The sequence below is a fragment of the Coregonus lavaretus genome, assembly GCF_964263955.1.
Source record: "Coregonus lavaretus genome assembly, chromosome: 27".
NCBI classification, from domain to species: domain Eukaryota; kingdom Metazoa; phylum Chordata; class Actinopteri; order Salmoniformes; family Salmonidae; genus Coregonus; species Coregonus lavaretus.
In genome coordinates this window covers 43,434,680-43,506,768 of record NC_140014.1, presented here as the reverse complement: position 1 = coordinate 43,506,768, position 72,089 = coordinate 43,434,680, and the positions used below count along the sequence as shown (strand labels likewise).

Here is a 72,089-nt window from a genome sequence, read left to right as displayed (position 1 = left end):
ACACCATAACAGGCCATATCAATGACATGTAGAAACGGTACCCACACCATAACAGGCCATATCAATGACATGTAGAAACGGTACCCACACCATAACAGGCCGTATCAATGACATTCAACATCATATTTCATGTTGTGGGAAATGGTTCATATGATTCTGTTTGTATGCAATCACTAACTGTAAGTCGCTCTGGATAAGAGCGTCTGCTAAATGACTAAAAATCTAAATGTGAATGTATGCCATTTTCCTTTGTTATGGGCTTTAAAATGTAGGTGAGAAAAATAATATCCTTTTTGAAAACAGATTATTTGGGGCGATTATAGCGGAGATGGCTACCCCCCCACCCCCCCACCCCCACCCTTAAGCGAGCTGTGTAGGCTTCGACTTGTGTTCTTCTTTATGGATGTCTTGAGAAGCGACTGCGAATTAACCCATAACACATTGTAACAACATTAGGCTACTCGCTACATTTCCTACCCATCTCGCTCCATTTCCAGGGGAGGTCCCTTAAAATAGACCGACCTCCTCCACGGATCTGTCATATTTTTGTTTACAACCACAACACACACACACCCGCCGCGGTAAACGACCGACCTTGAACCACCCCGCACAACTGAAATGTTGGTCTAAATATTTTGTAAATAATATACTGCTGTTTTGTCGTTACATTTTGCATAGGCTATACACTGTAAATTGGGAGTGAGAGTTAGATCTCACATCTAAAATAATGTACAGATAGTTGCTATGGATGGTGGGGTGCTGGTGATGATGCTTATTTCTTTCGAGGTGAGAGAGGGGGGGGGCCAGCAGAAACAACAAAGGATGCTGTGTAAATCTAGCTACAGACTCCTCCGTCCCCCGTCTCCTTCTGCCATTAGAGAAAATTCCGCAATTCAACTTAGAAAAAAAACTCACCCTTTCTTCTTTTGTGGTTTATTGTCCTGTCAGCAAGGCGGGCCTCTGCGCCATCGATTCTCTCTCAGTGGTCTTTTGAGATGCTAAGAGGAGGGGTGGGACTGGGGTGGGTACGAAACAAGAGTGAGAGAGAGCCGACCAGAACACAAAAGGTAGAAAACAGTTGAAGGCAGCAGCAGCAGCAGCAATGTGGCCCAGCTGCCGCTACGTCCTTCAGTGGTGAAGAAGAGATGAGATGAGAACGCTGCATCCTCTCTCTCTCTCTCCAGTGCTCCTCTCATCATGCGGACGTTCTAAATATCCCAGCTCTCTTGGATAATGTTCTCTCATCGGGGAGCCATTTCATTATGCATGAATGAGCACTACGGAATCCAATGGAAAGACTTGTCCTCTAAAGATATCATTCTCGTAGTCCTATAATTCAGCTAGCGGTCTGATTTCTCATATATTCGGTCCTAACAGTAGCGAATGTCTAAAATCATATAAATGTTGCATACATTTACAATGAATGATTCATTAAAAGGCAGTGACATTAGAAACATTTCCAAATGTAACATTTCCAGAAATGGCCTGGTAAGAAAATAAATGACACATGCAGCACAATTAAAAGGATCAGCATCGAATAGCCAGTGACTGACAGGCCTTCCCCCATAATAAACTTATCAGCATCAAATAGCCAGTGACTGACAGGCCTTCCCCATAATAAACCTATCAGCATCAAATAGCCAGTGACTGACAGGCCTTCCCCATAATAAACCTATCAGCATCAAATAGCCAGTGACTGACAGGCCTTCCCCATAATAAACCTATCAGCATCAAATAGCCAGTGACTGACAGGCCTTCCCCATAATAAACCTATCAGCATCAAATAGCCAGTGACTGACAGGCCTTCCCCATAATAAACATATCAGCATCAAATAGCCAGTGACTGACAGGCCTTCCCCATAATAAAACCAAACGGCATATGACTGAAATAATAATGTATCAATAAGTCATATTTCAGTAAAAATCATTGAACTTCTCCCAATAATATTATTTCAAAGTGAGCATCAAACTTCTCACACTGCCATTCATGTCAGAAATCATACATTAAAAATAAACTAACTTTAGTGTGCCATTCTGTCAATATGACCAAGGTGCTTACAATAAAGTAGGAATTCAAAGCAGGCCACAGTGGCCAAGTAATCTCCGTATGAGAACAGAACACACAAACGTCGAACAGTAACACAAAAACCCAGAGTATTTCGTGCTGTTTTTTATTTATTTAAGTAAAGACAAAAAGACATCTTCTTAAAAAGGGGGAAACAACTTTAAATACAAACATTTAAAACAAAATGAAAAAAAATCACACTTTACCCCAGCCCTCTACAAAAGTTCTCACTGAAACAACTTATAAAGATAGTAAAATATCCAGGACTCATAACAACATAATTCAACCCTTCTCCGTTCCTATCAAACGTCCCCCACCCCATGTGACCCCACCCTAACAACCTCTGATTGGTCATTGGTCGCGGTCCAGGAAGACTACATTGCAGATGTTGCACTGCATCAACCAATGTCAGCGACTGCACAGTTGTCATCAGATTGCTATATATATATATATATATATATATATATATATATATATATATATATATATATATATATATATATATATATATCGTAGGATGTGGTTAGCCGACATGTTAAACACCCAACCAGACATTGTGAGATCATGCGTCTGCAGTGTAGTCAGCCTGGAACGGGGCCAGAGTCTCATTTCCCAGCCTGTTGGGCCTGACGCCGCAGCAGCACGTAAATCTTCTCCTTGATCCAGTCCTTGTTGTACGGCTGGTACGTCTGTGTGTCCGCACGGTACCTAACGGACAGACAGACGGAAAGATATATTAAAACATGGGCTGGTACGTCTGTGTGTCCGCACGGTACCTAACGGAGAGAGACAGACAGACGGAAAGATATATTAAAACATGGGCTGGTACGTCTGTGTGTCCGCACGGTACCTAACGGACAGACAGACGGAAAGATATATTAAAACATGGGCTGGTACGTCTGTGTGTCCGCACGGTACCTAACGGACAGACAGACGGAAAGATATATTAAAACATGGGCTGGTACGTCTGTGTGTCCGCACGGTACCTAACGGACAGACAGACGGAAAGATATATTAAAACATGGGCTGGTACGTCTGTGTGTCCGCACGGTACCTAACGGACAGACAGACGGAAAGATATATTAAAACATGGGCTGGTACGTCTGTGTGTCCGCACGGTACCTAACGGACAGACAGATATATTAAAACATGGGCTGGTACGTCTGTGTGTCCGCACGGTACCTAACGGAGAGACAGACGGAAAGATATATTAAAACATGGGCTGGTACGTCTGTGTGTCCGCACGGTACCTAACGGACAGACAGATATATTAAAACATGGGCTGGTACGTCTGTGTGTCCGCACGGTACCTAACGGAGAGACAGACGGAAAGATATATTAAAACATGGGCTGGTACGTCTGTGTGTCCGCACGGTACCTAACGGACAGACAGACGGAAAGATATATTAAAACATGGGCTGGTACGTCTGTGTGTCCGCACGGTACCTAACGGACAGACAGACGGAAAGATATATTAAAACATGGGCTGGTACGTCTGTGTGTCCGCACGGTACCTAACGGAGAGATAGACGGAAAGATATATTAAAACATGGGCTGGTACGTCTGTGTGTCCGCACGGTACCTAACGGAGAGACAGACGGAAAGATATATTAAAACATGGGCTGGTACGTCTGTGTGTCCGCACGGTACCTAACGGAGAGACAGACGGAAAGATATATTAAAACATGGGCTGGTACGTCTGTGTGTCCGCACGGTACCTAACGGACAGACAGACGGAAAGATATATTAAAACATGGGCTGGTACGTCTGTGTGTCCGCACGGTACCTAACGGAGAGACAGACGGAAAGATATATTAAAACATGGGCTGGTACGTCTGTGTGTCCGCACGGTACCTAACGGACAGACAGACGGAAAGATATATTAAAACATGGGCTGGTACGTCTGTGTGTCCGCACGGTACCTAACGGACAGACAGACGGAAAGATATATTAAAACATGGGCTGGTACGTCTGTGTGTCCGCACGGTACCTAACGGACAGACAGACGGAAAGATATATTAAAACATGGGCTGGTACGTCTGTGTGTCCGCACGGTACCTAACGGACAGACAGACGGAAAGATATATTAAAACATGGGCTGGTACGTCTGTGTGTCCGCACGGTACCTAACGGACAGACAGATATATTAAAACATGGGCTGGTACGTCTGTGTGTCCGCACGGTACCTAACGGACAGACAGACGGAAAGATATATTAAAACATGGGCTGGTACGTCTGTGTGTCCGCACGGTACCTAATGGAGAGAGACAGACGGAGTGTCCCCATCAAAATTGAGCTTTATGAGGCCATAGAAATCATAACCCTAGGATGTTTCTGAAACCCTTACCCTAGGATGTTTCTGAAACCATATACCTAGGATGTTTCTGAAACCCTAACCCTAGGATGTTTCTGAAACCCTAGGATGTTTCTGAAACCCTAACCCTAGGATGTTTCTGAAACCCTAACCCTAGGATGTTTCTGAAATCATATACCTAGGATGTTTCTGAAACCCTAACCCTAGGATGTTTCTGAAACCATAACCCTAGGATGTTTCTGAAACCATAACCCTAGGATGTTTCTGAAACCCTAACCCTAGGATGTTTCTGAAACCCTAACCCTCGGATGTTTCTGAAACCATAGGATGTTTCTGAAACGCTAGGATGTTTCTGAAACCCTAACCCTAGGATGTTTCTGAAACCCTAACCCTAGGATGTTTCTGAAATCATATACCTAGGATGTTTCTGAAACCCTAACCCTAGGATGTTTCTGAAATCATATACCTAGGATGTTTCTGAAACCCTACCCTAGGATGTTTCTGAAATCATATACAGTGGGGAGAACAAGTATTTGATACACTGCCGATTTTGCAGGTGTTCCTACCTACAAAGCATGTAGAGGTCTGTAATTTTTAATCATAGGTACACTTCAAATGTGAGAGATGGAATCTAAAACAAAAATCCAGAAAATCACATTGAATGATTTTTAAGTAATAATTTGCATTTTATTGCATGACATAAGTATTTGATACATCAGAAAAGCAGAACATAATATTTGGTACAGAAACCTTTGTTTGCAATTACAGAGATCATACGTTTCCTGTAGGTCTTGACCAGGTTTGCACACACTGCAGCAGGGATTTTGGCCCACTCCTCCATACAGACCTTCCCCAGATCCTTCAGGTTTCGGGGCTGTCGCTGGGCAATACGGACTTTCAGCTCCCTCCAAAGATTTTCTATTGGGTTCAGGTCTGGAGACTGGCTAGGCCACTCCAGAACCTTGAGATGCTTCTTACGGAGCCACTCCTTAGTTGCCCTGGCTGTGTGTTTCGGGTCGTTGTCATGCTGGAAGACCCAGCCACGATCCATCTTCAATGCTCTTACTGAGGGAAGGAGGTTGTTGGCCAAGATCTCGCGATACATGGCCCCATCCATCCTCCCCTCAATACGGTGCAGTCGTCCTGTCCCCTTTGCAGAAAAGCATCCCCAAAGAATGATGTTTCCACCTCCATGCTTCACGGTTGGGATGGTGTTCTTGGGGTTGTACTCATCCTTCTTCTTCCTCCAAACACAGCGAGTGGAGTTTAGACCAAAAAGCTCTATTTTTGTCTCATCAGACCACATGACCTTCTTCCATTCCTCCTCTGGATCATCCAGATGGTCATTGGTAAACTTCAGACGGGCCTGGACATGCGCTGGCTTGAGCAGGGGGACCTTGCGTGCGCTGCAGGATTTTGATCCATGACGGCGTAGTGTGTTACTAATGGTTTTCTTTGAGACTGTGGTCCCAGCTCTCTTCAGGTCATTGACCAGGTCCTGCCGTGTAGTTCTGGGATGATCCCTCACCTTCCTCATGATCATTGATGCCCCACGAGGTGAGATCTTGCATGGAGCCCTAGACCGAGGGTGATTGACCATCATCTTGAACTTCTTCCATGTTCGAATAATTGCGCCAACAGTTGTTGCCTTCTCACCAAGCTGCTTGCCTATTGTCCTGTAGCCCATCCCAGCCTTGTGCAGGTCTACAATTTTATCCCTGATGTCCTTACACAGCTCTCTGGTCTTGGCCATTGTGGAGAGGTTGGAGTCTGTTTGATTGCGTGTGTGGACAGGTGTCTTTTATACAGGTAACGTGTTCAAACAGGTGCAGTTAATACAGGTAATGAGTGGAGAACAGGAGGGCTTCTTAAAGAAAAACTAACAGGTCTGTGAGAGCCGGAATTCTTACTGGTTGGTTGGTGATCAAATACTTATGTCATGCAATAAAATGCAAATTAATTACTTAAAAATCATACAATGTGATTTTCTAGATTTTTGTTTTAGATTCCGTCTCTCACAGTTGAAGTGTACCTATTATAAAAATTACAGACCTCTACATGCTTTGTAAGTAGGAAAACCTGCAAAATCGGCAGTGTATCAAATACTTTTTCTCCCCACTGTACCTAGGATGTTTCTGAAACCCTAACCCTAAGATGTTTCTGAAATCATATACCTAGGATGTTTCTTAACAGAAGTGAAGTACACACTTCGGTGACACTTCACTTAAAGCATGCAGATATAATGCATTACGATGGGGTTATAGTGGATTATAAAGACGTTATAGGCATGCAACAACAACTCCAATGCAAATTAAAAACAAATCTCAGGGTATTAATACATTCATCCCCAAACAAAAATCTATGGCATTTGATATCATTCAGACAGACTCATTGGGCTAAAAAACAAATAGGCCTGGGTGACGTTCCAGGTTGCCTACACAGAAAGGTTGCACTGTGCAACACTTCAGCAACGTAGGTGATCTGGAACGCCTCCACAGAAAGGTTGCACTGTGCAACACTTCAGCAACGTAGGTGATCTGGAACGCCTCCACAGAAAGGTTGCACTGTGCAACACTTCAGCAACGTAGGTGATCTGGAACGCCTCCACAGAAAGGTTGCACTGTGCAACACTTCAGCAACGTAGGCGACCTGGAACGCCTCCACAGAAAGGTTGCACTGTGCAACACTTCAGCAACGTAGGTGATCTGGAACGCCTCCACAGAAAGGTTGCACTGTGCAACACTTCAGCAACGTAGGCGACCTGGAACGCCTCCACAGAAAGGTTGCACTGTGCAACACTTCAGCAACGTAGGCGACCTGGAACGCCTCCACAGAAAGGTTGCACCGTGCAACACTTCAGCAACGTAGGCGACCTGGAACGCCCACCAATACATTTGAAAGTGCAGACTTACACCAAGCAGCTGAGGTCAGCCAGGTCATCGATGAAGTCAAACAGTTGACTGATGTCATATGTGATGGACGGACTGTTGGGGTTCATTCTCTTTAGGTGTTCCTCGTACATCTTACAAACACCTGGAAAGAGATTTACAGATTAGTGAAAGTGAAAATATTTTCACCGGTTGACCATCTAACGGCATTAACGTTCCCCACAACGTTGGTTTGCTTAACTACCCTGTGGTGTCCTAGAGGTCAGCGGACCAGCACGGTCTCACAGACTGCGTGGGTTCCATAACCTGCTCTGTCAGTTTAGGTGGCTGTCAGTTTACCTTCCATGCACTCGTTGACCGATTCATAATCAGCATATGTCCTCCCCTCTGGCCTCTTAGTAGGCTGGACCAACAGGATCGTGTGAGACTGAAACAATAAAAACACATGAGAGATGGCAGTATTCAAATCTCATTGCATTGCTTCCTAAACAGGTGTAGACTAACAGTGAAATGCTTTTTTTTTTTTAAGAATGAGGAATAAATACACAATGAGTAACGATAACTTGGATATATACACAGGGTACCAGTACCGAGTCGATGTGCAGGTAGATACAGTATGTACATATAGGTAGGGGTAAAGTGACTAGACAACAGGATAGATAATAGACAGTAGCAGCAGTATACTGTAGGTAGGGGTAAAGGGACTAGACAACAGGATAGATAATAGACAGTAGCAGCAGTATACTGTAGGTAGGGGTAAAGTGACTAGGCAACAGGATAGATAATAGACAGCAGCGTATATGTGGTGAATCAAAAGAGTTGGTGCTAAAAGGGTCAATGCAGATAGTTAACCAATAGCTACATAGACTAACTATTTAGCGGTCTTACGGTCTGGGGGTAGAAGCTGTCCAGTATTCAAACAACATTTCAGTTTCAATAATGCATGAAACACACCGAGAATCTCACTGCCGATAGGTTTTTTTATACAAAAAAAAGAAGGCATTTTCTCCGTACATCCACGGATGAGCCAGTCACACTTCACACGCAATGTAGGCTATGGGATGGTTGCTAGCTAAGTGCACAGACGCAATGCACACTAAATACCTCCTCCAAGCTAGCTGACCACTGTAGCTAGTGTGGGGTTCTATTTTCTCATAATTGGATCTGTATGTGATGAATAGCTTAGAAGGAATGCATTAATGATAAGCATAGAAGGTTTGTACTATACTGATATAAATTGTTTCACATAACAAGCTGTGATTCATGAAAGGAACGTTAGGGGGTAGGACAGATAAGACTTGTATTTCTTACAGATACGAACACTGCCTCTTTGTTGTCTGTGAACCGTTGTCTGTGAACTGTCCTTGAACTAGGTACTCACAGTACAGTGGAATGGTGTCTTTTGGGTGCTAACTCCACAGGTTGTTATGATAAAAACGTATGCCTGGCAACAGTGTGCAACAGGTGGAGCGCCAAGGGGCTGGGACCAGCCGGTGCGCCAACGGATTGGCTGAGTAAGTCTAAACCACGCTCAGTCTCTACTCTGATTGGCCAGCAGGGAGTGGGAAATATCTCTGTCAGAGTATTTGAAGAAGAACCTGTAACAATGGATTAGTTCTCTGAGTGCCCTGCGTGGTATTTCAGTGAGCCCGTATACGAACCATCATACTTATCATACATACATTTTGCATATAATAAATTTAGCTTGGATTGAATATCTCTTGATTTTTTCTTATTCCAATACCAGATTTGAATTACGCAATTTCTAACACTAGTACTGACATAATTAAATCACAATGGATTAGCTAGTTTCCATGAAACAGCTGCTGAGTTTGTGCAGTGTCCTTAGCTAGCCAGCTATGTCCTGCTAGCTAGCGAATATGCTAACATTAGCTAGCTAGACATTTGGCTATGGGCTGACACTGGCAGTATGGGATTTTGGAGAGTGAATTAAATTGTTTCTTTGTCATCTTGCTAGGTAGTTATCTAGCTGTGGCCATCTGGGTAGTATAAACAAGGGCTTTCTACAACTTAACAACATTAGCGCAGATAGCTTGGTATCTAGACCATTTTTTGTTTTAATCAAAAATAACAAACAAGAGTGTTTTCCAGCATACAGTGTTCAGCTACGCACTGATGACGTCAGCAGGGTGGATGAATTGAGATGGTTTGGGATGAGTTGGTCCGCAGAGTTAACTAGCTACTTAGCTGGTTCATTGCTAATGCCAGGAAGTTAGGCTAGCAAGCATTTTAGCTAGGTAGCCTATGACAACAAAAACTAAAAGTGTACTGTACCACAGAGCCACAGATGGTTTTGCCAACATGATCATGTGCTCGTCCGACATGGTGGGATCTTTGTGTCGGTAAAATTAATTATGCGCTAAATGCCGGTGGAAACTACATTTACATTTTAGTCATTTAGCAGACGCTCTTATCCAGAGCGACTTACAGTTAGTGAATACATTTTTTTTTTTTATACTGGCCCCCCGTGGGAATCGAACCCACAACCCTGGCGTTGCAAACGCCATGCTCTATCAACTGAACTACATCCCTGCCGGCCATTCCCTCCCCTACCCTGGACGACGCTGGGCCAATTGTGCGCCGCCCATGAGTCTCCCGGTCGCGGCCGGCGGCGACAGAGCCTGGATTTGAACCAGGATCTCTAGTGGCACAGTTAGCACTGCGATGCAGTGCCTTAGACCACTGCGCCACTCAAACTATGCAGTTTATAAGGCTACAGATTAAATAAGTTATGATGAACTTCACAGGGTGATGAAAGTGCACGGTGATCTTGATGCTCCTTTCCAATCAATATTGATGGTCTTATTGTGGCGACATGATCGATGCTTGGCTGCCATTTGACAAATAAACCTATTCTCGCTCTTATCCATAATACTGTCATCATGTAGCCTAGCCTACTAGCACAGCCGATCCACACTGTATCTGGGAGCTGTTGGCTAGAGCGCACCTGCCAAGACCAGAGTAGGCACATTTGCTATTTAACGCAACAGTTTGTGACTAAATTATTGGGTAGAGTTGAAAACTCGATGGAAACACACTGAACTTTAGGTTTTTATTCGGGACATGAATACTGAAGCAAAAAGGACATTGCGTGCACCAGTGTTGTGTTGGAGACCACCTAAGATTTCCCTAATAATCCTGTTTACATGGACACATCTGAAATCGGCAATCAAAAAAATTGTTCTACCACAACGACCATGTTATTTTTGTGAAGTCTACTTGGACATAAAGTTTGCATGTGAAAACTATTTCTAAGATGCATCCTTTCAGGGGTTTTTTCCCCCCGAACTCGCTCGCGCAATAGAAGGAAGACGTGCAGATTAAATACACCGCTGTCACTCCGATTAAGGCGATTGCATGTCCTAATAATTCCTAAGATTGCGCAGAAAACCAGGTGTTTTAAATCGGCGTAAGTCTACTTCGATTATGACCTTCATTAAAATGTGGGTCAAAAGGGAAATAGCATAATTAGAGGTTTTCGGGGGCGGCGGACACGGTCTCCCTGTGTCCTAGCTATCTAACTACTGTAGCTAGCTACCGGTGTCGCCCCCGCCTCCTCTGTACCGGAGTCCTCCCAGTATCCTTATAATATAATAATATAATAATAAGCCATTTAGCAGACGCTTTTATCCAAAGCGACTTACAGTCATGTGCGCACACATTTTTACGTATGGGTGGTCCCGGGGATCGAACCCACTACCCTGGCGTTACAAGCGCCACGCTCTACCAGCTGAGCTACAGAGGACCACAACGCCTGTCTAACACCTGCCCTCGCTGTTCACAGAAATGCTGGGACACAGTGTCCGACAGGCCGTGGCGAAGTACACCGTCTACCAGCTAGCTACCTATCCCGCCTGCTGTGTACAGAGTCCTCCTAGCTAGCTGAAGTGTATGTCCTATATCTGAGAGATAAAAAAAAAAGCTCAGGAAATATTTGTTGGGACACATATTTAACCCGTTGTTTTGTTGCCACAAAACTACCTCCACACTTACCTTCATTTTTTAAACAGGTACCGGGTTACCTTCAGACGAGTCCCGTGACAGTTGTGGGGGTTGTAGAGCAAAACGGATTTGTGAGTCTCAACTTTCCATATAATGGTCATATTAGTTAGTAGGCCAAACCGTTCGGATGCGATTTTCAGGATGTCTCCTAGTCTGACAAACAGCGCTGTAAAGCTTAATGTCCACCAGATGAGACAAACTCATTGTCAATGGAGCAGTCAGCAACGCTACGTTTGGGACGCCGCACTAAACTGCGGTGTGTTCTGTGTACCGCATATGCGTTCAATATTTTCAACACGTGCGTTGTATTACCATGCGGTGGTACAAACGTAAATTCATCAAAGTTCCCATGGCAGGGTGGCACCATACAGAGGCCAAATGATGAGGCCTATTGCGTAGTTAGAGAAGAGAAGATACCGGCTGAACCACTGGAAATTTGTCTCAGGTAAGAATGACACTGGGACAATTCACAATTACTGCACTTGGGTAGTGCGCCCTGTTGGGTATGTTTCACGCAACCAGCCAACAGAATGGCGTGCAAAATTAATACGCACAGAACTGTTCATAGGCTCTGCCAGCCTGTGAAACTGTTGATAGCTTTGCCAGCCTGTGAAACTGTTGATAGCTCTGCCAGCCTGTGAAACTGTTGATAGCTCTGCCAACCTATGAAACCAGTAGGTCAATAGGATAATAACTTTAATCTGTTCTAATTACACTGAACAAAAATAAAACGGAACAATTTCCAAGATCTTACTGAGTTATAGTTCATAAGGAAATCAGTCAACTGAAATAAATTCATTAGGCCCTAATCTATGGATTTCACATGACTGGGAATACAGATATGCATCAGTTGGTCACAAATACCTTAAAAAAAAAAAAAAAAAGTAGGGGAGTGGATCAGAAAACCAGTCAGTATCTGGTGTGACCACCATTTGCCTCCTGCAGAGCGTCACATTTCCTTTACGTAGTTGATCAGGCTGTTGATTATGGCCTGTGGAATGTTGTCCCACTCCTCTTCAATGGCTGTGCGAAGTTGCTGGATATTGCCGGGAACTGGAACACTGTGTCGTACATGTCGATCCAGAGCATCCCAAACATGCTCAATGGGTGAAATGTCTAGTGAGTATGCAGGCCATGGAAGAACTGGGACATTTTCAGCTTCCAGGAATTGTGTACAGATCCTTGCGACATGGGGCCGTGCATTATCATGCTGAAACATGAGGTGATGGCGGCGGATGAATGGCACGACAATGGGTCTCAGGATCTCTGTACATTCAAATGGCCATCGATAAAATGCAATTGTGTTCGTTGTCCATTGCTTATGCCTGCCCATACCATCAGTCAACCGCCACCATGGGGCACTCTGTTCACAACGTTGACATCAGCAAACCGCTCGCCCACACAACGCCATACACGTGGTCTGCGGTTGTAAGGCCGGTTGGACGTAGTGCCAAATTCTCTAAAACGAAGTTGGAGGAGGCTTATGGTAGAGAAATTAACATTAAGTTCTCTGGCAACAGCTCTGGTAGACATTCCTGCAGTCAGCATGGCAATTGCACAAGCCCTCAAAACAGCTGTGGCATTGTGTGACAAAACTGCACATTTTAGAGTGGCTTTTAATTGTCCCCAGCACAAGGTGCACCTGTACAATGATCCTGCTGTTTAATCAGCTTCTTGATATGCCACACCTGTCAGGTGGATGGTTTCTCTTGGCAAAGGAGAAATGCTCACTAACAGGGATGTAAACAAATTTGTACACAAAAGTTGAGAGAAATAAGCTTTTTGTGCGTATGGAACATTTCAGGGATCTTTTATTTCAGCTCATGAAACATGGGACCAACACTTTACATGTTGCGTTTATATTTTTGTTCTGTATATTAGCTTTGGTCAAACAGGGCGAAAATGATCTTCTCCAAGCTGCAAACCGTTTTGCAGCCTTGCGAAGCACATGTGCATCAAGTACAGAAAAAGAGGGCTAGACATCCGGCAAACGCATCTGGTGGACATATGGCCGAACAGGCGCCGCATGGTCAATCCGAAGTCTGCATTGGCCGTTCAGCATTTACGGTCATACGGCCTCTGCAGAAGTCAGGGCATTCATACTTACTGCGCTTCACGGAGCAGCGCAGAGCTGTTGTGAAGGAAGTGAGTGTGTTTATACAGGACCTCCCACCCCCACCTACCGTCAACCAATCATGTCAATGCGGAGCGATACAGAGCCCTCCGCATTGGTACAAAATTTGGGAGGCACACGGCGATGCGGTACGGAACTCGATTTGGCCTCTGCATGCCTCCGCAATTGCATCACACCCTCCGACCACGGAGCAAGCATAAAATGCCTTTTTCTTCACTGCAGAAGGCCGACATAGGCGGATTGAGACGCAGCCCATGCAACAAAAAAAGATAGCTTAAAGTGACAGATTTTGATGGGGATTTTTTTATGTTAATTAGATTGACATCAATAGATTTAAGGATTAAATCGAGTTAAGGAGGAAATTGACGCCTTTGCAGCCTGAATGGAAAATGTTTTACGAACGAACCGGCCAGGGGGATAGGAGTGTATTTCCGGTGTAGTGAGAACTATCAGTTGGTCTCGATATGTGCGCTTATTTCAAAGAGCGCTCCGAAAGCCACGCCCCAGTGGGCAGAGATAGGCATGTTGCAGTGGGACACGTTTTAATATGGTGAAAAGCCTCTCCACACCGGCTGCATACATTCCCCCTTGGACGGCAAAATGAAACGACTCAACATCGCCATCTGCCGGCCTTTGGGCTAACACTACCTATGAGTAACAAATGAGTGCAACTCCATTACTTTGAATATCAGCAATAAAATGTTTTAATTTCAGTAAATTAATATTTCTAGACAACCTCAGTTCAGTTATGAGCTGGATCATCCTGATGCACCACAGGACCAAAAACCAGGCATCTGTTTCGCTACCATCCCCCATCGATAAAATAGTTGTTGTCGCTAGCTAACTAGCACTGGAGCTAGCGTAACTCGGAATTGAACACAGACATGATGTCAATAAACACGCAGACTGCAACATCTAGCTGAAGATTAATATAACACCATGTAATATGGCAGACTGGTTTATGACGAAGACGTTTAAAAACAACTCACTTCACTAACGTTCGCAAGCTAGCTAACGCGTTAGTTAGCATCCGTTGATTGACATGCGTGCACAATTTCAAAAGAAGGCTAGCTAGCAATCGACTTATTTTTTTACTTTGGAAAACCACTTAAATACAAATCTAGACATGCTATTTTAAAACAACAAAAAACTAACCATGTTTTGGATAATTCCTTCACCGTGGTCTTGGCGTAAGTAATGTTTCTGGTTCTACTCGATAGCAACGCCTCGTCACTAGTTACCACACCCACAAAGCCGTAAACCCCGCCTATTTCTACAATTTATGTTCTTAAAATTAGATTTTAAACCTAACCTTAACCACACGGCTAACCTTATGTCTAACTCTAACCTTAAATTAAGACCAAAAAGCTAATTATTTTTGTTTTCATTAATTTTTAAGATATAGCTAATTTTGACTTTGTGGCTGTGCTATCTAGAGGAAACCGTCTCGGTCAGCAACGCCAAAAAAGTACTTCCGGGTAACGGAATTTCTGACTTTTTCTAAATAAAACTCGCCACGTAATAGTAAAAAAAAAAAAAGGTGTAATTAACCTGTATTTATTCATGGTATACTGTATGAAAAATAGTCTAAACATTAACAATGATTCATATTTGTTCATATTTAAGTGACATTTCCATTCAATTTGGCTTTTAAAACATGTTCCAAGGGCATATCAATGCCCCCAATGCAACCCTTTCAAAAAACGATTGCAGTTTTGAATCTACAGTAAAAGCAGTGGTGTAAAGTACTTACGTAAAAATACTTTAAAGTACTACTTAAGTAGTTTTTTTTGGGTATCTGTACTATTTATATGTTTGACTACTTTTACTTTTACTCTACTACATTTCTAATGAAAATAATGTACTTGTACTTCATACATTTTCCCTGACACCCAAAGTACTGGTTACATTTTGAATGCTTAACAGGGCAGGAAAATTGTCAAATTCACGCACTTATCAAGAAAACATCTCTGGTCATCCCTACTGCCTCTGATCTGGCGGATTCACTAAACACACATGCTTAATTTGTAAATGATGTCTGAGTGTTGGAGTATGCCCCTGGCTATCCGTAAATAAAAAAGACAATGGTGCAGTCTGGTTTGCTTAATATAAGGAATTTGAAACGATTTATACTTTTACTTTTGATCCTTAAGTATATTTTTGCAATTACATTTATTTGTTATACTTAAGTATACTTAAAACCAAATACTTTTAGACTTTTACTCAGGTAGTATTTTACTGGGTGACTTTCACTTTTACATGAGTAATTTTCTATTAAGGTATCTTTACTTTTACTCAAGTATGACAATTGGGTACTTTTTCCACCACTGAGTAAAAGTGCAGTAACTAGAGTCGACTGTGGTATTTTGGACGCAGTGATTGCAAATTAACTGCAGTTACACTGCAAAATTACTCCAGTATTATAATTTTTTGGACGCAGTATTTGCAGCATACTGCAGTTATACTGCATTTTAACTACAGTTATACTACAGTGTACTGCAGTTATACTGCATTTTAACTACAGTTATACTACAGTGTACTGCAGTTATACTGCATTTTAACTACAGTTATACTACAGTGTACTGCAGTTATACTGCATTTTAACTACAGTTATACTACAGTGTACTGCAGTTATACTGCACTCTGACTGCAATATTTTTCCGTAAAGGGAATACACTGTATATGAAATACATATTGGCTTATAAAGAGAAAACTATTATAGGTGCAGAAGTAAAAGTGGGGTTGGGATTAATCACTAGGGTCTGTAGAATCCATATATGATGTTATTTCTTGGGGGGACTGAGGTCTATATGTCCAGCAACACTTTCTACTCTACCCACTCTATTGGTCCCAATGCAATACACTGTAGGCCTATAGGTGATTAGTTACTTCAAAGACAATATGTAAACAATGATGGACTATCATACCTGTTAACAACCTAAATTAACCTAATGATGTGCCTTTTACACATTTGAATCAGCCAAAGGCCAGCCTTGACCTGTGCCAAAAACACTAACTCTTAAAGGAGAGCCAATGGACACTATAGGGTACAAAGACAGTACCAGTCAAAAGTGTGGACACACCCTACTCATTCAAGGGTTTTTCTTTACTTTTTCTATTTTCTGCATTGTAGAATAATAGTGAAGACATCAAAACTATGAAATAACACATATGGAATCGTGTAGTAACCAAAAAAGTGTTAAACAAATAATATATATATTATATATTTTATATTTGAGATTCTTCAAAGTAGCCACCCTTTGCCTTGATGACAGCTTTGCACACTATTGGCATTCTCTCAACCAGATTCTTGAGGTAGTCACCTGTTATGCATTTCAATTAACAGGTGTGCCTTGTTAAAAGTTAATTTGTGGAATTTATTTCCTTCTTAATGCATTTGAGCCAATCAGTTGTGTTGTGACAAGGTGGGGGGTGGGGGGGTGGGGGGGGAATACAGAAGATGGCCCTATTTGGTAAAAGACCAAGTCCATATTATGGCAAGAACAGCTCATATAAGCAAAGAGAAACGACAGTCCATCATTACTTTAAGACATGAAGGTCAGTGAATCCAGAAAATGTGAAGAACTTTTAAAGTTTCTTCAAGTGCAGTCACAAAAACCATCAAGCGTTATGATGAAACTGGCTCTCATGAGGACCGCCACAGGAAAAGAAGACCCAGAGTTACCTCTGCTGCAGAGGATAAGTTCATTAGAGTTACCAGCCTCAGAAATTGCAGCCCAAATAAATAAGTGCTTCACAGTGCTTCACAGAGTTCAAGTAACAGACACATCTCAACATCAACTGTTCAGAGGAGACTGCATGAATCAGGCCTTCATGGTCAAATTGCTACAAAGAAACCACTACTAAAGGACACCAATAAGAAGAAGAGACTTGCTTGGGCCAAGAAACACGAGCAATGGACATTAGACCGGTGGAAATCTGTCATTTGGACTCGAGTCCAAATTGGAGATTTTTGGATCCAACCACTGTGTCTTTGTGAGCAGTGTAGGTGAACGGATGATCTCCGCATGTGTAGTTCCCACCGTGAAGCATGGAGGAGGAGGTGTGATGGTGTGGGGGTGCTTTTGCTGGTGACAATGTCTGTGATTTATTTAGAATTCAAGGCACACTTAACCAGCATGGCTACCACAGCATTCTGCAGTGATATGTCATTTAATCTGGTTTGGGCTTAGTGGGACTATTATTTGTTTTCAACAGGACAATGACCCAACACACCTCCAGCCTGTGTAAGGGCTATTTTACCAAGAAGGAGAGTGATGGAGTGCTGCATCAGATGACCTGGCCTCCACAATCCCCCGACCTCAACCCAATTGAGATGGTTTGGGATGAGTTGGACCGCAGAGTGAAGGAAAAGCAGCCAACAAGTGCTCAGCATATGTGGGATGCTGAAAAAGCATTCCAGGTGAAGCTGGTTGAGAGAATGCCAAGAGTGTGCAAAGCTGTCATCAAGGCAAAGGGTGGTTATTTGAGTTCATTGTTTTAAGAAGGATGTATAGATTTATGTAACATTTTTGTAACATAAAAAGTTTGCTGCCTTGACACTGTTGCTGCAATGACGCTAATCCTCCATTTACTAGGAGAACGACAAAGCAGAAATTACTTTTGACACCGGAAAAATAACTATAGGAACATGAGAAGGGCCGTGTCCTTTGGCAGATGTGTTTGCGACTTTACAAAAATCCTCGAAACTGGCGTGTATGGCTGTGTCGGTGTGTTTTTATAAGGTATTTCGTTACAAAAGATTCAAAATAAACTATGTTTGAAACCTTGTAGGGCGATGACCACTTGCTACAAACAATGTTACCGAGAAATTGCAGTATAACAAAACGTTTCGATCCTAAATGCACACCAAGTGCTGTGATAGTGGGCGGGGTCCGTGCAATCATGGATCCTTGGGACGTCCCGACCCCATTGAAGTTTACGTTTAAAATTGTCGTCCCTACCCCATTGAAGTTTACATTTAAAATTGTTCAGGTAAGGGTTAGGGCACAGATAGAACAATGAGTTAGGGTGTGGACGTCCCAGGGATTCGCCTTTAACACCGACCCTGTGGGCGGGAGAGGAAGTACAGTAGCCGGATCGGCTCTTGAAAATCCGTATTAGCATGGGCAGCACCATTGAGGGCTTCCGCCATCTTAACGTAGTCAACTGGGTGGGACTTCATTGGCTGATCCCTCCTGGTGACCCCTGTTGGAGTCATGTCAAACCGGGTCATCAGGGCGGGATCAGCCAATCATGAAGAAGAACATTTACTACTTGAAAATGGAGATTGCGTCAATGGCGCTGGCCGAAACTGAATATAATTTAACATAATAGGAACTATATAGGAATGCTTTTCTCTGTCATTCTCTATGCTTGAAAATAGACAGGAACAATAAGGACGAGAGGACCAATTGCAGGGTTTTAACACAGAATTCAACATTTTCTGTGACATTTTTTTTATCGTAGTCAGAAGCAAGTATCACCTGGTGATAGTAGGTAAACATCGACAACAAAACTACCATCTCTCAATGCACATTGGCTATCTAGCTAGCAAGCTAGCCGATAGCTAGCCAACCTGAATTAGTAAATTAGTTTCTTGCGTTGTGTGCCAATATAGCCATTGTATGTTGTACCAATAATTATTATGCTAGTTAATTCGCTAACTAGCTGGCCAACTAGCTAACGTAGGGTTTTTCAGCGGTTTGCTTCGCCAGTGGTTGGCTTTGTGATTGTGAACTACAATTCGGACACTGTTTGAACATTTAGAAACGTCAATAATCATAGCTTGCTAAACGGTTATCGAAACACATGCAGATATGCCCCTTACCTTTCATATCAGCGAGAAAGATATCTTTCAAATAAAAAAAGTATACATTTACTGTAGAAGGCCGTGTGGGAAGACTAACCCTATAAAGGTGTGTAAGTTAGTAATTTAACCTTTTTTAGTTTGTTTGAAAATGATTTATTGCTGAAATGAAAGATATGTTCCTTTATGTTTACAAAAACCGTACCAAAAGCAATGCATTTTAACGTTCAGAACGAGCGTCGGGGATCTTAACACATTTCCCCGGCCAGAAGATACTATCGTCAATAGTGGATAAAGGAGTGGGTTAACTAACACCCAGGTCAGCCTAGTAGCTATCTAGTTAGGGACAGGAGGAACTGTCTGCTGGAATCCAGTAATCATAACCACAAATGTGAACACTAAACAGTTATGTTGGGGTTATATTTCTGCAGTGTTCCTGGCGGTTGATTTCAAATGCCGTCTTCTGATTTGTATGCATTATACCACCATTATATGCCGTGTATTAACAGTGCTTCTGTTATACCAGGCAGGACAGGACAACTTGGCTTGTATGTGAGGGCAAGCGTCTGCTCTGCCAACCATGGCCAACAATGTGGAGGACGTCGAGAACAATATGGTGAGTTATTGCTGTGATTTTTGAATAATGAGAAATAATGCTTGTCCATGATGTATTCTCACTTGTAGATTGTGGCCAACTCGGCGGCCTTGTAATTTCGGTTAACCCAGAACTAAAGTCTCACGTAATTGGTCAGCTGCTCGATTAAGTTCTGGGTCCATACATGTTAGGAGAAGAGGTCGTCCCCGCAGTGACCATACGTACAGTGAGGGAAAAAAGTATTTGATCCCCTGCTGATTTTGTACATTTGCCCACTGACAAAGACATGATCAGTCTATCATTTTAATGGTAGGTTTATTTGAACAGTGAGAGACAGAATAACAACAAAAAAATCCAGAAAAACGCATGTCAAAAATGTTATAAGTTGATTAGCATTTTAATGAGGGAAATAAGTATTTGACTCCTCTGCAAAACATGACTTAGTACTTGGTGGCAAAACCCTTGTTGGCAATCACAGAGGTCAGACGTTTCTTGTAGTTGGCCACCAGGTTTACACACATCTCAGGAGGGATTTTGTCCCACTCCTCTTTGCAGATCTTCTCCAAGTCATTAAGGTTTCGAGGCTGACATTTGGCAACTCAAACCTTCAGCTCCCTCCACAGACTTTCTATGGGATTAAGGTCTGGAGACTGGCTAGGCCACTCCAGGACCTTAATGGGCTTCTTCTTGAGCCACTCCTTTGTTGCCTTGGCCGTGTGTTTTGGGTCATTGTCATGCTGGAATACCCATCCACGACCCATTTTCAATACCCTGGCTGAGGGAAGGAGGTTCTCACCCAAGATTTGACGGTACATGGCCCCGTCCATCGTCCCTTTGATGCGGTGAAGTTGTCCTGTCCCCTTAGCAGAAAAACACCCCCAAAGCATAATGTATCCACCTCCATGTTTGACGGTGGGGATGGTGTTCTTGGGGTCATAGGCAGCATTCCTCCTCCTCCAAACACTGCGAGTTGAGTTGATGCCAAAGAGCTCGATTTTGGTCTCATCTGACCACAACACTTTCACCCAGTTCTCCTCTGAATCATTCAGATGTTCATTGGCAAACTTCAGACGGGCCTGTATATGTGCTTTCTTGAGCAGGGGGACCTTGCGGGCGCTGCAGGATTTCAGTCCTTCACGGCATAGTGTGTTACCAATTGTTTTCTTGGTGACTATGGTCCCAGCTGCCTTGAGATCATTGACAAGATCCTCCCGTGTAGTTCTGGGCTGATTCCTCACCGTTCTCATGATCATTGCAACTCCACAAGGTGAGATCTTGCATGGAGCCCCAGGCCGAGGGAGATTGACAGTTATTTTGTGTTTCTTCCATTTGGGAATAATCACACCAACTGTTGTCACCTTCTCACCAAGCTGCTTGGCGATGGTCTTGTAGCCCATTCCAGCCTTGTGTAGGTCTACAATCTTGTCCCTGACATCCTTGGAGAGCTCTTTGGTCTTGGCCATGGTGGAGAGTTTGGAATCTGATTGATTGCTTCTGTGGACAGGTGTCTTTTATACAGGTAACAAACTGAGATTAGGAGCCCTCCCTTTAAGAGTGTGCCCCTAATCTCAGCTCGTTACCTGTATAAAAGACACCTGGGAGCCAGACATCTTGCTAGAACAAGGGAATCGTAATTTGACATTCTTACCCGCCAATGACAAAATCTACCCGCATGTGGTTGGTGTTAATTTTAGGCCCTGCTCCCTTCCAGCTCACACAAGCCAAGGTTCGTACAAGGCTACTTCCTTACTTGTAGATCATAACCAACGGTATAGTGGCTTTGTCATTTATGCGAACTCAAATAAATGAATTGAGAATGTTATTAGTCCAAGGGCCACCCATCAAAAATGTGTTGTTCTGTGATGCAGGAAATGGAACTGCAAAATTTCAAGATTTTGTAGATAATGTTATGAACATCAACACTGTCTTATTCAAAACTTCTGAAAGTTGCACATTAATCTTTAATCAAAGTTACGATATTTAGCATCAATCACAGCGCATCTTGGGTAATTTCCATAGCGATGTTCCGATGTTGCTGTGTTCCACCTTGGTTACTTTTGTTGCACTCTGGCACACAGAACTATTTGTGCGTTCGGTGTTCGTCCTTGCATAAAGCTCAAGCATCACATGTTACCGGTCCAACACTGATCCAGATGAACCCTGAAACGAGGAAATGTGTTTTAACTATGTGCAGTGGTTTTCTTAGTTAATAGAAGACATCGTTCTGTATTTAGTGTACAAGGGCCTCATTGCTTTTGCCTGCTAGCCAAACTAAAGACAGCACAGCTCTCGAAACATTCAAGGTCTCGACAGAAACATAAAGCGCTGTTCTGGCATCTGAGAAAAATAAATGTTGCACTTTTTAACAGCTTCTTATCTCGTATTATTTAGGGATTCGCCTGGTACATGCATTGCTTTCTGCAAACGTGGACAACGGAACATGTGTAACAAGGTGTAAGATGGCAACCTCATGTTGCTAGGGGAAATTACCCAAAATGCGCTATGATTTTGAAATTGTACCTTTTTTAAATTTAGAATATTTATTTAATGTGCAAATTTTACACGTTTTGGACCTCACACTGTTCATATTCATAAAAGTATGTACGTTATGTTGAAACTTGTCAGTTTTGTTTCCTGGGTCATGGAATGCCTTTTCTGAAGCCTTTTTTGGTGGGTGGCCCTTGGACTATATTCATTGAGCGTGTTACACCTTTCATTCGTTTTGCCCGTGGAGACTCTGGGGGCGTGGCCTCTCAGTCTCTGGTACAGGAAGTCCTTCGTTGCGTTTTCCTTCCAATACCTTCCCACACGTGAAGCAGCTCACGCCAACATGTTATCACAACACACAAGTGAAGCAGCTCACGCCAACATGTTATCACAGTAGTCCAGTTGCTTTTATTGCATTGTTGTTCTCAAATTGCATCGAAAGGCAGTACATGCATACCTTCTCAGCTGACGGAAAGAGTCTCTCTCCGTCTCAACCTCCGTTCATAAACAACACTTTCAGTGAAGGACAGCGGCTGTGACCGGGTTCGGTGGAGCAAATTCTTATTACGTGATATTGAGAAGTGTATTAACCAGGAAACCTCTTCGGAAATCTCTGAACCGTTTTTTTATTCAGAAGATAAGCAGAAGGAAGGATTAAGCATTAGACCTACATACTGTAGCTTGGGCTGCAAAGCTACCGGTGACTTACCAAAGTTACCGGAATCTTCAGTAATTTTGGTAGTTAAGATATATCCATGAGTGTCTAGTAGATGGACCATGTGGTTCTAGAGAAAGTAGCCTAATTAATGAAAAAGGTCATCTAATCAACAATGGCATTATTTTCAATTAGCTCTGCAACTCTTCCAACTATTGACTTTTTTCACAACTGCCACCATTTTGACGCTGAAAAAAACATTGACAACAAACGCATATTGACACGGCTCTGGATACACAAACGTGGTTGGCCTGATAAGTGTGACACAGTAATGCTGTTGTTATTACTGGAGCTACTGTCACCGCTGGTGACTTCCTACCTCCATAAATGGGAGGGTTTTGGTTCACTCAGTGAATGATATGTAGCCTGGTCCCATGTGGTTGTCATTTTTAGATGGCAAGACGGTACAAACAGACCTGGGACCCAGGCTACATGATATCAGCCTTGTTCTTCTGTAATGCTGGATGCTGACTGTCCCCACAGTTGTGAACGGAAACATTTACAGAAATATTTGCTCAACGTGCGTTTCCTCTGTCCCTGTCAAATATGTCACCCTCTGTTCCTTCTCCAGGCGACTGAGGCGTCAACCCAGAACCAGCACACGGAGCTGAGGGTACGGTCCAGAGGTGGTGGGGGCGGGGCGGAGCAGAATGGACTGCCCCCCTCCACAGCCCCCCCACAACGCCCCCCCCAGGTGGTAGAGAGCGAGGAGGATGAGGAGTTGCCGTTGAAGTACGGGGCCAAACACGTCATCATGCTGTTCGTCCCCGTCACGCTCTGCATGGTGGTCGTTGTTGCAACCATCAAGTCCGTCAGCTTCTACACCCAGAACGACGGACAGAGGCTGTGAGTACCGGCGACGTTATGGCAACGTACTGACAACATACTGGTGATGTTCTGGGTTAAGGAGACGGAGGAAATAGAACGTTGTTGTAACCACGGCTACAGATTTAAGGGGGAGATAGAAGGGTTGTTGTAACCACGGCTACAGATTTAAGGGGGGGAGAAAGGGATGTTGTAACCACGGCTACACATGGTCTCAGGGTTCGTCAGGATTGCAGAAAATAAAACCAGGAGTGACTTCGTGTTTCACTTTGGGTGCAGTTGACCAGCAGAGCCACCAGATGGCGGTAATACAACACATATGTTGCTGGACCATCATTACAGATCGAACTGGGCTACTGGCAGAACTATGTGGTTGGTCTAGGAACATAAGACCCATTGTGCAGTCTGGTTCCCTATGGGCTGTAGGTCAAACACCACGAACACAGACATGATAATGATACAAAGTAAAGTGAGGGTGTGTATGGATTCACGATAGGATGCTCTTTGAGTATTTCTGATTAGTTTTCTGATGCTGTAATAATATGATCTAATGTGTTGTCCAGGATCTTGATAGTTGTCTGACATGTTATGTGTTGTCCAGGATCTTGATAGTTGTCTGACATGTTATGTGTGGTCCAGGATCTTGATACAGTGCCTTCAGAAACTATTTATTCCACATTTTGTTTTTACAGCCTGAAAAAAAAAAAAAAAAAAAAATACTAAAATAAATCTCACCCAACTACACACAATACCCCATAATGACAAAGTGAAAACATGTATTTATCATTTTTTTGCACATTTATTGAAAATTAAATACAGAAATATATTGCCTTTGCTTGTGCTTAGCTCCATTCCGTTTATTTTAAAGTATTCACACCCCTGAGTCAATACATGTTAGAATCACCATTGGCAGCGATTACAGTTGAGTCTTTCTGGGTAAGTCTCAGTGCTTTCCACACCTGGATTGTACAATATCAGACCATTATTATTATTATTATTATTATTATTTTTTTTTCAAGCTCTGTCAAATTGGTTGTTGATCATTGCTAGACAACCGTTTTCAAGTCTTGCCATAGATTCTCAAGTAGATTTAAGTCAAAACTGTAACTCGGCCATTCAGGAACATTCACTGTCTTCTTGGTAAGCAACTCCAGTGTGGATTTGGCCTTGAGTTTTAGGTTATTGTCCTGCTAAAAGGAGAAATAATCTCCCAGTGTCTGGTGGAAATCAGATTGAACCAGGTTTTCCTCTAGGATTTTGCCTGCTTAGTTCCATTCCGTTTCTCTTTTATCGTGAAAAACTCCACAGTCCTTAACGATTACAAGCATGCCCATAACATGATGCAGCCACCACTATGCTTGAAAATATGGAGAGTGGTACTCAGCAATGTGTTGGATTGGATTTGCCCCAAACATAACACTTTGGATTCAGGACAAAAGGTTAATTTCTTTGCCACATTTTTTGCAGTTTTACTTTAGTGCCTTGTTGCAAACAGGATGCATGTTTTGGAATATTTTTTATTCTGTACAGGCTTCCTTTTTTTCACTCTGTCAATTAGGTTAGTATTGTAGAGTAACTACAATGTTGTTGATCCATCCTCAGTTTTTCTCTTATCACAGCCATTAAACTCTGTAACTGTTTTAAAGTCACCATTGGCCTCATGGTGAAATCCCTGAGTGGTTTCCTTCCTCTCTGGCAACTGAGTTAGGATGGACGCCTGTATCTTTGTAGTGACTGGGTGTATTGATACATCATCCAAAGTGTAATTAATAACTTCACCATGCTCAAAGGGATATTCAATATCTGCTTTTATTTTTTACCCATCTACCAATAGGTGCCCTTCTTTGCGAGGCATTGGAAAACCTCCCTGGTCTTTGTGGTTGAATCTGTGTTTGAAATTCACTGAGTGACTGAGGAACCTTACAGATAATTGTATGTGTGGGGTACAGAGATGAGGTTAGTCATTTAAAAATAATGATAAACACTATTATTGCACACAAAGTGAGTCCATGTAACTTATGTGACTTGTTAAGCGCATTTTTACTCCTGAACTTATTTAGGATTGCCATAGCAAAGGGGTTGAATATTGATTGGCTCAAGACATTTCAGCTTTTCATTTTTAATTAATTTGTAAAAATTTCTAAAAACGTAATTCTACTTTGACATTATGGAGGATTGTGTGTGTAGGCCAGTGACAAAAAATCTCAATGTGATCCATTTTAAATTCAGGCTGTAACACAACAACATTTGGAAAAAGTAGAGGTGTGGGTGTGAACCTTCTGAAGGCACTGTAGTTGTCTAATGTCTAATGTCTTGTCCAGGATCTTGATAGTTACCTGTACTGTCTAATGTCTTGTCCAGGATCTTGATAGTTACCTGTACTGTCTAATGTCTTGTCCAGGATCTACACCCCGTTCCCTGAGGATACAGACACAATAGGGCAGCGAGCCCTGAACTCAGTCCTCAACGCCACCATCATGATCAGTGTCATCATAGTGATGACCATGGTTCTGGTGTTGCTATACAAGTACCGCTGCTACAGGGTAAGATATATACTGCTATATAAGGACCGCTGCTACAAGGTAAGATATGCTGCTATACAAGGACCGCTGCTACAAGGTAAGATATATACTGCTATACAAGGACCGCTGCTACAAGGTAAGATATATGCTGCTATATAAGTACCGCTGCTACAGGGTAAGATATATGCTGCTATACAAGGACCGCTGCTACAAGGTAAGATATATGCTGCTATACAAGTACCGCTGCTACAAGGTAAGATATATGCTGCTATATAAGGACCGCTGCTACAGTACAGGGTAAGATACAGTGCATTCAGAAAGTATTCAGACCCCTTGACTTTTTCCACATTGTGTTACGTTACAGCTTTATTATAAAATGGATTAAAATGTTTTTCCCCCTCATCAATCTACACACAATAACCTGTTTTTGCTTTGTCATTATGGGGTATTTGAATTGTTTGCAATTTTATAAAAAAATGTAATATTACATTTACATAAGGATTCAGACCCTTTACTCAGTACTTTGTTGAAGCACCTTTGATAACGATTACAGCCTTGAGTCTTCTTGGGTATGACGCTACAAGCTTGGCACATCTGTATTTGGGGAGTTGCTCCCATTCTTCTCTGCAGATCCTCTCAAGCTCTGTCAGGTTGGATGGGGAGCGTCGCTGCACAGCTATTTTCAGGTCTCTCCAGAGATGTTTGATCAGGTTCAAGTCCGGGCTCTGGCTGGGCCACTCAAGGACATTCAGAGACTTGTCCTGAAGCCACTCCTGCATTGTCTTGGCTGTGTGCTTAGGGTTGTTCTCCTGTTGGAAGGTGAAACCTTCGCCCCAGTTTGAGGTCCTGAGCGCTCTGGAGCAGGTTTTCATCAAGGATCTCTCTGTACTTTGCTCCATTAATCTTTCCCTCGATCCTGACTAGTCTCCCAGTCCCTGCCGCTGAATAACATCCCCACAGCATGATGCTGCCACAATGCTTCACCGTTGGGGTGGTGCCAGGTTTCCGCCAGACGTGACGCTTGGCATTCAGGCCAAAGAGTTCAATCTTGGTTTCATCAGACGAGAGAATCTTGTTTCTCGTGGTTTGAGAGTCTTTAGGTGCCTTTTGGTAAACTCCAAGTGGGCTGTCATGTGCCTTTTACTGAGGAGTAGCTTCTGTCTGGCCACTCTACCATAAAGGCCTGATTGGTGGAGTGCTGCAGAGATGGTTGTCCTTCTGGAATGTTCTCCCATCTCTACAGAGGAATCTCCCTGACCAAGACCCTTCTCCCCCGTTTGCTCAGTTTGGCCTGGCGGCCATCTCTAGGAAGAGTCTGGGTGGTTCCAAACTTCTTCCATTTAAGAATGATGGAGGCCACTGTGTTCTTAGGGATTTACATGTATGATCATCAGTGACATGCTGGACATGTATGCAGCCAGTTTGACGTTATTGATCTGTGTGTGTCCCTACAGGTGATCCAAGGCTGGCTGTTCCTCTCCTCCTCCTGTTATTGATCTCTGTGTGTCTCTACTGGTGATCCAAGGCTGGCTGTTCCTCTCTCCTCCTCCTGTTATTGATCTCTGTGTGTCCCTACAGGTGATCCAAGGCTGGCTGTTCCTCTCTTCTCTCCTCCTCCTGTTCTTCTTCTCCTTCATCTACCTCAAGTGAGTCCAGTCTTTATTTTCTCTCCTCAATCAAAGTCTAGATCACAGTAATCAGGTATAGATCACAGTAATCAGTTATAGATCACAGTAATCAGTTATAGATCACAGTAATCAGTTATAGATCACAGTAACCGGTTATATATCACAGTAACCAGTTATATATCACAGTAATCAGTTAGAGATCACAGTAATCGGTTCACAGTAATCCCTTATAGATCACAGTAATCAGTTAGAGATCACAGTAATCGGTTCACAGTAATCCCTTATAGATCACAGTAATCAGTTATAGATCACAGTAATCCCTTATAGATCACAGTAATCAGTTGATCAGCTGTGTGAGTATAGTATATATCCTGTTGTGTTTAACCTTACCTGGTGACTTGTAGCTGTCACTAAGATTGAGAAATAATGTGGCTCGATAAACCCTAACTGACAAATCCCCGGTCTGTGCTCCAGCGAAGTGTTCAAGACGTACAATGTGGCGATGGACTGGTTCACCCTGGCTGTGATCGTCTGGAACTTCGGGGTGGTAGGGATGATCTGTATCCACTGGAAGGGTCCCCTCCGTCTGCAGCAGGCCTACCTCATCATGATCTCTGCTCTCATGGCTCTGGTCTTCATCAAGTACCTGCCTGAGTGGACCGCCTGGCTCATCCTGGCTGTTATATCTGTCTATGGTGAGTACCTGCCTGAGTGGACCGCCTGGCTGATCCTGGCTGTTATCTGTCTATGGTGAGTACCTGCCTGAGTGGACCGCCTGGCTCATCCTGGCTGTTATATCTGTCTATGGTGAGTACCTGCCTGAGTGGACCGCCTGGCTGATCCTGGCTGTTATCTGTCTATGGTGAGTACCTGCCTGAGTACCTGTCTGAGTGGACCGCCTGGCTGATCCAGGCTGTTATATCTGTCTATGGTGAGTACCTGCCTGAGTACCTGCCTGGCCAACCTGGCTGTTATATCTGTCTATGGTGAGTACCTGTCTGAGTGGACCGCCTGGCCAACCTGGTCTGAGCATTTTGTATTATTCTGTATGTAAATCCGAGACACTCCATTTAGTATGATATGTTAAGTTTCGTATGTTATTTATGAATTTGTGGATGTCATCACCAATTTCGTATGTTATGAATTTGTAAAACGTACAGCATGTTACGAATTCTAGCTAGGTGGCTAACATTAGCTAGCTTGCTAACGTTAGCGGGGTTAGGGGTTAGGGTTAAGTTAACCCTTTTAGCTAAATCCTAAAGGTTAGGGAAAGTGTTAGCTAGCATGCTAAGTAGTTGCTAAGTAGTTGCTAAGTAGTTGCTAAGTAGTTGCTAAGTAGTTGAAAAGTTGCTAAAATGCTAAAGTTGTCTGTGATGAGATTCGAACTTGCAACCTTTGGGTTGCTATACGTTTGTGCCTTAAGTAACCATCTATCTTATGTAACCATACCAAACTTAACATATCGTACCAATTTTTAGACGCAAAATAACACAAGGACATGCTAATTTAAAAGGTGGCTGGAATGCAGACACATTATGGGATACAGGCCAGGTCATTATAGAAATGGTTTTATAAAATAATTACTGCGACCAAATCATGTGCTGGTGCCACTAACGCCAGTGCCACCCGTGGAAAAAGTTAATGTAGAACCGTGAATGAGCCAGTCATGGGGTTCCATCTATCAGCTTGTCCCCTTGTGTGTTGGGTTTGATGTGCTTCTCGAAGAAGTCTTGAGCCTCCTTGGCAGTGGAAAACGTGTTTGTTGTGTTCTGGAAGGTCAAGATGAGTTTTGCCAGGTTTAGCTTACGACCTCGTTGTAGATCTCCCTCTGTTTCAGCACTCAGGTCTGGGTAGATGCTGATCTCCCTCTGTTTCAGCACTCAGGTCTGGGTAGATGCTGATCTCCCTCTGTTTCAGCACTCAGGTCTGGGTAGATGCTGATCTCCCTCTGTTTCAGCAGTTCAGCACTCAGGTCTGGGTAGATGCTGATCCTCTTCCCTGCATAGGTCAGGCCCCCGGATTCCGCTGCAAGGTGAACAATTAGCCACTTGACTTCAAAGCTGTGGATCCGTACAATCATACAGCGAGAGCCGTTGCGGAGTTGACCCATGTGGTGTGCTGTGTTAATTAGTGGCATGGGACCCAGCTTCTCCTGCCCGAACAGTTCATAGAAAAGATTGCTCATGAAGGAAGTTGGTTTGCCCACTTCCACACCAGTTTCAAGTCTTGTGACCCGCACACAGAATTTACTGGAATTATTTGAGTGATTCCGTTTTCTCTTTTAGGAGTTTGATTATCCCTTCCAACTGAGCTGGTTTCCAGGTCACGTAGTCACGCCTCTGTCCTCTCCTGGCTTTCCACTTTAGTTGAATAGGTATCCACTTTAGCAGTGAGCGCTGCCAATGATTACGGTAATTTACCGGTTTTAATTGTAAGTCGAGGGCAGAGGTAATCTCTTGCGTAGCGGCCGGCTCTGGCAGCTGTATGGTATTGAGAGACGCCATGTTCCCAAAGGAGAACTGTGGACGGACAAATTCTAGCTGCTGAAATGAAATAGACCTGCTTATTTCTTGTCACACGATGAATGTCCCACACCATAATATAATATTTAGTATTGGCAGGTTTTAGGAAATAAGTCTGTTAATTCATGTTAGTTTGCTAAAGGAAACCACAATAAGTCTGTTAATTCATGTTAGTTTGCTAAAGGAAACCACAATAAGTCTGTTAATTCATGTTAGTTTGCTAAAGGAAACCACAAGGCCACCAGAACCGGAATAACCACGTTTTTATTTACACATTTTTTCAATAAATTATAAAATAGTTTGTAAGCTATTAAATTTATTGAACAAAAATATAAACGCAACATGCAACAATTTCAACGATTTTACTGAATTACAGTTCATATAAGGAAATCAGTCAATTGAAGTAAATTAATTAGTCCCTAATCTATGGATTTCACATGACTGGGGAGCCATGCCCAGCCAATCAGAATTAGTTTTTGCCCACAAAAGGGCTTTATTACAGACAAAAATACTCCTCAGGTTTATCAGCTGTCCGGGTGGCTGGTCTCAGACGATCCCGCAGGTAAAGAAGCCAGATGTGGAGGTCCTGAGCTGGCGTGGTTACACGTGGTCTGCGGTTGTGCGGCCGGTTGGACGTACTGCCAAATTCTCTAAAACGACGTTGGAGGAGGCTTATGGTAGAGAAATTAACATTCAATTCTCTGGCAACAGCTCTGGTGGACATTCCTGCAGTCAGCATGCCAATTGCACGCTCCCTCAAAACTTGAGACAGCTGTGGCATTGTGTTGTGTGACAAAACTGCACATTTTAGAGTGGCCTTTTTATTGTCCCCAGCACAAGGTTCACCTGTGTAATGATAATCGTGTTTAATCAGCTTCTTGATATGCCACACCTGTCAGGTGGATGGATTATCTTGGCAAAGGAGAAATGCTCACTAACAGGGATGTAAACACATTTGTGCACAATTTGAGAGGAAATAAGGTTTTGTGCGTGTTGAAAATTTGGGGGATATTTTATTTCAGCTCATGAAACATGGAACCAACACTTTACATGTTGCGTTTATATTTTTGTTGTATGGTGGGGAATGAAAAAGGAGTCAACTTTTGGCATTCAAGTCCAAAAAGTCACTTTCTGAACACTTCTACAATGGGCAAATATGTATGGGAGGTTTCATTCAAATCGAAAGGGGTGCTGTCAAAAAGTGATTGAATTCAAATGGATTTACCCATATGTGATCGTATCTCAATGTAATCCAGGTTTGTAATTATTCAATTTTTGTCAAATACTGTATCTGTTTGGGATTCTTGCGGCCAATTATTTATAACTATGTTCTGACCCCCAACCATCCGCTCAAAGAAAGATCGGCCCACGGCTGAATGTAATTGGTGACCCCTGGTGAGGCCACAGAGGTTTTAAACCCAGAGAGCACCTGTGGACGTACCACCCTCATGGAGTCTGTTTCTGACCGTTTGAGCAGACACATGCACATTTGTGGCCTGCTGGAGGTCATTTTGCAGGGCTCTGGCAGTGCTCCTCCTGCTCCTCCTTGCACAAAGGCGGAGGTAGCAGTCCTGCTGCTGGGTTGTTGCCCAACATTGTGTTTTGGGTCCAACATTATTTGTCCTGAACAGTGTTTTGTCCTGATTCCAGCTCTGTTGTCTCCCTGCAGTTGGTTTTGGTACGGCGTTTTTCTCCCAGCCAGTCTCAGCCATTCTTTAACTCAGATTATACCATGGCAATGTTGAATACTCCTTTCTGATTGGCTTGAAGGGCATTCTAGAGCATGGATTATTTCCCTGTAACGCACGGTATAATTAAATGGCTATAGGTCATTTTTACATGTTTTGTTCGAGCTGCTTTTGAAAGCAAAAGTCGAATTGAGAACAGTGTTGGTATTGTTGAATTCGATTTTTATAATAGCAAGCTAGGACTGATGGTTTGGTTAGCTAAACTAGCAAGTCTGTTTGGTTACCACGGCAACTACTGCAGTTATCTAGTAAACTTGCTAGCTACTTCAGTGGATGTTGAACACATTTGTACCGGTAAATGAACACATTTCTAGTAAATGTGTTTTAATTTTACCAATGGTGTAAAAGGGATAATCAACTTGGGGCTCTATGCGTTCTCTGGAAAATAATGTAACTCTGTGGTAGGTTAGTTCTACTGCGCTGTCGCGTCGTGGGACACAGCTTCCACGTCGTTCATTACTTTCAATAGAACACATAGCCCCTCGTTGATGATCCCTTAGTTAAATCTTTCTACTTGGTCTCTCAAAGAGCCCTCTGTTCTGGCTCCAACACTATTCTATCCTGACTCAAAGCTCTCGGTCATATACAGAGGGTAGTGCGTACGGCCCAGTACATCACTGGGGCCAAGCTTTCTGTCATCCAGGACCTCTATACCAGGCGGTAAAAAAATGGATTTGATTCATTATGCACCAAAATGGAAGAAAACGCACTGAAACAGGGAGAGGCTACCTGAGTTTGTCCAATAAAAACGCTTGTTTTTTTATTTTCTGTTGCAAATCGTTTTGCTACGATATGCTCTAATGAATACGACCCTGTTTCTCCCTCCATAGATCTGTTAGCAGTGCTCTGTCCCAAAGGTCCTCTACGTATCCTAGTGGAGACTGCTCAGGAGAGGAACGAACCCATCTTCCCTGCTCTCATCTACTCCTGTAAGACACGCATCACATCATACCTCCTACATGACAATACCTACACACCTGATATGTGTTAAACATACCACTGATGTTATCAGTAGAAGTATCTAATATATATATAATGGTACTGTACATGCTATGGATGACCCTCTAAGGGCCTCCCGAGTGGCGTAGTGGTCTAAGGCACTGCATCGCAGTGCTAGCTGTGCCACTAGAGATCCTGGTTCGAGTCCAGGCTCTGTCGACCCTCGACCTTCGCCTCTCCCGTGTCCGAACGGGGGTTGCAGCGATGCGACTGTAACTACTACTAATTGGATACCACGAAATTGTGGAGAAAAAGGGGGTAAAATAACCCCCCCCCCCCAAACAAAAAAATACGAAAGTAAATAATGGATGACCCTCTTGCTTTGCAGTGGTCTATCAGTGCTGTTCATACTATGTGAGACAAGGCAGTGAATCTGATGTACAGAAGATATCTTGTGGATGTATGATGGTTGTCTTAAACAGCCTCTGCCACAGGCGTTCACCATCTTCTACCTAAATTCCCTTAGCTGCCTAGCAAATGCATCCTCTACCTCTCTCCCTCCCCAGCGACCATGGTGTGGCTGGTCAACATGGCAGACACTGGCCTCGGTCACAGACCACTGACCAGGAAGAACTCAACAGAAGCACCCATCGCTCAGCCTGATAGTCAAGGTGAGTCTTCACCTGTAGGAGAGTCTCAGCCTGATAGTCAAGGTGAGTCTTCACCTGTAGGAGAGTCTCAGCCTGATAGTCAAGGTGAGTCTACACCTGTAGGAGAGTCTCAGCCTGATAGTTAAGGTGAGTCTACACCTGTAGGAGAGTCTCAGCCTGACCGTCAGGGTGAGTCTTCACCTGTAGGAGAGTCTCAGCCTGATAGTCAAGGTGAGTCTTCACCTGTAGGAGAGTCTCAGCCTGATAGTCAAGGTGAGTCTACACCTGTAGGAGAGTCTCAGCCTGATAGTCAGGTGAGTCTTCACCTGTAGGAGAGTCTCAGCCTGATAGTCAAGGTGAGTCTACACCTGTAGGAGAGTCTCAGCCTGATAGTCAAGGTGAGTCTACACCTGTAGGAGAGTCTCAGCCTGATAGTCAAGGTGAGTCTTCACCTGTAGGAGAGTCTCAGCCTGATAGTCAGGGTGAGTCTTCACCTGTAGGAGAGTCTCAGCCTGATAGTCAAGGTGAGTCTTCACCTGTAGGAGAGTCTCAGCCTGATAGTCAAGGTGAGTCTACACCTGTAGGAGAGTCTCAGCCTGATAGTCAAGGTGAGTCTACACCTGTAGGAGAGTCTCAGCCTGATAGTCAAGGTGAGTCAGTCTGGAGGAAGGTTAGGGGCTTTCACCAAACATCTCTGTCCACTAAAACTTCCTCTTTAAGTAATATGTTGGTTTAGCTTTGGAAAGTGGGGTCTGGACTGTCAACTCTCAACATCTCAATGAGTTGTGCTCAAGAGCAAGGTACTTAAAAACCTCCCTTTGGCTTCTCCAGGGTTTTATTTAAATGCCTCTCTACGCCCCCCCCCCCCCCCCATTCCCCCTGGCCCGGGGCCCAGACCCCGTCAGCCACTTCCAGTGTATTATAATTGATTAATCTCTACCTCCCTGCAGACCCCTTAGCCCTGGCCCCAAATGCACCCCCCAAAACATGACTCTTTTTATGGCATCTCCAGTGTTTTATTTTTGTTCTCTCCACTGCAGCAGCCCCCCCGTCTCTGGCCCTGGGCCCAGCCCCCCTCAGCCCCCCTGAGGATGACGGGGGGTTCACCCCTAACTGGGTGGGGAATCAGGAGTATCAGCTGGGACCCCTCCAGTCCACGGACGAGACCCGACGGGAGATCCAACAGCGCCCCTCTGACAGACCTCCCATAATGGACGATGATGACGAGGAGAGTGAGTACAGAACAGTAACGTTACATAACGGTAACGGAACAGTAACGGTAACGGAACAGAACAGTAACGGTAACAGAACAGAACAAAACAGTAACGGTAACAGAACAGTAACGTTACAGAACAGTAATGTTATGGTATAGTACAGGAATGTAACATTAAAGAACAGTAACGTTACAGAACAGTGACGTTACATAACGGTAACGGAACAGTAACGGTAACAGAACAGTAACGGTGACAGAACAGTAACGTTATGTATAGTACAGGAATGTAACGTTACAGAACAGAACAGTAACGTTACATAACAGTGACGGAACAGTAAAATGTTTTGGCTTAGCTTAGTAGTGTGAAAAAATGTATTAGAATGAAGCTCGCTAAATGTAAACATAACTGTAGACACCACTCTATTCTGTAGACACCGCTTTATTCCGTAGACACCGCTCTATTCCGTAGACACCGCTCTATTCCGTAGACACCGCTCTATTCTGTAAACACCGCTCTATTCTTCAGACACCGCTCTATTCCGTAGACACCGCTCTATTCTGTAGACACCGCTCTATTCTGTAGACACCGCTCTATTCCGTAGACACCGCTCTATTCCGTAGACACCGCTCTATTCCGTAGACACCGCTCTATTCTGTAGACACCGCTCTATTCCGTAGACACCGCTCTATTCCGTAGACACCGCTCTATTCCGTAGACACCGCTCTATTCCGTAGACACCGCTCTATTCTGTAGACACCGCTCTATTCTGTAGACACCGCTCTATTCTGTAGACACCGCTCTATTCTGTAGACACCGCTCTATTCCGTAGACACCGCTCTATTCCGTAGACACCGCTCTATTCTGTAGACACCGCTCTATTCTGTAGACACCGCTCTATTCTGCAGACACCGCTCTATTCTGTAGACACCGCTCTATTCTGTAGACACCGCTCTATTCCGCAGACACCGCTCTATTCCGCAGACACCGCTCTATTCCACAGACACCGCTCTATTCTGTAGACACCGCTCTATTCCGTAGACACCGCTCTATTCTGTAGACACCGCTCTATTCCGCAGACACCGCTCTATTCTACAGACACCGCTCTATTCCGTAGACACCGCTCTATTCTGCAGACACCGCTCTATTCTGCAGACACCGCTCTATTCTGCAGACACCGCTCTATTCTGCAGACACCGCTCTATTCTGCAGACACCGCTCTATTCCGCAGACACCGCTCTATTCTGTAGACACCGCTCTATTCTGTAGACACCGCTCTATTCTGTAGACACCGCTCTATTCTGCAGACACCGCTCTATTCTGCAGACACCGCTCTATTCTGCAGACACCGCTCTATTCTGTAGACACCGCTCTATTCCGCAGACACCGCTCTATTCCGCAGACACCGCTCTATTCCGTAGACACCGCTCTATTCCGTAGACACCGCTCTATTCCGCAGACACCGCTCTATTCCGTAGACACCGCTCTATTCTGCAGACACCGCTCTATTCTGCAGACACCGCTCTATTCTGTAGACACCGCTCTATTCTGTAGACACCGCTCTATTCTGCAGACAACGCTCTATTCTGTAGACAACGCTCTATTCTGTAGACACCGCTCTATTCTGTAGACACCGCTCTATTCTGTAGACACCGCTCTATTCCGTAGACACCGCTCTATTCCGTAGACACCGCTCTATTCCGTAGACACCGCTCTATTCTGCAGACACCGCTCTATTCCGTAGACACCGCTCTATTCTGCAGACACCGCTCTATTCTGTAGACACCGCTCTATTCTGTAGACACCGCTCTATTCTGCAGACACCGCTCTATTCTTCAGATACTGCTTTATTCTGTAGACACCTCTCTATTCCGTAGACACTGCTCTATTCCGTAGACACCGCTCTATTCCGTAGACACCGCTCTATTCCGTAGACACCGCTCTATTCCGTAGACACCGCTCTATTCCGTAGACACCTCTCTATTCCGTAGACACCGCTCTATTCCGTAGACACCGCTCTATTCTGCAGACACCGCTCTATTCCGTAGACACCGCTCTATTCTGCAGACACCGCTCTATTCCGTAGACACCGCTCTATTCTGTAGACACCGCTCTATTCTGCAGACACCGCTCTATTCTGCAGACACCGCTCTATTCTGTAGACACCGCTCTATTCTGTAGACACCGCTCTATTCTGCAGACACCGCTCTATTCCGTAGACACCGCTCTATTCTTCAGACACCGCTCTATTCTGTAGACACCGCTCTATTCCGTAGACACCGCTCTATTCCGTAGACACCGCTCTATTCCGTAGACACCGCTCTATTCTGTAGACACCGCTCTATTCCGTAGACACCGCTCTATTCCGTAGACACCGCTCTATTCCGTAGACACCGCTCTATTCCGTAGACACCGCTCTATTCCGTAGACACCGCTCTATTCCGTAGACACCGCTCTATTCCGTAGACACCGCTCTATTCCGTAGACACCACTCTATTCCGTAGACACCGCTCTATTCTGCAGACACCGCTCTATTCCGTAGACACCGCTCTATTCCGTAGACACCGCTCTATTCTGCAGACACCGCTCTATTCCGTAGACACCGCTCTATTCTGCAGACACCGCTCTATTCTGTAGACACCGCTCTATTCTGTAGACACCGCTCTATTCTGTAGACACCGCTTTATTCTGCAGACACCGCTCTATTCCGTAGACACCGCTCTATTCTTCAGATACTGCTTTATTCTGTAGACACCTCTCTATTCCGTAGACACTGCTCTATTCCGTAGACACCGCTCTATTCCGTAGACACCGCTCTATTCCGTAGACACCGCTCTATTCCGTAGACACCGCTCTATTCCGTAGACACCTCTCTATTCCGTAGACACCGCTCTATTCCGTAGACACCGCTCTATTCTGCAGACACCGCTCTATTCCGTAGACACCGCTCTATTCTGCAGACACCGCTCTATTCCGTAGACACCGCTCTATTCTGTAGACACCGCTCTATTCTGCAGACACCGCTCTATTCTGCAGACACCGCTCTATTCTGCAGACACCGCTCTATTCTGTAGACACCGCTCTATTCTGTAGACACCGCTCTATTCTGCAGACACCGCTCTATTCCGTAGACACCGCTCTATTCTTCAGACACCGCTCTATTCTGTAGACACCGCTCTATTCCGTAGACACCGCTCTATTCCGTAGACACCGCTCTATTCCGTAGACACCGCTCTATTCTGTAGACACCGCTCTATTCCGTAGACACCGCTCTATTCCGTAGACACCGCTCTATTCCGTAGACACCGCTCTATTCCGTAGACACCGCTCTATTCCGTAGACACCGCTCTATTCCGTAGACACCGCTCTATTCCGTAGACACCGCTCTATTCCGTAGACACCACTCTATTCCGTAGACACCGCTCTATTCTGCAGACACCGCTCTATTCCGTAGACACCGCTCTATTCTGTAGACACCGCTCTATTCTGCAGACACCGCTCTATTCCGTAGACACCGCTCTATTCTGCAGACACCGCTCTATTCTGTAGACACCGCTCTATTCTGTAGACACCGCTCTATTCTGTAGACACCGCTTTATTCTGCAGACACCGCTCTATTCTGTAGACACCGCTCTATTCTGCAGACACCGCTCTATTCTGCAGACACCGCTCTATTCTGCAGACACCGCTCTATTCTGTAGACACCGCTCTATTCTGTAGACACCGCTCTATTCCGTAGACACCGCTCTATTCCGTAGACACCGCTCTATTCCGTAGACACCGCTCTATTCCGTAGACACCGCTCTATTCCGCAGACACCGCTCTATTCTGCAGACACCGCTCTATTCTGTAGACACCGCTCTATTCTGCAGACACCGCTCTATTCTGTAGACACCGCTCTATTCTGCAGACACCGCTCTCTATACTAACAAATGAAGGCGGTCTCCAAAACTGACACAGTTGCAGTTTGTGATTCCTCCACTTTCCTATCATATAGGCCCTGTCCAATGGCAGACCTTCCGAAATTATTCACATTAGTGGTGCGTGGGTCATCTGTTGGTGTTAATAACCCATCCGCAACCGTTGTAAGGAAATAGAAGGCTGTGAAAACGACCCAACGTGTTTCTGAAAAGATTTCAGTTTGGCTTGGATGCATATTTTATGTGGTTGAATTATTATCAGCTTTTGTTACAGCCTGAATTTAAAAATGGATTAGATTTAGATTTGTCACTGGCCTACACATAATACCCCATTATTATTATTTTATTAAAAATGAAAAGCTGAAATGTCTTCAGTAATTAAGTATTCAATCCCTTTGTTATGGCAAACCTAAATAAGTTCAGGAGTAAAAATGTGCTTAACAAATCACATAATAAGATGCATGGACTCACTCTTTGTGCAATAATAGTGTTTAACAATATTTTTGAGTGACTACCTCATCTCTGTACTCCACACATACAATTATATGTAAGGTCTGTCAGTCGAGCAGTGCATTTCAAACACAGATTCAACAACAAAGACCAGGGAGGTTTTCCAATGCCTCACAAAGAAGGGCACCTATTGGTAGATGGGTAAAAAAAAAAAAAAAAAGGCTGACATTGAATATCCCTTTGAGCATGGTGAAGTTATTCATTACACTCAATGTATCAATACACCCAGTCACTACAAAGATACAGATGTCCTTCCTAATTCAGTTGCCGGAGAGGAAGGAAACCGCTCAGGGATTTCACCATGGTGACTTTAAAACAGTTACAGAGTTGAATGGCTGTGATAAGAGAAAAACTGAGGATGGATCAACAACATTGTAGTTACTCCACAATACTAACCTAAATGACAGAGTGAAAAGAAGGAAGCCTGTACAGAATACAAATATTCCAAAACATGCATCCTGTTTGCAACAAGGCACTAAAGTAAAACTGCAAAAAATGTGGCAAAGCAATTCACTTTATGTCCAGAATACAAAGTGTTATGTTTGGGGCAAATCCAATCCAATACATTACTGAGTACCACTCTTCATATTTTCAAGCATAGTGGTGGCTGCATCATGTTATGGGTATGCTTGTAATCGTTATGGACTGGGGAGTTTTTTAAGATAAAACAGAAATGGTATGGAGCAAAGCACAGGCAAAATCCTAGAGGAAAACCTGGTTCAGTCTGCTTTCCACCAGACACTGGGAGATGCATTCACCTTTCAGCAGGACAATAACCTAAAACACAAGGCCAAATCTACACTGGAGTTGCTTACCAAGAAGACAGTGAATGTTCCTGAGTGGCCGAGTTACAGTTTTGACTTAAATCTACTTGAAAATCTATGGCAAGACCTGAAAATGGTTGTCTAGCAAGAATTTTGAAAAGAATAATGGGCAAATGTTGCACAATCCATGTGTGGAAAGACTTACCCAGAAAGATTCACAGCTGTAATCGCTGCCAAAGGGGATTCTAACATGTATTAACTCGGGTGTGAATACTTGTGTAAATTAGATATTTCTGCATTTCATTTTCAATACGTTTTCTAAAATTTCCAGCAACATGTTTTCACTTTGTTATTATGGGGTATTGTGTGTAGATGGGTGAGATTTTTTTTATCCATTTTGAATTCAGGCTGTAACACAACAAAATGTGGAATACGTCAAGGGGTATGAATACTTTCTGAAGGCACTGTATGTCCGTGTCTGTGAGTATGTTAGAATATTATGCCGTTCTGTGGTATCAAACAGCCATGTGTGTGCTGAGGATCTGCCAGCAGAACATTCTATCAGTCAACATGACGGACAGGATTGGAAAAAGATGTCATCTGTTTTTTTTAGTATGGTGAAACTGGGTCTGGGAGGCTTTGTCTTCTACAGAGTATGCTGTTGGGGATAGAGTTAGGGTTACAGGGTAAGGGTTTGTGTTAGGATCAGGGTTAGGGTGGTTTAACGTGGTTCTGTCTGTGTTTCCCAGGGGGAGTGGGGTTACAGGGTTAGGGTTTGTGTTAGGATCAGGGTTAGGGTGGTTTAACGTGGTTCTGTCTGTGTTTCCCAGGGGGAGTGAAGCTGGGTCTAGGAGACTTCATCTTCTACAGCATGCTGGTGGGGAAGGCCTCAGCTGCAGCAAACGGTGACTGGAATACCACTCTGGCTTGCTTTGTAGCCATACTCATTGTGAGTAAACACAACAACAACAACAACAACAACTCATTATAACATTACCTCAGTAACACGCCTCGCTCTCATTCACTCACACACACACACACACATATATATATATATATACAGTGCATTCTGAAAGTATTCAGACCCCTTGACTTTTTCCACATTTTGTTACGTTACAGCTTTATTCTAAAATGGATTCAATTGTTTTTTTTGCTCATCAAACTACACACAATACCCCATAATGACAAAGCAAAAAAAGGTTTTTAGAAATTGTAGCTATGTATTAAAAATTAAAAACGGAAATATCACATTTACATAAGTATTCAGATCCTTTACTCAGTACTTTGTTGAAGCACCTTTGGCAGCGATTACAGCCTCGAGTCTTCTTGGGTATGGCGCTACAAGCTTGGCACATCTGTATTTGGGGAGTTTCTCCCATTCTTCTCTGCAGATCCTCTCAAGCTCTGTCAGGTTGGATGGGGAGCGTTGCTGCACAGCTATTTTCAGGTCTCTCCAGAGATGTTCAATCGGGTTCAAGTCCGGGCTCTGGCTGGGCCACTCAAGGACATTCAGAGACTTGTCCCGAAGCCACTCCTGTGTTGTCTTGGCTGTGTGCTTAGGGTTGTTCTCCTGTTGGAAGGTGAACCTTCGCCCCACTCTGAGGTCCTGAGCGCTCTAGAGCTGGTTTTCATCAAGGATCGCGCTGTACTTTGCTCCGTTCATCTTTGCCTCAATCCTGACTAGTCTCCCAGTCCCTGCCGCTGAAAAACATCCCCACAGCATGATGCTGCCACCACCATGCGTCACCGTAGGGATGGTGCCAGGTTTCCTCCAGACGTGACGCTTGGCATTCAGGCCAAAGAGTTCAATCTTGGTTTCATCAGACCAGAGAATCTTGTTTCTCATGGTCTGAGAGTCTTTAGGTGCTTTTTGGCAAACTCCAAGCGGGCTGTCATGTGCCTTTTACTGAGGAGTGGCTTCCTTCTGGCCACTCTACCATAAAGGCCTGATTGGTGGAGGGCTGCAGAGATGGTTGTCCTTCTGGAAAGTTCTCCCATCTCCACAGCGGAACTCTGGAGCTCTGTCAGAGTGACCGTCGGGTTTTGGTCACCTCCCTGACCAAGGCCCTTCTCCCCCGATTGCTCAGTTTGGCCGGGCAGCCAGCTCTAGGAAGAGCCTTGGTGGTTCCAAACTTCTTCCATTTAAGAATGATGGAGGCCACTGTGTTCTTGGGGACCTTCAATGCTGCAGAAATGTTTTGGTACCCTTCCCAAGATCTGTGTCTTGACACAATCCTGTCTCGGAGCTTTACGGACAATTCCTTCGACCTCATGGCTTGGTTTTTGCTCTGACATGCACTGTTAACTGTGGGACCTTATATAGACAGGTGTGTGCCTTTTCAAAATCATGTCCAATCAATTGAATTTACCACAGGTGGACTCCAATCAAGTTGTAGAAACATCTCAAGGATGATCAATGGATACAGGATGCACCTGATCTCAATTTCGAGTCTCATAGCAAAGGGTCTGAATAATTATGTAAATAAGGTGTTTCTGTTTTATATATTTGCAAACATTTCTAAAAACCTGTTTTCGCTTTGTCATTGTGGGGTATAGTGTGTAGATTGCTGTGGATTTATATATATACACACTACCTGTCAAAAGTTTGGACACACCTTCAAGAGTGGCTATTTGAAGAATCTCAAATACACTGCTCAAAAAAATAAAGGGAACACTTAAACAACACATCCTAGATCTGAATGAATGAAATAATCTTATTAAATACTTTTTTCTTTACATAGTTGAATGTGCTGACAACAAAATCACACAAAAATGATCAATGGAAATCAAATGTATCAACCCATGGAGGTCTGGATTTGGAGTCACCTTCAAAATTAAAGTGGAAAACCACACTACAGGCTGATCCAACTTTGATGTAATGTCCTTAAAACAAGTCAAAATGAGGCTCAGTAGTGTGTGTGGCCTCCACGTGCCTGTATGACCTCCCTACAACGCCTGGGCATGCTCCTGATAAGGTGGCGGATGGTCTCCTGAGGGATCTCCTCCCAGACCTGGACTAAAGCATCCGCCAACTCCTGGACAGTCTGTGGTGCAACGTGGCGTTGGTGGATGGAGCGAGACATGATGTCCCAGATGTGCTCAATTGGATTCAGGTCTGGGGAAAGGGCGGTCCATAGCATCAATGCCTTCCTCTTGCAGGAACTGCTGACACACTCCAGCCACATGAGGTCTAGCATTGTCTTGCATTAGGAGGAACCCAGGGCCAACCGCACCAGCATATGGTCTCACAAGGGGTCTGAGGATCTCATCTCGGTACCTAATGGCAGTCAGGCTACCTCTGGCGAGCACATGGAGGGCTGTGCGGCCCCCCAAAGAAATGCCACCCCACACCATGACTGACCCACCGCCAAACCGGTCATGCTGGAGGATGTTGCAGGCAGCAGAACGTTCTCCACGGCGTCTCCAGACTCTGTCACGTCTGTCACATGTGCTCAGTGTGAACCTGCTTTCATCTGTGAAGAGCACAGGGCGCCAGTGGCGAATTTGCCAATCTTGGTGTTCTCTGGCAAATGCCAAACGTCCTGCACGGTGTTGGGCTGTAAGCACAAATCCCACCTGTGGACATCGGGCCCTCATACCACCCTCATGGAGTCTGTTTCTGACCGTTTGAGCAGACACATGCACATTTGTGGCCTGCTGGAGGTCATTTTGCAGGGCTCTGGCAGTGCTCCTCCTGCTCCTCCTTGCACAAAGGCGGAGGTAGCAGTCCTGCTGCTGGGTTGTTGCCCTCCTACGGCCTCCTCCACGTCTCCTGATGTACTGGCCTGTCTCCTGGTAGCGCCTCCATGCTCTGGACACTACGCTGACAGACACAGCAAACCTTCTTGCCACAGCTCGCATTGATGTGCCATCCTGGATGAGCTGCACTACCTGAGCCACTTGTGTGGGTTGTAGACTCCGTCTCATGCTACCACTAGAGTGAAAGCACCGCCAGCATTCAAAAGTGACCAAAACATCAGCCAGGAAGCATAGGAACTGAGAAGTGGTCTGTGGTCACCACCTGCAAAACCAGTCCTTTATTGGGGGTGTCTTGCTAATTGCCTGTAATTTCCATCTGTTGTCTATTCCATTTGCACAACAGCATGTGAAATGTATTGTCAATCAGTGTTGCTTCCTAAGTGGACAGTTTGATTTCACAGAAGTGTGATTGACTTGGAGTTACATTGTGTTGTTTAAGTGTTTCCTTAATTTTTTTGAGCAGTGTGTATATATGTATGTGTATGTGTGTGTATGTGTGTGTGTGTGTGTATGTGTGTATATATATATATATATATATACACACACACACACACACACACACACACACACACACACATACATACACACACACACACACACACACAGTGAGGGAAAAAAGTATTTGATCCCCTGCTGATTTTGTACGTTTACACACTGACAAAGAAATGATCAGTCTATAATTTTAATGGTAGGTTTATTTGAACAGTGAGAGACAGAAAACAACAACAAAATCCAGAAAAACGCATGTAAAAAATGTTATACATTGATTTGCATTTTAATGAGGGAAATAAGTATTTGACCCCTTCTCAATCAGAAAGATTTCTGGCTCCCAGGTGTCTTTTATACAGGTAACGAGCTGAGATTAGGAGCACACTCTTAAAGGGAGTGCTCCTAATCTCAGTTTGTTACCTGTATAAAAGACACCTGTACACAGAAGCAATCAATCAATCATATTCCAAACTCTCCACCATGGCCAAGACCAAAGAGCTCTCCAAGGATGTCAGGGACAAGATTGTAGACCTACACAAGGCTGGAATGGGCTACAAGACCATCGCCAAGCAGCTTGGTGAGAAGGTGACAACAGTTGGTGCGATTATTCGCAAATGGAAGAAACACAAAAGAACTGTCAATCTCCCACGGCCTGGGGCTCCATGCAAGATCTCACCTCGTGGAGTTGCAATGATCATGAGAATGGTGAGGAATCAGCCCAGAACTACACGAGAGGATCTTGTCAATGATCTTAAGGCAGCTGGGACCATAGTTACCAAGAAAACAATTGGTAACACACTACGCCGTGAAGGACTGAAATCCTGCAGCGCCCGCAAGGTCCCCCTGCTCAAGAAAGCACATATACAGGGCCGTCTGAAGTCTGCCAATGAACATCTGAATGATTCAGAGGAGAACTGGGTGAAAGTGTTGTGGTCAGATGAGACCAAAATCGAGCTCTTTGGCATCAACTCAACTCGCCGTGTTTGGAGGAGGAGGAATGCTGCCTATGACCCCAAGAACACCATCCCCACCGTCAAACATGGAGGTGGAAACATTATGCTTTGGGGGTGTTTTTCTGCTAATGGGACAGGACAACTTCACCGCATCAAAGGGACGATGGACGGGGCCATGTACCGTCAAATCTTGGGTGAGAACCTCCTTCCCTCAGCCAGGGCATTGAAAATTGGTCGTGGATGGGTATTCCAGCATGACAATGACCCAAAACACACGGCCAAGGCAACAAAGGAGTGGCTCAAGAAGAAGCACATTAAGGTCCTGGAGTGGCCTAGCCAGTCTCCAGACCTTAATCCCATAGAAAATCTGTGGAGGGAGCTGAAGGTTTGAGTTGCCAAACGTCAGCCTCTAAACCTTAATGACTTGGAGAAGATCTGCAAAGAGGAGTGGAACAAAATCCCTCCTGAGATGTGTGCAAACCTGGTGGCCAACTACAAGAAACGTCTGACCTCTGTGATTGCCAAGAAGGGTTTTGCCACCAAGTACTAAGTCATGTTTTGCAGAGGGGGTCAAATACTTATTTCCCTCATTAAAATGCAAATCAATTTATAACATTTTTGACATGCGTTTTTCTGGATTTTGTTGTTGTTTTCTGTCTCTCACTGTTCAAATAAACCTACCATTAAAATTATAGACTGATCATGTCTTTGTCAGTGGGCAAACGTACAAAATCAGCAGGGGATCAAATACTTTTTTCCCTCACTGTGTATGTGTGTGTGTGTATATATATATATATACTACCAGTGAAATGTTTGGACACACCTTCAAGGGTGTCATCAAGGCAAAGGGTATGTTTAACTCTTCTTTGGTTACTACATGATTCCATATGTGTTATTTCATAGTTTTGATGTCTCCACTATTATTCTACAATGTAGAAAATAGTAAAAATAAAGAAAAACCCTTGAATGAGTAGGTGTGTACAAACATTTGACTGGTAGTGTGTGTGTGTGTGTGTGTGTATATATATATATCACTTTTGTCTGACTGATCTGTTCTTTCTCTCTTCTCCTCTCATTTTCAATTCAATGTAAGGGTTTTATTGGCATAGGAAACATACGTTTACATTGCCAAAGCAAGTGAAATAGATAATAAACAAAGCTCTCTGTCTCTGTCTCTCTGTCTCTCTCTCTCTGTCTCTCTCTCTCTCTCTCTCTCTCTCTCTCTAGGGCCTGTGTTTGACTCTTCTTCTCCTGGCTGTCTTTAAGAAGGCCCTCCCTGCTCTCCCCATCTCCATCTTCTTTGGCTTGGTGTTCTACTTCGCGACAGACAACCTGGTCAGACCCTTTATGGCCCAGCTGGCTCTGCACCAGTTCTACATTTAGCAGGACGTCCCCCCCCCCACAGGAGAGGGGGTTTCCTTCTGCCTTTTTCCCCCGGGCTTGGAGGGGGGGTTCCCCAGTCCCCATGGCAACTCTTGTTGTGCTTCAAGTTCTTAACCATGATGACTTTAGATTTGTTCATACTGTCCTCATTTAAAAAAATGACGGTTACGCCTCCCTCTTCTGAGGCTGCTTGTTTTCACCACAGACAGTCTTCTAAAGTTAGAGGGAGGTCACGGTGAGGTCACAGTGAGGTCACTGTGAGGTCACGTTGTACAGGATTGCGTACCATCACCACAGAGCTATACTGAACAAAAAATATAAACGCAACATGCAACAATTTCGACAATTTTACTGAGTTACAGTTCATATAAGGAAATCAGTAAATTGAAATAAATTCATTAGGCCCTAATCTATGGAATTCACATAACTGGGCAGGGGGCGTAGCCATGGGTGGGCCTGGGAGGGCGTAGACACACCCACTGGGGAGCCAGGCCCACCCACTGGGGAGCCAGGCCCAGCCAATCAGAATGAGTTTTTCCCCACAAAAAGGGCTTTATTACAGACAGAAATACTCCTCTGCAACCCCCCCACCCTCCCTCAGACGATCCCCCAGGTGAAGAAGCGGGATGTGGAGGTCCTGGGCTGGCGTGGTAACACGTGGTATGCGGTTGTGAGGCCAGTTGGACATACTGCCGAATTCCCTAAAACGACGTTGGAGGAGGCTTATGGTAGAGAAATTAACATTACATTCTCTGGCAACAGCTCTGGTGGACATTCCTCCAGTTAGCATGCCAATTGCACGCTCCCTCAAAACTTGAGACATCTGTGGCATTGTGTTGTGTGACACATTTTAGAGTGGCATTTTATTGCCCCCCAGCACAAGGTGCACCTGTGTAATGATCATGCTGTTTAATCAGCTTCTTGATATGCCACACCTGGATGGATTATCTTGGCAAAGGATAAATACATGCTCACTAACAGGGATGTAAACAAATGTGTGCACAACATTGGAGAGAAATAAGCTTTTTGTGCGTATGGAACATTTCTGGGATTTTTTTATTTCAGCTCATGAGACATGGGACCAGCACTTTACATGTTTTGTTTATGTTTTTGTTCAGTAAAGAATGACGATTCTATTTCTATGGTTACTACAGCATCGTCATGCTGTTCTAATGTCGTTTTGGAGACACACACAAACCCAAGAAGAAGAAGGAGGAGGACGACAACCCTGGCGCACTCTCAAACGACCGGCCGCCTGAAAAAGGACTTCAGAGGGGACTTTTTAATAAACACAACTGACAGTTTAGGCCTTTGACCTCCACTAACAGACTGTCACATGACACGGCAATGTAACTGATGATGGTAATTATAATAACTGGTCAATGTTTTCAGTAATTCCAGTTCGATTGGTGCTTCTAGAATTGACCAGTCGATAGCCTAGAATTTTTGCTTTGTCCATCCATCAGAACTCCAGCGCCGAGCCTTAACCAGCACCCTATTCCCTATGTAGTGCCCAGGCACCTGCTCAAAAGTAGTGCACTCCATAGAAAATAGGGTGCCATGCATCCCAGGAGTCATTTTGAAACTGTAGCGTTTGAAAACAGCATTTCTAACAGTTTTGTCACCACCACAACACCCCCCCCCCCAACACAACGGTTTGTTTGACCATGTTTTGTTCTCTTGTCAGAGCTACATCTAAATCTACACTGTTTGATACTTAGCCTGGTGCCAGTGTTTGGAATGGCGTTGAGGAACAAGGAGTTAACGCGATAGCGCAAACAGATCTGGGACCAGGCTATGTTGATTGATCTACACTAGAATCGTACGTTTTTTTTTCAACTTTTGTTTATTTTGTCATGTATACATGGAGTACACAGGGCAGCAAAAATGCTTACTAACAGGTTCACTGTACTGAGTATATCGTTGTGTATAGAGCCATCTGCTGTACCTTCCTCTCTTGTTACGGCCTGGCTGCCTGTTTGTTTCCGTCTGCTCACTTGGACGCGTGACAAACAAAATGTATTGGGACAAGGCCACTCCTGGTCTGCTTTTTTCAGGGAAAGCAAAAAAGTTGATCATGTCTGGCGTAAAACTGAGTGAGGCGCACCTACTAGTTCTTTAGGGGCACGTTTCCTGGACACGTACTAGGCTTTGTCCTGGACTAAAAACAATGCCGGTAGGAAATTAGTTTTTTTACTCCAGGTTTAGGCTTAATCCGTGTCTGGGGAAACTGGGCCTAAATGTTGCACTCAGATTACTTTTTATGATGATATGATATGACGTCATTGTGCTGAGATTGTTTTCTTACTTTTCTGGGAAATGATGATGTTGGCTTGTCCTTGTCTCCACATGCAGATGATGACGTGCATAAATATAAATATGTAAGGTTATTCATTTCAAATGTTGTTCCTTTTTTAAAAAAAATAAATGAATCAAGAATAAAACATTGGAAGTATTTCTTGAATGTATGAGATTTGAGAGAGAAGAACCCTTTCCCTTAGTTACAATGTTGTTATTTAGTGTCGAGAGGCTAGCATCCTGTTTGGCGGCAACAACGGCGCGTTAACAAGTCAGGGGTGTATTCGTTACGCCGATTCTGTTGCGAAACTTTCCTTAAACGGAATGAAACGGTGAGGGACTTAAACCGAATTTGTCCAATAGAAAACTCTAGTTTTAGTCCAATGACTACGCCCAAGTTGGAACACTAACAAATCATGTGGAATATATTTGAACTTATTGGCATTCTGATGATGACGCTTGGTGCACCAGTCAAGGCTTGATTCAGATTGATGTACAGGGTTGCAGATGTGATTACAGGGTACAGTGAAAATCTTAGGGGCCAAACTCCAACATTTACGTCATTTAGCAGACGCTCTTATCCAGAGCGACTTACAGTTAGTGCATACAATTTTACATACTGGCCCCCCGTGGGAATCGAACCCACAACCCTGGCGTTGCAAACGCCATGCTCTACCAACTGAGCTACATCCCTGCCGGCCATTCCCTCCCCTACCCTGGACCAATTGTGCGCCGCCCCATGGGTCTCCCGGTCGCGGCCGGCTACGACAGAGCTTGGATTCGAACCAGGATCTCTAGTGGCACAGCTAGCACTGCGATGCAGCGCCTTAGACCACTGCGCCACTCGGGAGTCAACATGCAGGACTAGTGAAATAAAATAATGACAATGGTCATAAAACAATAGAAATAGCACTATATACATGATAATAACTGTGTCAGTGATGGATGAATGAATGAATGAATGAATGTCCATTGGGGTGGGGGCAGAGTAAAGTCTGTTGGGGGTGCAATGTCCCTAGGGGGAGTTTGATACTGTGAACCATCAGATCCTCCTCTCCACCCTCTCCGAGTTGGGCATCTCCGGCGCTGCTCACTCTTGGATTGCGTCCTACCTGACAGGTCGCTCCTACCAGGTGGCGTGGGGAGAATCTGTCTCCGCACCACGTGCTCTCACCACTGGTGTCCCCCAGGGCTCAGTTCTAGGCCCTCTCCTATTCTCTCTATACACCAAGTCACTTGGCTCTGTCATATCCTCACATGGCCTCTCCTATCGTTGCTACATAGACGACACACAATTAATTTCCTCCTTTCCCCCTTCTGATAACCAGGTGGCGAATCGCATCTCTGCATGTCTGGCAGACATACAGTGGGGAGAACAAGTATATGATACACTGCCAATTTTGCAGGTTTTCCTACTTACAAAGCATGTAGAGGTCTGTAATTGTTATCATAGGTACACTTTCAACTGTGAGAGACGGAATCTAAAACAAAAATCCAGAAAATCACATTGTATGATTTTTAAGTAATTAATTTGCATTTTATTGCGTGACATAAGTATTTGATCACCTACCAACCAGTACGAATTCCGGCTCTCACAGACCTGTTAGTTTTTCTTTAAGAAGCTGTAGTGTATTGACAATATGATGGTGTTAAATGTTGTTTAAATGGAACTGAAAGAAGGTTGATTTTTGGTATCAAGAAGGAAGGTTTTAGCGTGACGCCACATATGACAGACAGGAAGTGGGTTGTAAGATACGGGGATTGAACAGTAGAGGGAGCCATTCAACTCTTGGAAGGCTATATAAAGGGGGGAAGAACGGCGGAGAGTTAGAACGGCCATAGCAATCTGAGGAGCCGTTCTCCAGACCTCGCGAGTCTGTTACTCATGCTGAAGCTTGTGGTCTGAATAAACCCTATGATCAACGTTTAGTATGAGCAGACTCCTTTTGTTCATCAGCAATAATGACCACCATTCATCATATACGACATAATGGCGAGCTTGCCAGGAGATGGTTATGCAGTCCTTCTTTGCTGCATTTGGAGTCGCCAAGCTAACTCAAGCTGACTTCGGTTTGGAGTCATGACTCGACCAGACACAGCTAAGTTGTTAGTTTTGTTACTGCTTGTGTACATTGGAGGAGTGTACCATTACGACCGTGTTTCGGGTGGCGTTGTGGCTGTTGACTAGGAGTCTGAAAATTTCTAAATTTGGTTGATGGGTAAACGGGGAATAATAGCATGTTTAGGACAATGGATTGGTGGAGAATAAATGTTGGAAGACGTCTGCATAGTTAGGGCACCGTGAATACGGAAAAGACCTCGGACCGAGGCGATTCTTTAGGAATGGGCCATAAAATCCTTGCAACGCGTTAGGTGGTGTAAGGTTGATTCTGGGAATTATTAAGCTGGACGAATTATATGCATGTTATATACTCATCGTATGGTTGACGAACTATAATGCATGGGGTAACCTCTCTATGATTATCCAGAACTTACGGCAACAAAAAGTTAGACGGAGATAATTGCGATGATGATGATTTGGCCACGGTGCGGGGTGTTCATTTGTATAGCTAGTAGGCCGCAGTTGGCTGGAGGCTAGGGCTAATGCTTGATTGTTTCAGGCCACGTGGTACATCGTTGCCAAGGCTAATTTTTGTAAGGCTAAAGTGTGAATCATGCTACATTCTACATGGTGGCTGAGGTGGATGCTAATGCTACATGCTAATTGTGTTTTGTGTCGCAGTGTACCTTAGGCTAAGCTAAATGCTAATGCTACATGCTAATTGTGTTGCGTGCTACATGCTAACGGATATCCTTAGAGATTCCATTGCGATGGATTAAAGTCTCTTAAACTTGTCACTGTCTGTAAGTCAGGTTGTATGTTTTGTGAGCGCTGTTAAATGTTGTTTGACTAGGAGGGGAAAACGAGAGTTACAGTTGGACGGTTATTCTGTCTGTTTGGGGAGAGATCTAAAATCTTCCACGGTGAAAACGTGTTTTTTGAATGGATGTGCGCATGTGCATGATTTTGCGACACTACACTACAGAAAGGGGGAGTTTATGACACGAGATTAGGACACGTTTTGGTTTACGGCACTAAAACTATGACATGCGGTGGTGCTCAGCCTACAAAACAAAATGGTTGGTTAGGGTCATAGGTCCCATCTGGGGGCTGCAGGGAGACGGGGAAATAGACCGACAGAGGAGAAATTTTAACAGGAATATTCTAGTTTAAACGGTGGTTGGTTAAAGATGAAACTTGTTTTGTGACCTATTGAATTTATACATTAAATATATGTTGGCGAAGTATAATAAAGTGAATTAAATTAAAGACGGATTAAAATAAAAATGTTTTTGAGCGATCTATTTAGTTCTGAGTTTAGTCTTAGAGGGAATAATGTAGAACGAACGAATATTGAATGGTTGGAAATACTCAGTGATTGCATTAACTGCTGAAATCTTGTGTGTTTCTATGTTTTTTGAAATATGAGAGGAACATGGAACGAGAGGAGAGAGAGAGAAGGGGCTGACGTGTGCGTCACGTGACAAGGTGTGACGAGGCAGACGAGAGGATCAGATCAGGCTAGTACACAAAATCATCCTAACAAAATATGTGATGTTATGACGATTTTACATAGGCTTGGCAAATACTATTTCATTAAAAATGGCATTTTGGGAGCTCTGTGTATCACTGGGGTTTGATTACAGATGTGTTGGGAATCGAAGACTGACATTCTTCTGTAAATTTAAGATAATTAGAGCTGATCGAGCAAGGGGTTATGGGAATTGGAGTATTGAAGGGTGGTAAGGTTAGAAGGCTTTGTTTATGGGTATTTTAGTCTGAAGATGACTAACTTGCATTTACTTGCAGTTGATGGGTTGTGGTTAGATAGCCAACACTAATTGATAAATTGGTGATATAGGAATAAAAAATTGGTTTTAAATTATTCATAATTTTTAATTGAGTTTTTAATTGGTTTTTATTTTTAATTAAAGGGTTTTTGAATAAGGCATTTAATTGAATTTTTTAATATTCATATTTGATTTTATTTGATTTTTTGGGGGTTGTTAGGGTTATATTAATAATTTAAGGGGGGAAGCCTTAGGCTATACAGTCTAAAATAAGATAGTTCACAATAAAGGAATATAAAAGGCTTGATATAGGGGAAAATTGATTAAAATAGTCCTTTTTTAATCAAAGTAGGGTTAGAGAGTAGTGTTAGAAAGACTAATGGCAGATGTTAGTACACCTTTCTCACATACGGATTCAGCAAAAAGACACCCACCTTACGAGAAGGAAGCTTTCAGTGATCATCTAGCATGGTGATTATGGCATCAGAGATGAAGACGAATACAAGCAGAAACGACGATGAAGATGAATTCAAAACTCCAGAAGGAAGGAAAACCGGGATGTCTGGGAACTTAAGGAGATGAGGATGATGAAGATGAGAGTGATTGAGAGAGGTCATGGGTGGATATGACTCTGTGATCAGAAGGAAGTTGGCAAGAGGGAAACGAAGAAGGATACACGAGATTTAATCTCTGATGAAAGTTGAACGAAGAAGGGGACAAGAGATTCGAGTTCTGATGAAGAAAGCGATGAAGATTTGGAGATGAAGGGTGCTTTATGTTCGAGGATTTTATCCTACAATGACTGGCAAAGAAGAAATAGAGATATAGACCGATGCTTATCATGCCTGGATAAAGCAAATAGTTTAGAAGTAACACAGTTGAAGATACAGAAGAGGAGAAACTGCTGAGAGGATCCCAAGAATTGGAGAAGAAGAAACTCTGAAAACTCAATCATACAACGGGTGGAGAAGATAAGTTTTGGTTATGAAGAATCAGAGTGAACCAAATCAACAATCACTGTTACAGCTTTAACTGAACAATATCCAATGCAATTGTACCAGCCAAGGGGGTACCAGTTGATTCATATCCAAAGCCAGTTTCTGGACAGACACATAATGGCACCTGTTAGTGTCTAGAAGATCCGGAAGGGGGGTGCATTGCTGAGAGCCTCGATTAGAGGAGAAGAGAAAATAGCTAACAGTTGAAACAACCGGCCATTAGAAGTGATAGTGAATAGGGGAAAAACTTATTTGGGTTTAGGCCTAAAGAGGTTAAACATCTCACTAATTGATAATGAATTAGGATAGGGATTTGAGGTAGTAAAACAGTTAATCAAAATAGACATACTAATATTAGAAGATACTGTTATTGCAGTGTTGGGAAGAGAATTGAATTGTACAATAAGATGTACACTAGACTGTCTATTAAGACAATCTGTCTGAAAAGTTAAAAGGGGTGATTATTATTCTGGGTTACATTCTTACACTAAGGGATTTCAGGCTAGGCTAAAAGGTGGTTAGTCGTTTTGCCAAGTCTGTGTGTAATGAGTCAGAAGCAGGTGGGGAACTTTCCCAATCACATATTCTACAAATTTGGTGGTAAGGGATTTTGTGAAAATCAGGGGAAAAGGTTTTAAATGTTATGAGAGAAAAGATTAGATTAAAATAAGTTAGGAGTAGATTAGGGTTGGAAGAACTCTGAGACAGTAAGCTAAGTTTCAAAGTTAGTAGTAAGACAGAGAGAGAACAGTGAGGAAGGACATTTTAAAGTTTAGTGGGAAGATAGGGTAGGAGTTTAGATCGGTTAGGAGCAGATGCATTGAGAAAGTATGTGTTGCTGAATGATAAGAGAAGATTGAGGGTGATTGAGTATCTATATTTACAGTTTCCAGCAGGAAGATCAAGGTAATTATAGGTGTATTTTGTGTAATCACAAGTTTGAAAGTCAGGAATTAGAGAAAGGACTGAGATTTGGGGAAAAAGTGACACTAGTGGGGATAGATGGAAGTACAAGTAAAGAGTTCAAAGTCTTAGGGGAAAACTGGGGGAAAACTAGGAGTAACTAAGGACATTAACACTTCAGTTTATTAGAACAACAGGGAGAAGCAATTTAACTCTTTCAACATTGATAGTTATTAAAGTCATAAATATATTGCATTTGATTATAAGGGAATCAATACAGCACCAATTTTAGGGGGAATAATACTTATTAGGGTTTAGGATGGGGACGTTCCTCCCATATGGAGAGATAATTATGGAGAATAAGTATTGTTATCAGGACCAGGAGTAGAAGCTGTTACACCTAGTCGAAGGAGGGATAGTTTGTACAACGGTATAGTTTGGACGAGGTTAGGAGTGACTGTTCACTTATGTTGCGTAATGTTATAGAGAAAGGTTAGGGAGAATATATGTGTACTTATCTAGTGCAAGCATTAGAAGTTGTTCCGGTTAAGAATTATGGGTTAAAGGGCTATGTAATTCGTAAAGTGATGCCTATAATGGAAGATTTGAAATCTGTTGAAGCTTCCGCAGTCACCGAAGGAGTTCAGGAGGAGTAGATTACAGTAGTCACTCCAACAGTAGATAAGACACAGAGGATAATGGGAACTTTTCCACTAGAAGTAATTAGGGTTGATACAGCAATTAAGTCAACTACTTTAATGGTAACTTTGGAAGGGATTAGTGATACGATGGCAATAGCAAAAGAGGGAGTATGACATCGACAACAACTTTTCTGAAATTAAATGGGGAATTTTAGACTCATGGGTTATGTTACGGATGGAGAGTGCTGTCAATGATAGTACGAATGGGGTTAAAATAGGAGAACAGATAGTAGTAGAGAGAATATAGATTCATCATGGAGGTCAGGATGAGATCTTTGATTTTGATGACAGACGGGGAGAGGTATCTGATCAGTGCCGCTCGTTCTTCTGTTGTGGAAATTAGAGATAGATTAACTCATTCTGTAAGATCAGTGAGGAATCTTGAGGGTCCATGTCTGTTGAGAATTCCATCCCAAACATGTTAGACGGTTGCGCAGCCTCTATCAGGTATGGGTCAGTCTTATGCTTTGTCATGGCTGTGGTTTTGGCAACAGTCATTGACAGATAAAATAATGTCGTTGTCAGAACAGTGATTTAAGCTTAGGTTTAATTGTTCTTGGTTAAATGAATTACCCTATGGGAATTGTTAAATGGGAAAGGAAAATCAGGTAACAACGGAACCCTGAAGTATTCAGGTGAAACATTGAGGGCTAAAAGTTGTTTTATAAAATATAGGATATACGGGTATGTTTATGGGAATATCAGATTGGGATGTTATATGATAACTTTGGATTAGCATGAACATAAGGTTAGAGATGACAAATATAATGTAACTTTTTATGTACCAGGTAGTAGAAAAGCAGGACTTTGATGGTTAAACGATTAGCTTTTGACTGACAATGTGACTATGGGGAATTTTAGAGATATTTAGGGGTTTGGGGGTGATAAAGCATATATATATACTTATATTAGGGATGGACAGGATTTGGTTACATGTCAACGTTGAAGCTTCCATATGAGGCTTTTACTATTAAAAGAGGAGTAGCACCGAACACAGATCGATCTGAAATTAGAGTTCAAAATAGGATGAAAAGGGACATGTCATAGGCTTCAAGCCTATCATTGAAGGATAGGTCAGGGAGAAGGGGGGACTTTATTCATGGTATGGTGTAACATTTGGGAAGATCATATTGATAAATATTAGTTATACTTTGAGTCCAGATAGTTCAGATAAGATCACTGGGGTTATAGATGCATTATAAGGGATGTGTTTGGGAGATCTGAGAAGATTTGGTTGCAAGATCAATTAGGCCAGTAGGGGCAGTGATGGGTCAGATTTTAGTTTCAGCTTTGATAACACTGTGATGTTTGTAATTTGTTACTGATCTTTGAGAAAGTTATGATATTGAGATAGGTTGGAGAGTGATTCCTGGAGACAACACTCCGATGCCGGTGTTGACTGTTCCGGATCTGGAGGAAGATGGATGGACTACTGATGGATAAATATCATTTTGATGATTTTTCAAAAAAAAAAATTTTTTTCAATATTGGGGTGATGTTGGTATGATTTATGAATCAAAGGGGGGAATAGGTTTATGTGATTCATGCATCATTTATATATCATTTTTTAAATTCTTAGGTGAAATTGAGGTTTAATTTGAAAGTGTTTGTTTTGCAAAAGATACTGTTTGGTCGTTTATTTTCTTGTCATTCCAGAAGCATTTGGGAGAACATGTGGAGATTGGAATACTCAAACAAAGACAATATGAAGGGACAATATGACTGGAGGAGATGAAACAAGGAGGGTGTGGCTGATTCCATCATCAACAAGTCCATTGGAAGAGGACACTACAGGGAGATGAAGTGTAGTGGACTACATTCCAGTGTTTGCAATGAAATATAGACATGTGTAATACATAATTGTGTCATATTTTTAGGTATTAATTTTGGTAGAATGATGTTTGATGTTATTGACTACATGTAAGGATCTTAGATGTTTTTGTTTATTTCGGTGAATGTTTAGGGACAGAGAGGCTAGGAAGGGAGAGTTTCATTGTCCGGTCCAATGGGTTGACCAGCCGTACAATGGATGTTTATGGATAGGATTTTGTTTGCAGGGGCTTACATGTGTATTTAATTGCATCATAGTTTCAAATGCATTTACATGGTTAATGAGGTTATCTGGAGTACCGACGGTGGTTGCCTGGGGCAGAGGGACCGTGAGAGAATTTTACTGTCTTGATTGATATGGATGGATGGCTGCCAGACAGTTTTTCGCTCTTACACTCCATAGAGATTTCTTCATATGCCATAGTAATGTATTCCCACTTCATAAACAGTTATTGCATAGAAAGGAATTTACGCTCTAGAGAAGAATGTTTTGGTTTAATGTTAAAGATACTCAATGAGATAAATTGTTACTTGTTATAATCTTATTCTGTTTGGTTTCGAGACGTTTAGGTTGTCTCGAAAGGGGGGAATGTAGTGTATTGACAATATGATGGTGTTAAATGTTGTTTAAATGGAACTGAAAGAAGGTTGATTTTTGGTATCAAGAAGGAAGGTTTTAGCGTGACGCCACATATGACAGACAGGAAGTGGGTTGTAAGATACGGGGATTGAACAGTAGAGGGAGCCATTCAACTCTTGGAAGGCTATATAAAGGGGGGAAGAACGGCGGAGAGTTAGAACGGCCATAGCAATCTGAGGAGCCGTTCTCCAGACCTCGCGAGTCTGTTACTCATGCTGAAGCTTGTGGTCTGAATAAACCTTATGATCAACGTTCAGTATGAGCAGACTCCTTTTGTTCATCAGCAATAATGACCACCATTCATCATATACGACAAAGCCCTCCTGTTCTCCACTCATTACCTGTATTAACTGCACCTGTTTGAACTCGTTACCTGTATAAAAGACACCTGTCCATACACTCAATCAAACAGACTCCAACCTCTCCACAATGGCCAAGACCAGAGAGCTGTGTAAGGCCATCAGGGATAAAATTGTAGACCTGCACAAGGCTGGGATGGGCTACAGGACAATAGGCAAGCAGCTTGGTGAGAAGGCAACAACTGTTGGCGCAATTATTAGAAAATGGAAGAAATTCAAGATGACGGTCAATCACCCTGGGTCTGGGGCTCCATGCAAGATCTCACCTCGTGGGGCATCAATGATCATGAGGAAGGTGAGGGATCAGCACAGAACTACACGGCAGGACCTGGTCAATGACCTGAAGAGAGCTGGGACCACAGTCTCAAAGAAAACAATTAGTAACACACTACGCCGTCATGGATTAAAATCCTGCAGCGCACGCAAGGTCCCCCTGCTCAAGCCAGCGCATGTCCAGGCTCGTCTGAAGTTTGCCAATGACCATCTGGATGATCTAGAGGAGGAATGGGAGAAGTTCATGTGGTCTGATGAGACAAAAATAGAGCTTTTTGGTCTAAACTCCACTCGCTGTGTTTGGAGGAAGAAGAAGGATGAGTACAACCCCAAGAACACCATCCCAACCGTGAAGCATGGAGGTGGAAGCAGCATTCTTTGGGGATGCTTTTCTGCAAAGGGGACAGGACGACTGCACCGTATTTAGGGAAGGATGGATGGGGCCATGTATCGCGAGATCTTGGCCAACAACCTCCTTCCCTCAGTAAGAGCATTGAAGATGGGTCGTGGCTGGGTCTTCCAGCATGACAATGACCTGAAACACACAGCCAGGGCAACTAAGAAGTGGCTCCGTAAGAAGGATCTCAAGGTCCTGGAGTGGCCTAGCCAGTCTCCAGACCTGAACCCAATAGAACATCTTTGGAGGGAGCTGAAAGTCCGTATTGCCCAGCGACAGCCCCGAAACCTGAAGGATCTGGAGAAGGTCTGTATGGAGGAGTGGGCCAAAATCCCTGCTGCAGTGTGTGCAAACCTGGTCAAGACCTACAGGAAATGTATGATCTCTGTAATCGCAAACAAAGGTTTCTGTACCAAATATCAAGTTCTGCTTTTCTGATGTATCAAATACTTACGTCATGCAATAAAATGCAAATTAATTACTTAAAAATCATACAATGTGATTTTCTGGATTTTTGTTTTAGATACCGTCTCTCACAGTTGAAGTGCACCTATGATCAAAATTACAGACCTCTACATGCTTTCTAAGTAGGAAAACCTGCAAAATCGTCAGTGTATCAAATACTTGTTCTCCCCACTGTATCAGTGTGGATGTCGGATCACCACCTCAAGCTGAACCTCGGCAAGACAGAGCTGCTCTTCCTCCCGGGGAAGGACTGCCTGCGCCATGATCTCGCCATCACGGTTGACAACTCCATTGTGTCCTCCTCCCAGAGTGCAAATAACCTTGGCGTGACCCTGGACAACACCCTGTCGTTCTCCGCTAACATCAAGGCGGTGACCCGATCCTGCAGGTTCATGCGCTACAACATTCGCAGAGTACGACCCTACCTTACACAGAAAGCGGCACAGGTCCTAATCCAGGCACTTGTCATCTCCCGTCTGGATTACTGCAACTCGCTGTTGGCTGGGTTCCCTGCCTGTGCCATTAAACCCCTACAACTTATCCAGAACGCTGCAGTCTGTCTGGTGTTCAACCTTCCCAAGTTCTCTCATGTCACCCCGCTCCTCCGCACTCTCCACTGGCTTCCAGTTGAGGCTCGCATCTACTACAAGACCATGGTGCTTGCCTTACGGAGCTGTGAGGGGAACGGCACCTCCTTACCTTCAGGCTCTGATCAGTCCCTACACCCAAACGAGGGCACTACGTTCATCCACCTCTGGCCTGCTAGCTCCCCTACCTCTACGGAAGCACAGTCAAAGCTATTCGCTGCTCTGGCACCCCAATGGTGGAACAAGCTCCCCCATGACGCCAGGACAGCGGAGTCACTGACCACCTTCCGGAGACACTTGAAACCCTACCTCTTTAAGGAATATCTGGAATAGTATAAATGAATCCTTCTACCCCCCCCTCCCCCACCACCCCATTTAAAAAATAAAAAAGTGGTTGTCCCACTGGCTATCATAAGTTGAATGCACCAATTTGTAAGTCGCTCTGGATAAGAGAGTCTGCTAAATTATGTAAATGTCAGGAATGTCCATAGGGGTAGCTGACTAGTGGTGGCTATTCAGCAGCCTGATGGTCTGGGGGTAGAAACTATTGGCCAGTCTGACAGTTTTTCCCATGATGCTCCTGTACTGCCCGCGTCTGAGTGATGGAAGCGGGGAGAACAGGGCGTGGCTGGGGTGGCTGAGGTCCCTGACGATCTTCTTGGCCTTCCTGCGACACCTGGTGTTGTAGTTGTCCTGCAGGGCAGGCAGTGTGCTGCACGTATCACCCTCTGAAGAGCCTTGCGGGCCGCGGCGGTGGAGCTGCCGTCCCATGATGCAGCCTGACAGTATGCTCTCGATGGTGCTCCTGTAGAACACTGTGGGCCCTCGGGGACAGGCTGAATTTCTTCAGCCTCCTGAGGTTGAAGAGTCGCTGTGGTGTCCGTGTGGTTAGACCATTTCAGCTTCTCTGAGATGTGTACGCAGAGGAATTAGAAGTTATTGACCGTCTCCACGGTGTTGATGAGGATGGGGGCGTGTGCAGCCTGGCTCCTCCAATCAGCTCCTTTGTTTTGCTAACGTTGAGGGAGAAGATGTTTACCTGGCACCACCGCTGTCAGAGTGCCTACCTGTCTCGTCGTTGTTAGTGATCAGGCCTGCTATAATAATAATATTATAATATGCCATTTAGCAGACGCTTTTATCCAAAGCGACTTACAGTCATGTGCGCATACATTTTTACGTATGGGTGGTCCTGGGGATCGAACCCACTACCCTGGCGTTACAAGTGCCATGCTCTACCAATTGAGCTACAGTGGACCACTACTTTCGTAACGTCAGCAAACTTGATGATGGAATTGAAACTGTGTGACGCAGTCGTGGGTATACAGAGAATAGAGGAGAGGACTGAGGACGCACCCTTGTGGGGCCCCCAGTGTTGAGGATCAGTGTCGAGGAGGTAATGTTGCCTACCTTTAGCACCTGGGGGTGGCCCATCTGGAAGTCCAGGACCCATTTGCATAGGGAGGAGTTCAGACCCAGAGCTGTGAGCTTTGAAATTAGCTTGTAGGGCACTATGGTATTGAAGGCCGAGCTGTAGTCGATGGATATGGATCGCATATGCATTCCTTTCGGCCAGGTGGGTGAGGACAGTGTGCAGTGCAATGGTGATTGCGTCGTCCGTGGATCTGTCAGGGCGGTAGACGAATTGGAGAGGGTTGAAACACTTTCCCTTTCTTGGGCACAGGGAAGATAGTGGACATCTTGAAGCAAGTGGACATCTTGAATGTCAGAGAACACAACGGCCAGCTGGTCTGCACATGCTCTGAGGGCACGGCTTGAGATGCTATCTGGGCCGGCAGCCTTGCGAGGGTTAACATGTTTGAAGGACTTAAATACAGTGCATTCCGAAAGTATTCAGACCCCTTGACTTTTTCCACATTTTGTTACGTTACAGCCTTATTCTAAAATGGATTAAATAAATACAAATTCACATCAATCTACACACAATACCCCATAATGACAAAGCGAAAACAGTTTTAGAATTTCTTTAAAGAAAATCTATAACAAATAAAAACAGAAATACCTTATTTACATAAGTATTCAGACCCTTTGCTATGAGGCTCGAAATTGAGTTCAGCTGCATCCTGTTTCCATTGATCATCCCTGATATGTTTCGACAACTTGATTGTTGTCCACCTGTGGTAAATTCAATTGATTAGACATGATTTGGAAAGGCACACACCTGTCTATATGAGGTCCCACAGCTGACAGTGCATGTAAGAGCAAAAACCAAGCCATGAGGTCGAAGGAATTTTCCGTAGAGCTCCGAGACAGGATTGTGTCAAGGCACAGATCTGGGGAAGGGTACCAAAACATTTCTGCATCATTGAAGGTCCCCAAGAACACAGTCCCCTCCATCATTCAGGGGGGGTAGAAGGATTCTTAAATGGAAGAAGTTTGGAACCAACAAGACTCTTCCTAGAACTGGCCGCACGGCCAAACTGAGCAATCGGGGGAGAAAGGCCTTGGTCAGGGAGGTGACCAAGAACCCAATGGTCACTCTGACAGAGCTCCAGAGTTCCTCTGTGGATATGGGAGAACCTTCCAGAAGGACAACCATCTCTGCAGCACTCCACCAATCAGGCCTTTATGGTTGAGTGGCCATACGGAAGCCACTCCTCAGTAAAAGGCACATGACAGCCCGCTTGGAGTTTGCCAAAAGGCACCTAAAGGACTCTCAGACCATGAGAAACAAGATTCTCTGGTCTGATGGAACCAAGATTGAACTCTTTGAATGCCAAGCGTCACGTCTGGAGGAAACCTGGCACCATCCCTATGGTGAAGCATGGTGGTGGCAACATCATGTTGTGGGGATGTATTTCAGCGGCAGGGACTGGGAGACTAGCCAGGATCAAGGAAAAGATAAACGGAGCAAAGTACAGAGAGATCCTTGATGAACACCTGCTCCAGAGCGCTCAGGACCTCAGAATGGGGTGAAGGTTCACCTTCCAACAGGACAACAACCCTAAGCACACAGCCAAGACAACACAGGAGTGGCTTCAGGACAAGTCTCTGAATGTCCTTGAGTGGCCCAGCCAGAGCCCGGACTTGAACCTGATCTAACATCTCTGGAGAGACCTGAAAATAGCTGTGCAGCGACGCTCCCCATCCAACCTGACAGAGCTTGAGAGGATCTACAGAGAAGAATGGGAGAAACTCCCCAAAGACAGGTGTGCCAAGCTTGTAGTGTCATACCCAAGAAGAGTTGAGGCTGTAATCGCTGCCAAAGGTGCTTCAACAAAGTACTGAGTAAAGGGTCTGAATATTTATGCAAATTTGATATTTCTATAAAATTGCAAACATTTCTAAAAACCAGTTTTTGCTTTGTCATTATGGGGTATTGTGTGTTGTGATGTGACTTTCATTAATATGTTGACTGTTATTTATTGAATCAACTAACTATGTTTAATTGTTACTCTTATTAAATTAATCATGTAACAATTAACTCATTAGGATTTGGGGCACCACGGAATAAGTTGTTTATAGAGTTATCATCTCCTGAATTCTTTACCATCACTATGTATAAAACAGTCAACGTTATCAGTCATTACCTCTTATCAGTCTCATTCTGAACGGTCGTAGACTTCTTGGATACGCAAGAACCCCAGCTTTCCTTATGATTCAGCACTACACAAATTGGCTTAATTATTTATCCACTAGCTAACTAAATAATAACACAGAATATATATTTAATACATGAGGAAAAAGTCCCTAGCGGACTAACAACAGCATGATTGCTTGGTTATCAAAAGAGGGAGGGGTAGATAAAGAGAGAGTCAAACTTATTGTTGAGACATTTCAAAGCTACCCTCAAAGTAATCATAATACTTTTGCTCACGAACCACCGCCCGTTTGGGTAAGAAGTCAAGAATGTTTTTACGCGTAGATGTCTTCGTTTGTCGTCTCTCCGTTGAAACTATTCAAACCTTCTATGGGAAGGTTTTAGTGTCCCGTTTCGGTGTAAGGCTCTGCTTGTCCACCAGAGGTCACAATGTCCTTCTTCTTAGTTGTCCTGGCTTGGAGTGGAGTGTTCAAATAGAACAGATGCTCAGATGCACCAGTGATGGTCTGAGATGGGATTTTCTCCTTCCCACCTCGTGTCTTTAGTCAAAGTTCTAGAACGCTTTACACGCCCAGCTGGCAACGTTCTGGTCTAGTGGGTTTATCATCTTCACCTCGTGTTGGGATTCAAAGTCCTAACCGTTTCAAACGTGTGGACTACCGTCTCCACGCTTTATGGTCTTTCTGGTCTAACCATTTTTAAGCCGTGTAGCCACAGCTCCACACCACTTTCTGGTCTAATGTACATTTCGTTACCAAGGCTTTTTATGCACTCTGGTAAAAGGGGCGTTCCTACTTGCTGACACGATCTCTGAGCTCACTCGGGGGCGTGTCTAGTCACTGTGCTTATAGCTTATATGAAAACCTCTGATCTCGTTAGGAAACTAAAATCACATTCCTATCTTAACAAAAATACTCTCATAATTCTCCATATTATATACACAACATACTGGACGTAAACTTGACAGATAGTGTGTGTACTTTCCAAAATTACAGTATTTTCGGTACAACATTTTAATGACATCACAAAATAATAAACAATATGACTTAATTATTCTTTAGATCTAATTATTCTTTAGATCCCCACTGACCATTCCAAACATTCGGATGTTAGAAATATTGTTCCAGTGTTTACTTTTTGGATGTTTATAGTTTTGGCGGCAAAAGTATTCTGGGGGACAAAGCACATTCCTTTACCAATACTAAAGAGCAAGAGGGAGATTCCCCTTGTGCCTAATTTATGACAAGAGTGTTAAGGTGTCAAAACCGGCCCAGCCCCCCTTTTCCTCTCCTGTGAGTAAGAGGGGGTCTGGTGATCGTCAGCCATTGAAAAGCTGATCTGAGGCCTTGGATCCTCTGCCAGGAGAGTCATGACGTGTGTATTTGTATTTGTATTTATTATGGATCCCATTAGTTCCTGCCAAGGCAGCAGCTACTCTTCCTGGGGTCCAGCAAAATTAAGGCAGTTCATACAATTTTTAAAAACATTACAATACATTCACAGATTTCACAACACACACTGTGTGCCCTTAGGCCCCTACTCCACCACTACCACATATCTACAGTACAAAATCCATGTGTACGTGTGTGTATAGTGCGTATGTTATCGTGTGTGTGTGTATGCATGTGTCTGTGCCTATGTTTGTGTTGCTTCACAGTCCCCACTGTTCCATAAGGTGTTTTTTTTAATCTGTTTTTTAAATCTAATTTTACTACTTGCATCAGTTACTTGATGTGGAATAGAGTTCCATGTAGTCATGGCTCTATGTAGTACTGTGCGCATCCCATAGTCTGTTCTGTACTTGGGGACTGTGAAGAGACCTCTGGTGGCATGTCTCATTGGGTAAGTGTGTGTCAGAGCTGTGTGTGAGTTGACTATGCAAACAATTTGGGATTTTCAACACAATGTTTCTTATAAAAAGAAGAAGTGATGCAGTCAGTCTCTCCTCAACGCTTAAGCAAGAGAGACTGGCATGCATAGTATTTATATTAGCCCTCTGATTACAATGAAGAGCAAGACGTGCCGCTCTGTTCTGGGCCAGCTGCAGCTTAACTAGGTCTTTCCTTGCATCACACAACTGGTCTGTAATCAAGATAAGACAAAACTAGAGCCTGCAGGACATGCTTTTTGGAGTGTGGTGTCAAAAAAGCAGAGCATCTCTTTATTACGGGCAGACCTCTCCCCATCTTTTCAACCATTGAATCTATACTGTATGTTTTGACCATGACAGTTTACAATCTAAGGTAACACCAAGTAATTTAGTCTCCTCAACTTGTTCAACAGCCACACCATTCATTACCAGATTCAGCTGAGGTCTAGAACTTAGGGAATGATTTGTACCAAATAAAATGCTCTTAGTTTTAGAGATGTTCTGGACCAGTTTATTACTGGCCACCCATTCCAAAGCAGACTGCAACTCTTTAAGGGTTTCAGTGACTTCATTAGCTGTGGTTGCTGATGCGTATATGGTTGAATCATCACCATACATGGACACACATGCTTTGTTTAATGCCAATGGCAGGTCATTGGTAAAAATATAAAAGAGTAGAGGGCCTAGAGAGCTGCCCTGCGGTACACCACACTTTACATGTTTGACATTAGAGAAGCTTCCATTAAAGAAAACCCTTTGAGTTCTATTAGATAGATAGCTCTGAATCCACGATATGGCAGAGGTTGAAAATCCATAACACAAGTTTTTTCACCAACAGGTTATGGTCAATAATATCAAAGGCTGCACTGAAATCTAACAGTACAGCTCCCACAGTCTTCTTATTATCAATTTCTTTCAACCAATCATCAGTCATTTGTGTCAGTGCAGTACATGTTGAATGCCCTTCTCTATAAGCATGCTGAAAGTCTGTTGTTAATTTGTTTACAGAGACATAGCACTGTATTTGGTCAAACACCATTTTTGCCAACAGTTTGCTAAGAGCTGGCAGCAAGATTATAGGTCTGCTGTTAGAACCAGTAAAGGCCGCTTTACCACTCTTGGGTAGTGGAATTACTTTGGCTTCCCTCCAGGCCTGAGGACAAAGACTTTCCTCTAGGCTCAGATTAAAGATATGACAGATAGGAGTGGCTATAGAGTCAGCTACCATCCTCAGTAGCTTTCCATCTAAGTTGCCAGGGTTTGTCATTATTGATCGATAGCAATAATTATTCCACCTTTCCCACACTAACTTGACAAAATTCAGACTTGCAATGCTTTTCTTTCGTTATTTGTTTTTTTATGCATGAGTACGATGGCTCACTGTTCATTGTTGGCATTTCCTGCCTATGTTTGCCCACTTTGCCAATGAAGTAATCATTAAAATAATTGGCAACATCAAATGGTTTTGTGATGAATAAGCCATCTGATTCAATGAAAGATGGAGTTGAATTTGTCTTTCTGCCCATAATTTCATTTAAAGTACTCCAAAGTTTTTTTCCATCATTCTTTATATCATTGATCTTGGCTTCATAATCCAGTTTCTTCTTCTTTTTGTTGAGTTTAGTCACATAATTTCTCAATTTGCAGTAAGTCAGCCAGTCAGATGTGCAGCCAGACTTATTAGCCACTCCTTTTGCCCCGTCTCTTTCAACCAGACAGTTTTTCAGTTCCTCATCAATCCATGGAGCCTTAACAGTTCTAACAGTCAGTTTCCTAACAGGTGCATGTTTATCAATAATTGGAAGAAGCAATTTCAAAAATTCATTAAGTGCAGCGTATGGATGCTCCTTATTAATCACATCAGAACAACAAATATTTTTTTACATCATCCACGTATGAGTCACAGTGGGTACGGATACAGCTTCAGAACAAAGTTCTACAGTATTAGTAAAAATGTGATCGATACATGTGGATGATCTTGTTCCTGTAGTGTTTGTAAACACTCAGGTAGGTTGATTAATAACCTGAACCAGATTACAGGCACTGGTTACAGTAAGAAGCTTCCTCTTGAGCGGACAGCTTGATGAAAACCGGTCAATATTCAGGTCCCCAAGAAAGTAGACCTCTCTGTTTACATCACATGCATACACTATCAAGCATTTCACACATTATTTAGATAGTCTGTTAGCACTTGGTGGCCTATAGCAACACCCCCAGAAGAAAAGGCTTTAGATGTGCCAAGTGAACCTGCAACCACAACACTTCAATAACACTTGACACAAGATCTTCTCTAAGCATTACAGGGATATGGCTCTGAATATATACAGCAACACCTCCCCCATAAACATTTCTGTCTTTTCTATAGATGTTATATTATTGTATTGCTACTGCTGTATCATCAAATTAATTATCTAAGTGAGTCTCAGAAATGGCTAATATATGAATGTTATCTGATGTTAGCAAGTTATTGATTTCATTAACCTTATTTCTAAAGCTACATATATTAATATGGGCTATTTTCAGCCCTTTCCTGGGTAGCTTATCAGAGATAGACATAATACTGGAAAGAGCAAACAAAGCAAGATAAAATAAATATACATTCAGCTGTCCATTAATCAATTGGTGTGTGTGTGTGTTGCGAGGTTGAAGCTACGAACCCATAGGCTTGGCTCTCTCATCCCTTCCAGGCTTCTGGGAGGGAGGCTGGACAATGAGCCTGTCATAGCAGATGTAAGCAATGTCCCCACACGCTCTGGCATCTTTCATGGCTGGGATAAGTTCTTTCCTCTTCTGGCGCACAGCTTCAGGATAGTCCTCGTTGAGAAAGATATACGTTCCTCTAAAGTTCTTGGCTCTTTCCAGAACAGCTACCTTGTCCTTGAACCTCTGGAACTTGACCACTATCGGCCTGGGCCTGTCACCTGGGCTGGTGGTGGGTTTTCCAGTCCTGTGGGCGCTCTCCACCTCAATCTTCCTGTGGTCCATCTTCAGTTTCTTAGAGATAATTTCCCTCACTTTGTCCTCAGACTCCGTCCAGGTCTCATGTGGAGATTCTGCATTTCCGTCCACAACCATATTGTTTCGCCTTGATTGTCCCTCGAGTCTGATTTATCCGTCATTGTTATCATGGATTCACACACAGAACTGATGTCCTCTCTCAATGACTTACAGATTGCTGTAATCTTGCCATTTTCCTGTTTCAACTCATCTAGCTGGTCACAGGGAAGATTTAAAACAACAAACAGCAGGGATCTAGACAGCCACAAACCCGGGACAATCCGCGGTCCCAGCCACAATGGCTAACCGCGTCACGGGCTGCGATCAAGCCCTCAAGAAACCCCGCTAGCTTGATAGCTAGGCTAGCTGCTACGCCAAATAGCTCCTCAGACACGGCCTTGGTCGGCCGGATCACTGGACAGAGACTCAGTCCCAGCAACTGATGCCAATTGCGTCGCGGGATCCAAAACAAAAAAGTTAGCTAGCTACTTAGACACTTTCCAATACACTTTTAAAACAACAAACTTTCCAAAACAACAAACCGAGCTCTCCCTCGTTCCACGTTCATCAGGAAGTGACAGTCCATGTGATCAAAACAGTCTTGGAGCGTGAATTCTGATTGGTCGGACCAACACTGTACAGACCTGATCACCAGAACTTCCCCCTTGAGTCTTTCTTTGTAGGTGAGGAGAAGCAAGATGGAGTCATGGTTGGATTTTCCAAAAGGAGGACGGGAGAGGGCCTTATACCCGTGTCGAAAAGGCGTGTAGCAGTGGTCAAGAGTAGAATTTCCGTGTTGGTAATAATTTAGGAGCAGGGTTCTCAAATTACTTTTGTTTTAAGTTCCACGCAGTCTCCAGTTTGTTCAGGGTCAAATTAAGATCTTTGAGAGCCTTTTTGATGTTGGCTTGGGGCAGGATGTACACAGCCATGACGGTAATCCCGGTGAACTCTCTCGGAAGGTAAAAAGGATTACATTTTATGACTAAGTCTTCCAAGTCGGCGGAGCAGAAATTCGCAAGTTCCTGTACATTTCCCCGATCGCACCGTGTGTTGTTGGTCATAAAGCAGAGCCCACCACCGTTGTTCTTGCCAGAGAGAGCCCGCTTCCTATCAGCTCGAAAAAATAAATAATGTAAATATGTATATATATATGTATATGTATATAATCCGTCTGGATGTCAGAGGAAAGTCTCAGAAAAACAGAGTATATTGCAAGATCGCTCTGAGTTTGTCATGTTTATTCATAAATGATTGAACATTGACGTGTAGCATGCTCTGTAATGGAGGACAGTAGTATGCTGGGTAATGGAGGACAGTAGTATGCTCTGTAATGGAGGACAGTAGTATGCTCTGTCATGGAGGACAGTAGTATGCTGGGTAATGGAGGACAGTAGCATGCTCTGTAATGGAGGACAGTAGTATAATCTGTAATGGAGGACAGTAGTATGCTCTGTCATGGAGGACAGTAGTATGCTGGGTAATGGAGGACAGTAGTATGCTGGGTAATGGAGGACAGTAGTATGCTGGGTAATGGAGAACAGTAGTATGCTGGGTAATGGAGGACAGTAGTATGCTGGGTAATGGAAACAGTAGTATGCTCTGTAATGGAGGACAGTATTATGCTCTGTAATGGAGGACAGTAGTATGCTCTGTAATGGAGGACAGTAGTATGCTCTGTAATGGAGTACAGTAGTATGCTCTGTAATGGAGGACAGTATTATGCTCTGTAATGGAGGACAGTAGTATGCTCTGTAATGGAGGACAGTAGTATGCTGTGTAATGGAGGACAGTAGTATGCTGGATAATGGAGGACAGTAGTATGCTGGGTAATGGAGGACAGTAGTATGCTCTGTAATAGAGGACAGTAGTATGCTCTGTCATGGAGGACAGTAGTATGCTGGGTAATGGAGGACAGTAGTATGCTGGGTAATGGAGGACAGTAGTATGCTGGGTAACGGAGGACAATAGTATGCTGGGTAATGGAGGACAGTAGTATGCTGGGTAATGGAGGACAGTAGTATGCTCTGTAATGGAGGACAGTAGTATGCTGGGTAATGGAGGACAGTAGTATGCTCTGTAATGGAGGACAGTAGTATGCTCTGTAATGGAGGACAGTAGTATGCTCTGTAATGGAGGACAGTAGTATGCTGGGTAATGGAGGACAGTAGTATGCTGGGTAATGGAGGACAGTAGTATACTGGGTAATGGAGGACAGTAGTATGCTGGGTAATGGAGGACAGTAGTATACTGGGTAATGGAGGACAGTAGTATGCTCTGTAATGGAGGACAGTAGTATGCTCTGTAATGGAGGACAGTAGTATGCTCTGTAATGGAGGACAGTAGTATGCTGGGTAACGGAGTACAGTAGTATGCTGGGTAATGGAGGACAGTAGTATGCTGGGTAATGGAGGACAGTAGTATACTGGGTAATGGAGGACAGTAGTATGCTCTGTAATGGAGGACAGTAGTATGCTCTGTAATGGAGGACAGTAGTATGCTCTGTAATGGAGGACAGTAGTATGCTGGGTAATGGAGGACAGTAGTATGCTCTGTAATGGAGGACAGTAGTATGCTGGGTAATGGAGGACAGTAGTATGCTGGGTAATGGAGGACAGTAGTATGCTCTGTAATAGAGGACAGTAGTATGCTCTGTAATGGAGGACAGTAGTATGCTGGGTAATGGAGGACAGTAGTATACTGGGTAATGGAGGACAGTAGTATGCTCTGTAATGGAGGACAGTAGTATGCTCTGTAATGGAGGACAGTAGTATGCTGGGTAATGGAGGACAGTAGTATGCTGGGTAATGGAGGACAGTATTATGCTGGGTAATGGAGGACCGTAGTATGCTCGGTAATGGAGGACAGTAGTATGCTCTGAAATGGAGGACAGTAGTATGCTCGGTAATGGAGGACAATAGTATGCTGTGTAATGGAGGACAGTAGTATGCTCTGTAATGGAGGACAGTAGTATGCTCTGTCATGGAGGACAGTAGTATGCTGGGTAACGGAGGACAGTAGTATGCTGGGTAATGGAGGACAGTAGTATGCTCTGTAATGAAGGACAGTAGTATACTGGGTAATGGAGGACAGTAGTATGCTCTGTCATGGAGGACAGTAGTATGGTTTGTAATGGAGGACAGTAGTATACTTTGTAATGGAGGACAGTAGTATGCTGGGTAATGGAGGACAGTAGTATGCTGGGTAATGGAGGACAGTAGTATGCTGGGTAATGGAGGACAGTAGTATGCTGGGTAATGGAGGACAGTAGTATGCTGGGTAATGGAGGACAGTAGTATGCTGGGTAATGGAGGACAGTAGTATGCTGGGTAATGGAGGACAGTAGTATGCTCTGTAATGGAGGACAGTAGTATGCTGGGTAATGAGGACAGTAGTATGCTGGGTAATGGAGGACAGTAGTATGCTGGGTAATGGAGGACAGTAGTATGCTCTGTAATGGAGGACAGTAGTATGCTGGGTAATGGAGGACAGTAGTATGCTCTG

At 43.7% G+C, this 72,089-nt stretch overlaps 2 protein-coding genes across 2 annotated transcripts; one reads left to right on the top strand and one right to left on the bottom strand.

Annotated features, from left to right (window-relative positions):
• Positions 1 to 2,155: 2,155 nt before the first annotated feature.
• LOC311102547 (enhancer of rudimentary homolog) lies at positions 2,156 to 14,667 on the bottom strand. The gene is made up of 4 exons (XM_084143919.1): positions 14,580 to 14,667; positions 7,607 to 7,694; positions 7,292 to 7,412; positions 2,156 to 2,773 (listed from the first exon to the last, which is right to left on the bottom strand). Exons 1-4 carry the CDS (start codon positions 14,580 to 14,582, stop codon positions 2,671 to 2,673), a joined length of 315 nt encoding a protein of 104 aa, XP_084000045.1. The 5' UTR covers positions 14,583 to 14,667; the 3' UTR covers positions 2,156 to 2,670.
• A 4,029-nt stretch (positions 14,668 to 18,696) lies between these two features.
• LOC311102786 (presenilin-1-like) lies at positions 18,697 to 49,291 on the top strand. The gene is made up of 11 exons (XM_084144200.1): positions 18,697 to 19,342; positions 19,760 to 19,849; positions 23,602 to 23,876; positions 26,257 to 26,398; positions 27,956 to 28,023; positions 28,480 to 28,700; positions 33,106 to 33,204; positions 33,781 to 33,885; positions 34,905 to 35,096; positions 41,100 to 41,218; positions 46,698 to 49,291. The coding sequence occupies exons 2-11, from the start codon at positions 19,814 to 19,816 to the stop codon at positions 46,851 to 46,853; spliced, it is 1,413 nt and encodes a 470-aa protein (XP_084000326.1). The 5' UTR covers positions 18,697 to 19,342; positions 19,760 to 19,813; the 3' UTR covers positions 46,854 to 49,291.
• Positions 49,292 to 72,089: the final 22,798 nt, after the last annotated feature.

Excerpts from the sequence above, each read along its gene's own strand:
- LOC311102547 (XM_084143919.1), bottom strand. Across the intron at positions 7,413-7,606 it reads GGTCAACGAGTGCATGGAAG|GTGTTTGTAAGATGTACGAG; the intron begins GTAAACTGACAG and ends ATCTCTTTCCAG. Across the intron at positions 2,774-7,291 it reads GCTGACCTCAGCTGCTTGGT|GTACCGTGCGGACACACAGA; the intron begins GTAAGTCTGCAC and ends TCTGTCCGTTAG.
- LOC311102786 (XM_084144200.1), top strand. The coding sequence starts at position 19,814 with ATGGCCAACAATGTGGAGGACGTCGAGAACAATATG. Across the intron at positions 19,850-23,601 it reads AGGACGTCGAGAACAATATG|GCGACTGAGGCGTCAACCCA; the intron begins GTGAGTTATTGC and ends TTCCTTCTCCAG. Across the intron at positions 23,877-26,256 it reads CAGAACGACGGACAGAGGCT|GATCTACACCCCGTTCCCTG; the intron begins GTGAGTACCGGC and ends TGTCTTGTCCAG.